The 72,089-nt window shown below is 36.1% G+C and overlaps 1 protein-coding gene and 1 pseudogene across 1 annotated transcript; one reads left to right on the top strand and one right to left on the bottom strand.

Annotated features, from left to right (window-relative positions):
* The first annotated feature begins 12,616 nt into the window (after positions 1–12,616).
* Positions 12,617–20,733, top strand: LOC100441775 (small ribosomal subunit protein uS5-like; annotated as a pseudogene).
* An 8,880-nt stretch (positions 20,734–29,613) lies between these two features.
* LOC100441037 (cytochrome b-c1 complex subunit 8-like) lies at positions 29,614–29,862 on the bottom strand. The gene has a single exon (XM_054553621.1). The coding sequence runs from the start codon at positions 29,860–29,862 to the stop codon at positions 29,614–29,616; it is 249 nt and encodes an 82-aa protein (XP_054409596.1).
* Between the last annotated feature and the right edge of the window lie 42,227 nt (positions 29,863–72,089).

Below are 72,089 nucleotides of genomic sequence, written 5' to 3'. Positions count from 1 at the left end.
ATTGAGAGTTTTTAGCATGAAGAGTTGTTGAATTTTGTCAAAGGCCTTTTCTGCATCTGTTGAGATAATCATGTGGTTTTTGACTTTGGTTCTGTTTATATGCTGGATTACATTTATTGATTTGCATATATTGAACCAGCCTTGCATCCCAGGGATGAAGCCCACTTGATCATGGTGGATAAGCTTTTTGATGTGCTGCTGGATTCTCTTTGCCAGTATTTTATTGAGGATTTTTGCATCAATGTTCATCAAGGATATTGGTCTAAAATTCTTTTTTTTGGTGTGTCTTTGCCCGGCTTTGGTATCAGGATGATGCTGGCCTCATAAAATGAGTTAGGGAGGATTCCCTCTTTTTCTATTGATTGGAAGAGTTTCAGAAGGAATGGTACCAGCTCCTCCTTGTACCTCTGGTAGAATTCGGCTGTGAATCCATCTGGTCCTGGACTCTTTTTAGTTGGTAAGCTATTGATTATTGCCACAATTTCAGAGCCTGTTATTGGTCTATTCAGAGATTCAACTTCTTCCTGGTTTAGTCTTGGGAGGGTGTATGTGTTGAGGAATTTATCCATTTCTTCTAGATTTTCTAGTTTATTTGCATAGAGGTGTTTGTAGTATTCTCTGATGGTAGTTTGTATTTCTGTGGGATCAGAGGTGATATCCCCTTTATCATTTTTTATTGCATCTATTTGATTCTTCTCTCTTTTCTTCTTTATTAGTCTTGCTAGCGGTCTATCAATTTTGTTGATCCTTTCAAAAAACCAGCTCCCAGATTCATTAATTTTTTGAAGGGTTTTTTGTGTCTCTATTTCCTTCAGTTCTGCTCTGATTTTAGTTATTTCTTGCCTTCTGCTAGCTTTTGAATATGTTTGCTCTTGCTTTTCTAGTTCTTTTAATTGTGATGTTAGCGGGTCAATTTTGAATCTTTCCTGATTTCTCTTGTGGGCATGTAGTGCTATAAATTTCCCTCTACACACTGCTTTGAATGTGTCCCAGAGATTCTGGTATGTTGTGTCTTTGTTCTCATTGGTTTCAAAGAACATCTTTATTTCTGCCTTCATTTTGTCATGTACCCACTAGTCATTCAGGAGCAGGTTGTTCAGTTTCCATGTAGTTGAGCGGTTTTGAGTGAGTTTCTTAATCCTGAGTTCTATTTTGATTGCACTGTGGTCCGAGAGACAGTTTGTTATAATTTCTGTTCTTTTACATTTGCTGAGGAGAGCTTTACTTCCAAGTATGTGGTCAATTTTGGAACAGGTGTGGTGTGGTGCTGTAAAAAATGTATATTCTGTTGATTTGGGGTGGAAAGTTCTGTAGATGTCTATTAGGTCCGCTTGGTGCAGAGCTGAGTTCAATTCCTGGGTATCCTTGTTAACTTTCTGTCTCAATCTGTCTAATGTTGACAGTGGGGTGTTAAAGTCTCCCATTATTATTGTGTGGGAGTCTAAGTCTCTTTGTAGGTCTCTAAGGATTTGCTTTGTGAATCTTGGTGCTCCTGTATTGGGTGCATATATATTTAGGATAGTTAGCTCTTCTTGTTGAATAGATTGAGTTACCATTATGTAATGGCCTTCTTTGTGTCTTTTGATCTTCGTTGGTTTAAAGTCTGTTTTATCAGAGACTAGGATTGCAACCCCTGCCTTTTTTTGTTTTCCATTTGCTTGGTAGATCTTCCTCCATCCTTTTATTTTGAGCCTATGTGTGTCTCTGCACGTGAGTTGGCTTTCCTGAATACAGCACACTGATGGGTCTTGACTCTTTATCCAATTTGCCAGTCTGTGTCTTTTAATTGGAGCATTTAGTCCATTTACATTTAAGGTTCATATTGTTATGTGTGAATTTGATCCTGTCATTATGATGTTAGCTGGTTCTTTTGCTCGTTAGTTGATGCAGTTTCTTCCTAGCCTCGATGGTCTTTACAATTTGGCATGATTTTGCAGTGGCTGGTACTGGTTGTTCCTTTCCATGTTTAGTACTTCCTTCAGGAACTCTTTTAGGGCAGGCCTGGTGGTGAGAAATCTCTCAGCATTTGCTTGTCTGTAAAGGATTTTATTTCTCCTTCACTTATGAAGCTTAGTTTGGCTGGATATGAAATTCTGGGTTGAAAATTCTTTTCTTTAAGAATGTTGAATATTGGCCCCCCCTCTCTTCTGGCTTGTAGAGTTTCTGCCAAGAGATCAGCTGTTAGTCTGATGGGCTTCCCTTTTTGGGTAACCCAACCTTTCTCTCTGGCTGCCCTTAACATTTTTTCCTTCATTTCAACTTTGGTGAATCTGACAATTATGTGTCTTTGAGTTGCTTTTCTCAAGGGGTATCTTTGTGGCATTCTCTGTATTTCCTGAATCTGAATGTTGGCCTGCCTTGCTAGATTGGGGAAGTTCTCCTGGATAATATCCTGCAGAGATACGTCCCATCAATACCTAATTTATTGAGAGTTTTTATCATGAAGGGTTGTTGAATTTTGTCAAAGACCTTTTCTGCATCTATTGAGAAAATCATGTGGTTTTTGTCTTTGGTTCTGTTTATATGATAGATTACATTTATTGATTTGTGTATGTTGAACCTGACTTGCATCCCAGGGATGAAGTCCACTTGATCATGGTGGATAAGCTTTTTAACGTGCTGCTGGATTTGGTTTACCAGTATTTCATTGAGGATTTTTTCATCAATGTTCATCTGGGACGTTGTTCTAAAATCCTCTTTTTGGTAGTGTCTCTGCCAGTCTTTGGTATCAGGATGATGCTGGCCTCATAAAATGAGTTAAGGAGGATTCCCTCTTTTTCTATTGATTGGAATAGTTTTAGAAGGAATGGTACCAGCTCCTCCTTGTACCTCTGGTAGAATTTGGCTGTGAATCCATTTGGTTCTGGAGTTTTTTTGGTTGGTAGGCTATTAATTATTGCCTCAATTGCAGAGCCTGTTATTGATCTATTCAGGGATTCAACTTCTTCCTGGTTTAGTCTTGGGAGTGTGTATGTGTCCAGGAATTTATCCATTTCTTCTGGATTTTCTAGTTTATTTGCATAGAGGTGTTTATATTCTCTGATGGTAGTTTGCATTTCTGTGGGATTGGTGGTGATATCCCCTTTATCATTTTTTATTGCATCTATTTGATTCTTCTCTCTTTTCTTCTTTATTAGTCTTGCTAGTGGTCTATCAATTTTGTTGATCTTTTCAAAAAGCCAGCTCCTAGTTTCATTGATTTTTTGAAGGGTTTTTTGTTTCTCTTATCTCCTTTAGTTCTACTCTGATCTTAGTTATTTCTTGCCTTCTGCTAGCTTTTGAATGTGTTTGCTCTTGCTTCTCTAGTTCTTTTAATTGTGATGTTAGGGTGTCAATTTTGGATCTTTCCTGTTTTCTCTTGTGGGCATTTAGTGCTGTAAATTTCCCTCTACACACTGCTTTAAATGTGTCACAGAGATTCTGGAATGTTATGTCTTTTTTCTCATTGGTTTCAAAGAACATCTTTCTTTCTGCCTTCATTTTGTTATGTACCCAGTAGTCATTCAGGAGCAGGTTGTTCAGTTTCCATGTAGTTGAGTGGTTCTGAGTGAGTTTCTTAATCCTGAGTTCTAGTTTGTTTGCACTGTGGTCTGAGAGACTGTTTGTTATAATTTCTGTTCTTTTACATTTGCTGAGGACTGCTTTACTTCCAACTATGTGGTCAATTTTGGAATAAGTGTGATGCAGTGCTGAGAAGAATGTATATTCTGTTGATTGTGGTGGAGAGTTCTGTAGATGTCTATTAGGTCCAGTTGGTGCAGAGCTGAGTTCAATTCCTGGATATCCTTGTTAACGTTCTGTCTTGTTGATCTGTCTAATGTTGACAGTGGGTTGTTAAAGTCTCTCATTATTATTGTGTGGGAGTCTAAGTCTCTTTGTAGGTCTCTAAGGACTTGCTTTATAAATCTGGGTGCTCCCGTATTGGGTGCATATATATTTAGGATAGTTAGCTCTACTTGTTGAATTGATCCCTTTACCATTATATAATGGCCTTCTTTGTCTCTTTTGATCTTTGTTGGTTTAAAGTCTGTTTTATCAGAGACTAGGATTGCAACCCCTGCCTTTTTTTGTTTTCCATTTGCTTGGTAGATCTTCTTCCATCCCTTTATTTTGAGCCTATGTGTCTCTGCATGTGAGATGGGTCTCCTGAATACAGCACAATCATGGGTCTTGACTCTTTATCTACAAGAGCTCCTGAAGGAAGCCCTAAACATGGAAAGGAACAACTGGTATCAACCACTGCAAAAACATGCCAAATTGTAAAGGCCATCGATGGTAGGAAGAAACTGCGTCAACTAATGAGCAAAATAACCAGCTAACATCATAATGACAGAATCAAATTTATACATAACAATATTAACCTTAAATGTAAATGGGCTAAATGCTCCAATTAAAAGAAACAGAGTAGCAAATTGGATAAAGAGTCAAGACCCATCAGTGATGTAGGGTTTTTAATTTGAGGTTACCCTGAGGTTTGCAAATAATATATTATAACCAATTGTTTTAAACTGATGACAACTTTTAACACTGATTGCAAAGACAAAAGAGAAAAAGTAATAAAATCCTACACTTTAACTGCACCCCTTTGTTTTAAAACTGTTTTTGTTGTTTCTGTTTATATTTTATTGTACTCTTTATGTCTTGAAAATTTGTTGTAGTTATTGTTTTTAATCAGCTTATCTTTTAGTCATTCTACTCAAGATATAACTAATTAACTCAGCACAATTCAAGTGTTATAATATTCTGTGTTTTTCCACGTACCTACTCTTACCGGTGAGTTTTGTACCTTCAGATTATTCTTCATGCTCATTGACATCTTTTTCTTTCAGACTGAAGAAACCCCATTACCATTTCTTATAGAATAGGACTGGTGTTGAGGGTGTTTTCTGATTTTTTTTTTCCTTCAGCACTTTAAATACGTCATGCCGTTCTCTTCTGATGTGTAAGGTTTCCACTGAGACATGTACTGCCAGACATATTAGAGCTCCATTGCATGTTATTTGTTTCTTTTTTCTCTTACTGCTTTTAGGATCCTTTCCTTATCCTTGACCTCTGGGAGTTTGATTATTAAATGTCTTCAGCTTTTCCTATTTGGGTTAACTCTGCTTGGTGTTCTATAACCTTCTTGTACTTGAATATTGATATCTTTCTCTAGGTTTGGAAAGTCCTCTGTTGTTATGCATTTGAATATACTTTCTACCCTGACCTCTCTCAACCTCCTTTTTAAGACCACTAACTCTTAGATTTGCCCTTTGAAACTATTTTCTAGATCTTGAAAGCATGCTTCATTCATTTTTATTCTTTTTCTTTTGCTTCCTATGACTGTACATTTTCAGGTAATCTGTTTTCAGGCTCACTATTTCTTTCTTCTGCTTGATAAATTCTTCTGTTGACAGACTTTGATGCATTCTTCAATAAGTCCATTGAATTTTTTTGCTCCAGAATTTCTGTGTGATTTCTAAAAAATATTTCAATCTCTTTTATCAAGTTTTTCTGATTGTATTCTGTATTTCTTCTCCGTTCTATCTTGAATTTTGTTGAGCTTCCTCAAAACAGCTATCTTGAATTCTCTATCTGAAAGGTCACATATCTATGTCATTCCAGGATTGGTCACTGGTGCCTTATTTAGTTCATTTTGTGAAGTCATTTTTTCTTTAGTGGTCTTGATTCTTATGGATGTTCATCAATGTTGGCATTGATGAGTAAGATATTTATTGCAGTCTTCACAGTTGGGCTTGTTTGTATCCATCCTTTTGTGGGAGGTTTTTTCTGGTATTTAAAAGAATTTGGGTATTGTGACCTATGTTTTTGGTCACTGCAGCTATATCTGCATTAGAGAGGGTACCCCAAGCCCAGTAATATTATGGCTCTTGCAGACTCATAAAGTATTGGCTTAGTAATCTTGGGTAAGAACCAAGAACATTTCCTATATTACCAGGCAGACACTATTGTTCTTATTCTTACTTTCCCCCAAACAAATGGAGTCTCTCTCTCTCTCTCCATTTTGAGCTGTCTAGAGCTGGGGAAGTGGTGACACAAGTACCTCTGTGGACACCACTACTGAGATTGTGCAGAGTCAGACCTAAAGCCAGCACAGCAGTTGGTCTTGCCCAAGGGCCACAACATCCACTGCCTGGCTACCTTCAGTGATCACTCAAGGCCCAAGGTCTCTTCAGTCAGTTGGTAACAAATCCAGCCAGGCTTGTGTCTTTCTTTGCAGGGAGGCAAGCTTTGCCCAAGCCTAAAGCATGTCCAGAAATTGTGTCTGAGAACCAGGGCCTCAAGTCACGAATCTCAGCAGTCTACTTGATGCTCTATTCTTCTATGGCTGAGCTAGCACCTGAGCCACAAGACAACTTTCTTCCCACTCTTCTTTCTCCTTTCATCAAGGAGAAGGAGTATTTCCCTATGGCCACTACCACTCCAGGACCATGGCAAATACTGCCTGGCTAACACCAATATTCACTCAAGGCCCAAGGTCTCCACAGATAGCTTATGGTAAATTCTACCAAACTTGGGTCTCTTCCTTCAGGGCTATGGGCTTCCCTTTGGCCCAGGGTGAGTCCATAAATGCCAGACAGGAGCCACAGTCTAGAATCAGGATCCCCAGGAGCCCACTTGGTGCTCTACTTCACTGTAGCTGAGCTGGTACCCAAGCAGTAAGACAAAGTTGCCTTTACTCTTCCTTCTCCTTCCTCAGCCAGTAGTCTCTTCTCATGGCCACCGTGACTAAAATGTGCTGTGTCTCACTTGAAGCCAGTACGGAACTCGTTCTTACCCAACTCCCACAGCAAGTACTGCCTGGCTACCACTGTTATTTATTCAATCCCCAAGGGGTCTTTTGTCAGCAGGTGATGAATCCTGTCGGAATTTGTTTCTTCCCTTCAAGACACCAGGTTCCCTTCTGGCCCAGGGTGTGTCTACAGATTTTGTTCAAGAGCTAGGGCATAGAGCAAGGACCTCAGGACTCTTCCAGCTTCCACATTCTACTATGGCTGAGCTGGTATTCAAGTTGCAAGACACAGTTCTATTTATTTTCCTCTCTACTTTCCTCAAGCAGAAGGAAGGGATCTCACAGCTGTGAGATATGCTGCCTGATTTTTGGAGAGGGGTGATGCAAGCACTCCCCTTGGCCACCCCAGCTGCTTTCTCACTAGGTCATGTGCACCCCAAATCCATGAGCTTGAAGCCTAGTACAGCATCAGAACTTGTCCAAGTTGCAGTCCTTATGGCCTGGACTGCCTTTCAAGTATATTTGGAAGCCTAAAACACTTTTGCTTATGGTGTTGGGGCTAGCCAGAACTCAAATTCTGACACCTGGGATGAATGATTCCTCTGTGGTTAGGGCCGGTCTAAATGCCCCCTCAGTGGATGATGGCTGAATTCTGCCCTTTGTTGCTTTCTGCTGTGGCCAGCAGCACTGAGTTTCAATACAAGGTCCCACAATCACTGTTTATTCCCTTCCCCAAGCACACAGATTCTCTCTCTGCACCATGAGGCTGCAGACGTGGCATGAGGGAGGGGAGGTGTTTGCAATTCAAGACTGCATTTCCTACCCTCTTCAGTGACTCTTTCCTTTACATAATGTTAAAGCCAGGTACTGTGATCACTAACTTGATTTTTGGATCTTATGGAGGTGGATAATTGTTTAATTTGGCGCTCACATGAGGGTGGGGGTTCAATTTGGTGATCTTGCTCCACCTCCTTCTACCTACTTTATTTTCAAAGTCATTAATATTTTAAAACTCCTCTTCACAAAACATAATTCTTCAGAGATATTTGTAGTTGTTCTGGTGGGGATATAAATAAGTGTGGATACTTTGTGTAACATTTTATGAAAATATCTATATTTAAAAGTTGTATGAAAACTTTATGATAAAAATTATTTAAGAAGCTGGAAGTTTATTCAGGAGAAATAAAAGAATGATGTCTCAAAGTTAATTTGTTTGGAGAAAATAAACAAATCTTTTCTCATTTCCTCTACAATTACTAAAAAGTGGAGATTACACTGATCTTAAATTTCTAGGTAATTTTAAACTTTCAATGTCTTTAATAAAATAAATGAATAAGTAATAACTTAGTAATGGGTGAAAGAATTAAATAAATGAGATATTTTATATACTTAGAGATTGAGATATTTTTCTATCTCCATGACAAACTTCATCTCAAGTATATGGTTCACTTCCTTTCATATATATGTAATAAAGTAGCTAGATTCTGAATCATATGCTGTAATACAATTTCACCATGGAAAAGGATAAGAAAACTAAAACAAAAGAAGATAATGGAAAGATGAGCAACCTCTACATAAACTTGTTAGAATTGCCATAATATGCATAATATGCAATGTGTTTTTAATATCATGCATAATAAACATGATAAAAATGATTACAATAAGAGAGTATCCTGATCATTTTGTAATTTAATAGTTTTTAATAAAATGTGGCACATGCACTTTTTATATATTTACTGATGACATTGCTTTTTTAGAGAAACCCTTCTGTCACTGAAATTTAGCATGCATTCTCTGTGAAAACCTAGCAATAGATACACATAACTCCTCTACAGTTCACTCCTAGGTAAGTCTACTGCTAACCCTTCATCCTAAAAGCTAGAGTATGTTTTTCCTATTTGTCTCCTATTAACAAAGGGACTTCCTTTGAAAAACATAGTTTGGCAATTCATGCCTGCCTCATGAGTTATCAATCATCACCCTTGCTATGTTCTGTCTGTTGTATCCCTGTCCGCACACCTAACTCTCCACTGTCACTGAATTTGAAAACACTACCTGCATTTGATACAAACCTTGATCCTTTCTGCCATGGACTTAAAGTTGACTCACTCTGTGAGACTGGGACTAGCAGCTTTATGGAGGTTCCCAGTTTCTGGACCTCGCTCCAATTCATTGTCCTACCTGTTACCGTAAGTTTTTGCCTTTATATTGGCATGCTTGAAGATTTCTCTTTTGATAAGGTAGAAATCTTACCAACTGTTGTGCCTCAGATGTCTCCACTGTCCCTAATTCCAAAATAATCTGTATATTCAATATGTTATTGTCTGATTGACTACTCTATGTGATTCTATTTGTATGGTTTAAAAAGTGCATTTTTTATTTCAAATAAACACTAGTTTGATAAAATAAGTAGTATAACAAATTTTAACCAAAAGATCATCCAGTGAAGACTTACTCTCCCACTTTTCTTTCACTTTTATTTAGAATGATATTGAGTCATACTTTCAGTTTTAGTCTCATTTGTACTTAATACAAACATAATTTTCGATTATTCACATGTTTTCTAACTTGATCTCCACAGCATCCATATGAGGTAGGTAGTTTGCATAGTTTTGTCCTTAGTTTTCAGAAATATGAGGCTTGGATTTTAAAGTATTTTCCTCAATAGTGCACACCCATCAAGTGGCAGAAGTGATATTAAATCCCTTTTCTTTCTTTAGTTCTCTATTGGATTTTGATTTCATATCACATTTGATTTTAGGATCTTAAATGTTAAATAAATACATGAGTTATCTTATGGGAAAAAGTAGAGCTGGCAACTTAATGTAAGACCAAATATTACCAAGTAACTTCCAAAGATGATCACTGAGTTAGGGTATTTTCTCATTTACAACACTAATTACATGCCTATTTGCATGCAGAGGTAATCGAGGCTGACAGTGCTTGTAACTTCCCCATGATCAAACAGCAATAAATAACAAACCTGAGATTCAAGGTCAGATTAACTAGTTAAAAATAACCTGCTCTTTCTACTATGTCATTATTCTTCAGTATTTAACTCAAATTAATTAAAAAAAACTAAACTCTTACATAAAACAAAAAGCTAATATTCCTGCTATATTAATCCGTTCTCACACTGCTATATAGAATACCCAAGACTGGGTAGTCTGTAAAGGAAAGAGGTTAAATTGACTCACAGTTCCACATGGCTGGGGAGGACTCCGGAAACTTACAATCATGGTGGAAAGGGAAGCAGGCACATCTTATGTGGCCGCAGGTAAGAAAGAGTGCATTTATCGTTGTGCATATGTACCCTAGAACTTAAGTATAATAATTTAAAAACAGAAAAAAAAGAGTGCATTTATAAAACCATTAGATCACATGAAAATACACCCACTATCATGAGAATAGCAGAGGGGAAACCACCCCCATAATTCAATCACTTCTTTCCCTGGAAACAGGATTATAGTTTCCTCCCTTGACTTGTGGGGATTACAATTAGAAATGAGGTTTGATTGGAGACAAAGGGCCAAACCGTATCATTCTTCCCTTGCCCCCCCCACAAATCTTATGTCCTTTGTACACTTCAAAACCAATCATGCTTTCCCAACAATCCCACAAAGTCTTAACTCATTTCAGCATTAGCTTAAAAGTCAAAGTCCAAAGTCTCTTCTGAGACAAGTCAAGTTCCTTCCACCTATGACCCTGTAAAACCAAAGACAAGTTAGTTACTTCCAAGATACAGTGGAGTTACAGGCATTGGGTACATGTTTCCATTCCAAATGAGAGAAATTGGCCAAAACAAAGGGACTACAGGCCCCATGCAAGTCTGAGATCTAATAGGGTAGTTATTAAGTCTTAAAGCTCCAAAAGGATCTCCTTTAACTTTATGTCTTACATCCAGGTCATGCTGATGCAAGAGGTGGGCTCCCATGGTCTTGGGCAGCCCCACACCTGTGGCTTTGCAGGATACAGTCACCCTCCGGGCTGCTTTCACAGGCTGGTGTTGAGTGTCAGTGGCTTTTCCAGGTGTACAGCGCAAGCTGTCTGTGAATCTACCATTCTGGAGTCTGGAGGATGGTGGTCCTCATCTCACAGCTCCACTAAACAGTGCCCCAGTGGGGACTATGAGTGGGGGTTCCAACCTCACATTTTCCTTTCACATTACCTAACAGAAGTTCTCTATGAGGGCTCTGCCCCTGCAGCAAACTTCTGCCTAGAGATTCAGGCATTTCTATACATCTCCTGAAATCTAGGTGGAGGTTCTCAAACCTTAATTCTTGACTTCTGTGTATCCACAGGCCCAAAACCACGTGAAAGCCACCAAGGTGTGGCCTGCACCCTCAGTGCAGCCACAGTGCAAGCTGTACCTTGGCCCCTTTTAGCCAAGACTGGAGCTGAATAACCCGGGAAACAGGGCCCCATGTTCAGAAGGCTGCACACAGCAGTCGAGCCCTGGGGCTTGCCCATGAAATCATTTTCCCTCCCAGGCCTCCAGGCCTGTGATGGGAGGGATTATGGCCAAGGTCTCTGATGTGCCCTGGAGACATTTTCCCTACTATCTTGGCAATTAGCATTTGGCTCCTTGTTACTTATGCAAATTTCTGCAACTGGCTTGAATTTCTTCCCAGAGAATGGATTTTGTTTTTCTATTGCATTTGTCAGGCTCCAAGTTTTTCAAACTTTTACCCTCTATCACCTCTAGAACACTTTGCTGCTTGGAAATTTCTTCTCAGATACCCTAAATCAGCTCTCAGGTTCAAAGTTCCACATCTCTAGGGCAGGAGTAAAATGCTGCCAGTCTCTTTGCTAAAGCATAGCAAGAATGATGTTTACTCCAGTTCCCAATAAGTTCCTTATCTCCATCTGAGACCTCCTCAGCCTAGACTTCGTTGTCCACATCATTATCAGCATTTTGATAAAAATCATTCAACAAGCCTCTAGGAAGTTCCAAACTTCCCCACATCTTCCTTTCTTCTTCTGAGCCCTCCAAACTGTTCCAACTTCTGCCTGTTTCCCAGGTCCAAAGTCGCTTCCACATTGTTGGGTATCTTGATAGCAATGCCCTACTCTCTGTTGTACCAATTTACTGTATTAATCCATCCTTACACTGCTATAAAGAAATACCCAAGGCTAGGTCATTATAAAGGAAAGAGGTTTAATTGAGTCACAGCTCCACATGGCTTGGGAGGCCTCGGGAAACTTACAGTCCTGGTGAAAGGGGAAGCAGGCATGTCTTACATGGCAGCAGGCAAGAGAGAGTGCACGTGTGTCAGTGCAGGAAAAACTATTATTTATAAAACCATCAGATCTCATGAAAATTCACTCACTATCACAAGAACAGTGTCATAATCCAATCCTTCCCTCCCTTGACACATGGGAATTACAAGTCCCTCCCTCAACCAGTGGGGATTACAATTCAAGATGAGATTTGGGTGGGGATACAGAGCCAAACCACATCACCTATTATCACAAAGATATTTCTACATAGTTAGATTTAGCTAAATTTATCTAATTTTATTTTTCTATTTATCAGACAGATTATACCAGCAATTAGGCTATCTTTTAGACTACTCTAAAATATTTAAATACAATTTGAATATAGTTTATTTTGCTCATAAGTTATTTGCAATAAATACTACACAATCTGAAGTTATCACAATGCTATATTACCTTTATTCATTTATTCCAATGACCTTTGAGAGTTTGCCATATAATTGGCTCTAAAGTCACCATTTGATTAAAGTTTAGTGCATTGTACTAAAGTTGCAGCCATTGGCTCTAAAGTCATAATCATTTCAACTAGATAGGGGAATGGTGACATTAAAATTCAGTAAAGGATAGAATAAAATGACAAAACCACAGGAAAGGCAGGCTACTCAAATGGAGGTGGATGGGTTGGGAGTGACTGGGGCAACAGTACCAGGTTTAAATGAAGATGGAGTAGTAAACATATACCAAAGCTCTGATGATGATAGAGTCCATCTAAATAGGAAAGGTACACTATCCCTAAAGGAAGGTAAAAACATTTAAAGTATTTCTGTTTGTCAACTTCTCACTTGTTTGTTTTTCTGTTTCCTATTTAATTACAACAAATTAATTATATTCCTGAATAGTAATTAGATCATGGCTTTCTACATTTTTTGCTGTTGGTAGTGAAATTTTCAGAACCTATTTCTCAAATTTGTAAAGGATGTTGATATTTATTGACATCAGCGCTTTTAATAATATTTATTTTAAAAATAAATGTATGTATTTGAATATAATTTTTCTATCTTCTGATATTATATAAGGATAACTATATTTTTATGGAACTGTTTTTTTGAAGCCAGTATTCCAGTTTCTCTCAATTCTGAAAAACTCTATTAAAAAAGAAGAAAATTATTATTCATTATCCTCAATAGTGAAATGCTAAATCTTTTGTATATTTTCTTTAGCATTATTGTTCTTTGGAAAGATTGAGGACTTGTAGTTTGTCAAATTTTTTAACAAAATACGTAATGTCTACAAAGACATCACTGCTTCTAATAGAAGAATAAAGAAAAAACACAGCTAAGATGCTTAGTCTCTACCAATATGCAACTTTTGGCATTATTTTATGAGTAAATACCAGTTAGAGTCAAATAATTTTTATATTAGTAGAGTTGTGTATTGTAGAACAGTATTTTAACTATAATAGCTACAGTTATTTCTTTCTATATTTGAAATATTATGTATATGTGTGGGTGGGTATGTATATGTGTTTAAAGAATATAATATAGGGTAGAGAGAGTGGGTACTTGGATTTTGATAGACTAAAAAGAATCTCTACAAAGACTAAAGTAAATATCTCCCTGCTTTACCATTTACCTTGTTTTGATTTAGCTAAAATCAAATCATTTTATTTCCATTCCAGTTTTGTTTCAACACTTGCAAACATCCCCGCCGGTAAACTTTAAATAGATGGTAAGCTTTAAATAGACTGTGTTACCCTTTATTACCCAAGAGATCCTGACTGTCTTCTATGCATTTTCTTTGGTCAATGCGTATTTATTATCTTCTTGCCTAGTTGTTTAGAGCATTCTGTAATTCAGCCAATCTTATTTAATAAAGCTGCGCAGATTCTTCAGTACCATAAGTCAAGTGAATATTTAACTGTTACATCCACACAGAGACACACACAACTGTACCTAAGTAAATATAAAATAACGGGTAAGTAAATATATTTAATTAAAGAGCATACATTCATGTACAAATCACTTAAATAATAAGTAAGCACCTCAGCAGGAAAAATGTTATTTGAAAGTATTTACACTTTGAAATTATTCATGTATGATATAGAAAAAAGTCACTAGAGGATAAATTTCTAATTAACATCCACATATACTTTTCTAGCCATGTTTTAAATTGCAGAGTAACATGTATTAGGGCAAGTTTTAGGAATGAAATGGCACTAGGATATAGCTTATAGTTTCCTGGCTTCTCTCATCCATTTCTATACAATGCCAGCTAAACCAAGCAGTTTAAGAATATAGAGGATCATTCACAAATTGTGGCAGGTATTCAACCTGCAAATTTCAGAGCTGTCAGGCTTGAGCGTTTCAATCAATTTTGACATCTCCTGGCATTTCCTTTCATATTCTAGCTTCTATAAATACTATCCTTTCTTAGCTGCCATTTCAGGTTCACAGGCTTGTTTCTCCCCCTAACATAAAGAAAAATTATATTTTAACTCTTAGCAGGCCTTTTCTACCCTTACTCTGGAAAAAAAAAGAGAAAAAAACGGTATAATAAATAAACTATACTACCTGATCCTCAAATGCTGTATTGAAAATGTATTCATAGCTGATGCATTAAAAATGACATATTACATAGCACTTGCAAACAGACATTTCTTAGGAAAATTGTAAAATATTAAGAACTTGACCATAAAATCTACAATAAGGTAGCATGCCTCTTATTTGAAAGAAATGCTTTCTGAAGATTCCCAATAATTATCGGGAAAGATCAGAAAGATTCCCATGTTTACAAATACCCTGGAATAACAATTGAAATATGGATATTATTACATTTCTTGTTTACCAAATAACTCTATTTTGAAAAAACTTGTTCCATCTAGGTTCCAACTCTGTCTTGATTTAACTTCCTAGTATAACAAGGGCTACCTTATAAAGTGCTTTCACTGTAAAAATGTCATAAACCAAAAATCCTAGGAATCTTGAAAAAATAATTTTTAGAATTTTTCAATTCTCTTTTAATCACTATTTTAATTTGGTATGTTGTCCTAAGTAGAAATTAAATAAGGAAATGTAACATGTATCATTCCTGGTAAAGTTAGAACGTTTCAGCTAAAGACTTTGGTCATCTTTTTTTATTGAAAGGTCTTTAGAGGAAAAAAAATGATCCAGAAAAGTTGTATTTTCCAGAATCACAAAAAGCCTTAGTGGCAGAGCCAGAAAAATAAACACAGAACTACTCAATAATAGTTCAATATATCCTCTGTATGACCCCATTTTTATGCCAAAGATAGGAAACTTCAAGTGTTTAACCCTGAAACTTAAACTGGCACCAAAAGGGTTTGTATTCTTCCATGGCCAGGGAAACAACTGAGGAATTCCACTACTATGTAACTGGTGTTTTTATAATCTGGTAGAGATAATTTTAGGTGACTATGCACATTTCTGTGAGTGGTTTGTTGTAATATTTTTTCTTTTTTTCAGTATGAATTTTTTCCTTTTACATTGTGAAGAGAAGTACTAAACAGAGGGCTTGAGGAGTCTTTTTACTCCTTTTTGAAAATCATGGTCACGTTTGTGACTTCTTTTCTTCTCATATTCAAATTTCAATCATTTATGAAAAAGCTTGCTTCTTTCCTAAGTTCCCTTATATATTTTTTAAATTCCTATAATTTCATCCTTATTCAGGCCCTTAGCACCTGCACACGCTGTACTAAATAGCACTCCAATGGTCTTTTTTGAGTTTTTCTCTTACCTTGGCTATCCTCCCCAATTCCTGTCTTAAGAGCAAAATTTTATTTTATTTTATTTTTTACTTGTTTTTAAATAAATTTTATTTGTTTTTTATTCATTAATTTATTCTATTCAGTAAGTTTTTTATGTTTTTATTTACTTATTTTATTTTCATATTATTTTATTTATTTATTGACCTACTTATTTCCGAGACAGGTTCTCTCTCTGTCACCCAGACTGGAGTGCAGTGGCGTGACCTTGGCTCACTGCAACCTCCACCTCCCAGGCTCAAGCAATCCTTCCATTTCAGCCTCATGAATAGCTGAGACTATAGGCATGCACCACCATGCCTGGCTAATATATTTTTTCTTTATATTTTTTGTAGAGGCTGGGTTTCGCCATGTTGCCCAGGCTTATCTCAAACTCCTGCCCTCCGGCGACTGGCCCATCTCAGGCTCCCAAAGGGCTAGGACTACAGGTTTGAGGCACTGGCCCCTGCCTATTTTTATTCCTATTTCGATAGATTTCGGAAAGCAGGTGGTACATGGTTGCATGGAAAAGTTCTTTAGTGGTGATTTCTGAGATTCTGGCGCACCTATTGCCCAAGCAGTGTACACTGTATCCAATGTGTAGTCTTATCCCTCACAACCCCACCATTTCCCCCCAAGTCCCCAAAGTTCATTATATCATTCTTATGCCTTTGTATCCTCATAGCTTAGTTCCCACTTATAAGTAAGAACACACAATGTTTGGTTTTCCATTCCTGGGTTACTTCACTTAGAATAATGGTCTGCAGCTCCATCCAGACTGCTGTGAATGTCATTATTTTATTCCATTTCCTGGCTGAGTAGTATTCTGAGATATATATATTATATATATAGTATATCTATATATATCTATATTCTATATATAGATATAGATATAGATATATACACACCACATTTTCTTTATCTACTCATTGGCTGACTGGCATTTAGGCTGGTTCCATGTTTTTGCAATTGTGAATTGTGCCACTATAAACAAGCATTTGCGAGTATCTTCTTCATATAATGACTTATTTTTCTTTGGGTAGATATCCAGTAGTGGGATTTTTTTGATCAAACGGTAGTTCTGCTCTTAATTCTTTAATGAATCTTCATACTGTTTTCCATAATGGTGGTACTAGTTTACATTCCCACCAACAGTGTAAAAGTGTTCCTTTTTTAACCACGTCTACACCAACATCTGTTATTTTTTAATTTTTTAAATACGGCCGTTCTTGAAAGAGTAAGATGTTATCACATTGTGGTTTTGATTTGCATTTCCCTGATCATTAGTGATGTTGAGGATTACTTCATATGTGTTTTGGCCATTTGTATATCCTCTTTTGAGAAGTGTCTATTAATTTCTTTTGTCCACTTTTTGATGGAATTATTATTATTATTATTATTTTGCTGATTTGTTTGAGTTCCTTGTAGATTCTAGATATTAGTTTTTTGTTGGATGCATAGTTTGTGAAGATTTTCTCCCATTCTGTGGGTTGTCTGTTTACTCTGATGATTATTTCTTTTGCTGTGGAGATGCTTTTTTATTTAATTTGGTCCCATCTATTTATCTTTGTTTTTGTTACATTTGCTTTCGGGTTCTTGGTTATGAGCTCTTTGCCTAAGCTAATATCTATAAGAGTTTTTCCAATGTTATCTCCTAGAATATTTATAACTTTGGGTCTTAGATTTTAGTCTTTGATTCATCTTGAGTTGATTTTTGTATAAGTTGAGAGATGAGGCTCCAGCTTTATTCTTCTAGGTGTGGCTTGCCAATTATCCCAGCATCATTTGTTGAATATGGTATCCATTCCCCACTTTATGTTTTTGTTTGCTTTGTCAAAGGTCAGTTGGCTGTAAGTATTTGGCTTTACTTCTGGCTTTTGTCTTCTGTCCCATTAGTCTATGTGCCCATTTTTATACTAGTTCCCATGCTGTTTTGGTGACTATGGCTTTATAGTATAGTTCAAAATTGGGTAAACTGGTGCCTCCAGATTTGTTCTTTTTGTTTAGTCTTCCTTTGGTTATTCAGGCTCTTTTTTTGTTCCTTATGAATTTTGGGATTTTTTTTTTCTTGTTCTGTGAAGAATGATGATGGTATTTTGATGAGAGTTGCACAGAATTTATAGATTGCTTTTGGAAGTATGGTCATTTTCACAATATTGATTCTACTCATTCATGATCATGAATTTAAAAATTCTTTAAACTGAACAACATTTGTGACAAAACATATCAAAACCTATGAGACATAGCAAAAGTGGTGCTAAGAGGAAAGTTCATAGCATTCAACGCCTACATCAAAAAGTCTGAAAGGGCAGAAATAGACAATCTAAGGTCACACCTCAAGGTACTAGAGAAGCAATAACAAACCAAACTCATGCCTAGCAGAATAAAAGAAATAATAAAGATGAGAGCTGAACTAAATGAAATCGGAACAAAAAAATACAAAAGATAAAACAAAAAGCCTGTTCTTTGAAAAAAAAAAATTGATAGACCATTAGTGAGTTTAACCAAAAAAAGAAGTGAGAAGATCCAAATAAGCTCAATTAGAAATGAAATAAGAGATTTACAACTGATACCACAGAAATACAAAAGATTTCTCAAGGCTACTATGAACACTTTTATGCATATGAACTAGAAAATCTAGAGGAGATGGATAAATTCCTGGAAATATGCAATCCACCTAGATTAAATCAAGAAGAAAAAGAAACTCTGCACAGACCAATAACAAGTAGCAAGACTGAAACAGTAATAGAAAAATTGCCAATAAAAAAGTCTAGGACCAGATCAATTCATAGCTGAATTCTATCAGGCATTCAAAGAATTGACCACCAGTCTTACTGAAATTATTTCAAAAGATAGCGAAAGAGGGAATCCTCCCTAAATCATTCTAGGAAGCCAGTATCACCCTAATACCAAAATCAAGAAAGGACATAACATTAAAAGAAAGCTACAGGACAATATTATAGATGAACGTCGATTCAAAAACACTTAAAAAAAAACTAGCTAACTGAATTCAAAAAGAAAATTCACCATGATCAAGTGGGTTTCATACCAGGAACGCAGGGATGGTTTAACATCTGCAAGTCAATAAATGTAGTATATCACACAAACAGAATTAAAAACAAAAATCATATGATCATCTCAATGATGTAGAAAAAGCATTTGACAAAATCCAGCATCTCTTGATGACTAAAACCCTCAACAAAATCAGCATACAAGAGACATACATCAAGGTAATAAAAGCCATCTATGGCAAACCTACAGCTAACATTATACTGAACAGGGAAGAATTGAAAGCATTCCCCCTGAAAACTGGTACAAGACAAGGATGCCCACTTTCACCACTTCTATTTAACATAGTACCAGAAGTGCTAGCCAGAGCAATCAGACAGAAGAAAGAAATAAAGGGCATCCAGATCAGTAAAGAGGAAGTCAAACTGTTGCTAGTCACCAGTGATATGATGGTATCCCTAAAAAACCCTAAAGACTCCTCCAAAATGCTCCTACATTTGATAAAGGAATTCCGTAAAGTTACAGGATACAAAACAGTGTACACAAATCAACAGCACTGCTATTGATATTAACCAACAACCAACAACAACCAAGATGAGAATCAAATCAAAAACCCAACCCCTTTTACAACAGTTGCAAAAAATGAAACAAAATGATTTGGTATATACCTAACCAAGGGGGTGAAAGATCTCTACGAAGAAAACTATAAAACGCTGCTGAAAGAAATCATAGACTACACAAACAATTTGAACACATCCTATCTTCTTTAAAAAAAAACCAAACAGTAAAGTCATGAACTCTTCAATCTTCCTTATATTTGATTACAGGTATGTTTACTCTCCATGTTTACTTGTCAAAGTAGATGTAATGAAAGTGTTTTTTTAGGAGACATTACTTGTGAAAACCAGTATCTATTTCCCCTCTCCTTGCTGGGCATACTTCTTAGCATTCTGGAAGTCACTGGGCAATCAAGATATGCGTTCTGGCCAATGAATTGTGAGAACAACTTGAGTGTGTATCTTCAGAATCAAGGGAATAAAATTGGGCTCTCCAGGACACTTCCCTGTCACCATATTCTGTAGCCCACTTGTTGAAAATGATGTGACAGATGACGCTGGTGCGGAGGGCGGGGGGGGGCGCGTAGGCTCTGGTGGCCCTGGGATGGGGAACTGCGGTGGCTTCCGCGGAGGTTTCAGTAGTGGCATCTGGGGCTGGGTTCGTGGCCATGGACGGGGCCGGGCAGAGGCTGAGGAGCTCACCGAGGTAAGGCGAGGATAGGGAGTGGATGCCTGTCACCAAGCTGGGCCGCTTGGTCAATGACATGAAGATCAAGTCCCTGGAGGAGATTTCTTTCTTCTCCCTGCCCACTGAGGAATCTGAGATCATTGACTTTTTCCTGGGGGCCTCTCTCAAGGACGAAGTTTTGCAGATAACGCCAGTGCAGAAGCAGACCCGTGCTGGCCAGTGCACCAGGTTCAAGGCGTTTGTTGATATTGGGGGCTACAATGGCCACGTAGGTCTGGGTGTTAAGTGCTCCAAGGAGGTGGCCACCGCCATCCGTGGGACCATCATCCTGTCCAAGCTCTCCATTGTCCTCGTGCGCAGAGGCTACTGGGGTAACACGATCGGCAAGACCCACACGGTCCCTTGCAAGGTGACAGGCCTCTGTGGCTCTGTGCTGGTGCCCCTCATCCCTGCACACAGGGGCACTGGCATCTTCTCCGCATCTGTGCCCAAGAAGCTGCTCATGATGGCTGGTACTGATGACTGCTACACCTCAGCGCGGGGCTGCACTGCCACCCTGGGCAACTTCGCCAAGGCCACCTTTGATGCCATCTCTAAGACCTACAGCTACCTGACCCCCGACCTCTGGAAGGAGACTGTATTTACCAAGTCTCCCTATCAGGAATTCACTGACCACCTCGTCAAGACCCACACCAGAGTTTCCGTGCAGCAGACCCAGGCTCCCGCTGTGGCTACAACACAGGGTTTTTATACAAGAAAAATAAAGTGAATTAAGCCTGAAAAAAAAAAAAAAAGAAAATGATGGGACTTAGAGATAGATATCAAATCAACCATTGAACTGTCCTAATGATTCACCTAGGTGTGAGCAGATTTTGAGTGAGTGAAAAAGAAAACTTAATTGTGTTAAATATGGCAGCATAAGCTAACCAATCCTGAGCAATATATTCATTATAGAAATATACTCTCTGTAATGTATAAATTATCTTCTATCCCTAAATCTACAGATGAATATCTGTAGATACTGTTTTAACTACTGTTTTAAAATGTAAGTCTTAATTGGTGAAGAGTTATTATTTCAGTTATAGCAAGTTTCAATTTCAATTATGCATATTTCTAGTGGGCTGGTACATTTCTTCAGTGTTTTGTTTATACACACCAAAATGAACAGTAATTTTTGGGCTACATATTAAGTTTATTTCTATCCTTAATATATAGACACCACAAACATTTAATATTTGGATTGCACATGTGTACTATAACTTTATTAATGACTATGTCTATATTTTATTTCCATTTTGGTTTTGGAGAGGTTATTTTTCAATTTTATAAGGATTTTTTTTTGTTCTTTCTTTGATTTTCAACTTTTAGCTCAAATCCTAAATTTTCTCTGAAAATTTTCTAACTGCCTTCTCTGCTATTTGCTTATTTTTGCATATGCGATAATTTGGACATTACATGTTTTTTTCTTACTTATAGTCATTTATTCCTCTCTCTTTTCCCATTACACTGTGAACTCCAAATGCAAAGAACTATGCAGAATACCAGCCAAAATTTTCTTTGATAGTTGAGTATCTGTTTTGATTAGTCAGTGCTCACGATATATTAAACACCTTGGTTATATGTCATATTTATTTCAGAATTTCTGAAGGACTTGAAATGTACTGTACTTAGACATGGTACTAAAAATATTTAAGGATTCATTTAAGGATTAAATGAATCAATAGAATGTTTATTTGGAGATATGACAAAGATAATGTTTTGAATTATTTGATGTTTTAAATAATTATTTCCATTGAAAGCTAAGATTCAATTCAGCTGGAGAATTATGAGGTTACTACTTAGATCTTTTTCTTTTAGCAAGAACTGAAGTGAAGAAGGTACAACTGGTGACAAGGAAAAACCCCGACTTTAATTTTGTTAAAAAATAAAACTAAACAAAGGAAAATATTTTTGGAGTCTTTATTCTAATGCTCAATGGCCTCACTTATTTTGACAATAGTCTCATCAATTAATCTAGTAATCTAACACAGTGGCTATAGAGTAGTTCATAATCTGCCAAGAAATATAGCAAGATTAATGGGCCTAAAAATTCAGATAAATCAAGTGTCTACTAAGACACTGATCTTTTCTTCTCATTAAAGAAGTATTTGAATCATAATACCACAATGTTACAATGTCACAATAAGAAAGGCTTAATGAGATTGGTAGGTGAGTTATTTTCTTTCTTGCAACAGATTTAAAGGAATTCATTTTTTATATACAAAAGGTAGTAATGATTTCCAATTGCTTGCCAAATGAACACTAAACATGTACTTTGACATAAAAAATGTAAATAGATTTTATTCTGTAGAGGACTTTTAGGATTGCAGACCAATTGAGTGGAAAGTATAGAGAATTACCATATACTTAGCATCCTCACACGTTTACAACCTCCTCCCTATCAATATCCTGCACTAGAGTGGTAAATTAGTCACAATTACTGAACTTACACAGCCAAAGTTCATAGTTTTGATATTAGGTTCATTCTCGATGTTGTGGATTTTATGGGTGTTCCCTTATCCTTTGAAAACACTGATCTTTTTTATGTCTCCATCGTTGTGCCTTTTCTAGCATGTCATATTTTGAACTAATGTAGTATGTAGCCTTCTCCCATTGGCTTTCTTAATTCAGCAATGTGCATTGAATTTCCTCCATGTCTTTTTATGGCTTAATAAGTCATTTCTTTTCAGTACTTAATAATATTCTAAAGTATTTATGTTCAACAGTTTATTTATCAATTCACCTACTGAATGAAATTCTTACTATATTGACAATTAGGAATAAAGCTACATATATGTCTATGCGCAGATTTTTGTGTGGATATAAATTTTTGACTCATTTGAATAAATTCCACGGAGTGTCATGGCTGAATAGTACGGCCAGAGTATATTTAGTTTTGTAAGAAACTGACAAGTTGGCTTCCAAAGATGCTGTAACATTTTTTATTCCCACAAGCAATGAATGAGAATTCTTGTTGCCCCATATCATCACCAGCTTTTTTCAGTGCTTTAATTTCAACTATTTAAATAAGTGTTTAGTGGTATTTCATTGTTGCTTTAATTTTCAATACCCTAAGGACATGATGTGGAGCTTGTTTTCATATGTTTATTCGCCATCTGTTTATATTCCTGATGAGGTGCCTGTTGAGATCTTCTGGCCATTTTTAATCAAGTATTATTGTTATTGTTGAGTTTTAAGTGAGTTTTTAAAATATATTTTAGGTAACAGTTGTTTATCAGATATGTGTTTTTCAAATATTTTTTCCAGTCTTTGGCATATATTCTCATTCTCTTCACAATGTCTTTTGAAGAGCAGAGTTTTAAATTTTAATAAAGTTCAGCTTATTAATTATTTATTTCAAAAAACATGGCTTCGGTATTATCTCTATATATCATCAGGAAAACCAAAGGGATTCAGATATTTAAAAATATTGTCTCCTAGGAATGTCATAGTTTTGCATTTCCTATTTATGTCTATAATTTATTTTCAGTTAATTTTTGTAAACAGTGTATTAATCCTTTTTGTTTAACCTGAATGTTCAATTATTCCAGTGCCATTTGTTGAAAAGACTGTCTTTTCTCCATTGCATTACTTTTGCTTCTTTGTCAAAGATCAATTAACTATATTTGTCTGAGTCAGCTTCTGGGCTTACTATTCTGTTTAATTGATTTATTTACCTATTCTTCTGGAAATATCACACTATTTTGATGCAGTAGCTCTATAGAAAGGCTCGAAGTCAGATAGTGTCAGTCTTCTGATTTTTTTTCTATTTCTATATTGAATTAACTATTCTGGGGTCTTTGGCCTCTCCATATGAATTTTCTAATTAGGTTGTCAATATTCACAAAAAGACTTACTGGAATTTTGATTAGGAATGTATTGAATCTATCGATCAACTCAGGAAAAACTGACATCTTGACATTATTGAGTCTTCCTATTGATGGACCTGGAATATCTCCCCAGGTCCTTATTTGGTTCTTCCTTGTAACTTTCATCAGAATTTTATAATTCTCCTAATATACATATTATATATATATATTGTTAAATTTATATCTATTTCATTTTTGGAGGTGCAAATGAAAATGATAAGTTTATATCATTTATTTATTTTATGGCTTTTTGTTTCGAATTCGACTTATTTATTGTGTGTGTCTGTAGAAAAGCAGTTGACTTCTGTATATTAACTTTACATCCTATTGAGAAGTGACAATGTGCTAGCAACCCTTGCTCTCTCTTGGTGCCTCCTCGGCCTCGGCATCCACTCTGGCCACGCTTGAGGAGCCCTTTAGCCCACCGCTGCACTGTGGGAGCCCCTCTCTGGGCTGGCTGAGGCCGGAGCCAGCTCCCTCTGCTTGCGGGGAGGGGTGTAGAGAGAGATGCAGGCGGGAACTGGGGCTGCACGTGGCACTCACGGGCCAGTGTGAATTCCAGGTGGGTGCAGGTTCCGCGGCCCCGCACTCAGAGCAGCCAGCTGGCATCACCAGCCTGGGACAGTGAGGGGCTTAGCACCCGGGCCAGCAGCTGCGGAGGGTACACCAGGTCCCCCAGCACTGCTGGCCTGCCCATGCCATTCTTGAATTCTCACAGGGCCTCAGCTGCCTCCCTGCAGGGCAGGGCTTGGTACCTGCAGCCTGACACGCCTAAGCCCCACCCCCCACTGGTGGACTTCCATGTGGCCGAGCCTCCCTGACAGGTGCCACCCCCTCCTCCGCAGCACCCGGCCCCATCGACCACCCAAGGGCCGAGGAGTGCAGGCACACAGCGTGAGACTGGTGGGCAGCTCCACCCGCTGCCCTGGTGCAGGATCCACTAGGCAAAGCCAGCTGTGCTCCTGAGTCAGGTGGGGTCTTGGAGAACTTTTATGTTTAGCTGGAGAATTGTAAATGCACCAATCAGCACTCTGTGTCTAGCTCAGGGTTTGCGGATGCACCAGTCAGCACTCTGTATCTAGCTAATCTGGTGGGGACTTGGAGAACTTTTATGTCTAGCTAGAGGATTGTAAATCCACCAATCAGCACTCTGTGTCTTGCTAATCAGGTAGGGGACTTGGAGAACTTTTGTGTCTAGCTAAAGGTTTGTAAATGCACCAATCAGCGCTCTGTCAAAATGGACCAATCAGCAGGATGTGGGTGGGGCCAGATAAAGGAATAAAAGCAGGCCTTCTGAACCAGCAGTGGCAACCCGCTCGGGTGCCCTTCCACACTGTGGAAGCTTTGTTCTTTCGCTCTCACAATAAGTCTTGCTGCTACTCACTCTTTGGGTCTGCGCAGCCTTTATGAGCCATTAACACTCACCACAAAGGTCTGCAGCTTCACTCCTGAGGCCGGTGAGACCACGAGCCCACTGGAAGGTACCAACAACTCCAGACGCACCACCTATAAGAGCTGTAACACTCACCACGAAGGTCTGCAGCTTCACTTCTGAAGTCAGCAAGACCACGAACCCACCAGAAGGAAGAAACTCCGGACACATCTGAACAGCTGAAGGAACAGATTGGGAAACACCATCTTTAAGAACTGTAACACTCACTGCGAGGGTCCGCGGCTTCATTCTTGAAGTCAGCAAGACCAAGAACCCACCAATTCCAAACACACTATAACCTTGCTGTAACTGCTTATTAGTTCCAGGAGTTTGTGGATTCTTTCAGATTTTCCATATAGTTGATCATATTATCTGTGAACAAAGACAGTTTTATATTTTCCTTTCCAATCTATGTACTTTATTGCATTAGGAAGGATTTGTAGTATGATGTGAAACAGAATGGTGGGAGGGGTTATCCTTTCATTGTTCTAGATTGCTGTGGTTTGAATGTCCCCTCCAAAACTCATGTTGAAATTTGGTCCACAGTATGGCAGTGTTGAGAAGTGGGGCCCTTAATAGGAAATTGAATCATGAGGGTTCTGCACCTATGAATGAATTAATACATTCATGAATTAATAGATAGATTACTGGATTAATGGCTTGTAATGGGAGGGGAACTAGTGACTTTATAAGAAGAGGAAGAGAGAGCTGAGCTAGCACATTAGTATGCTAAGCCCTCTCACCATGTGATACTCTCTACCACCTGGAGATTCTGTAGGAAGGTCCTACCAGAAAGAAGACTTTCACCTGATGTAGTCCCTTGATGTACTTCTCAGCTTCCAGAACTGTAAGAAAGGAATTCCTTTTCTTATAAATTACACAATTTCAGGTATTCTATTCAAAATAACAGAAAATGGACTAAACATTGATATTACAGGTAAGCTTCAAGTTTCTCACCATTATGTATAGTGTTAGCTATAGATTATTTGTACATGTTATTTATCCAGTTGTGGGAGTTCCCCTCTATTCTTAGTTTGCTGAGAGTTTTTATCATGAATAAGTGTTACGTTTTCTCAAATGTTATTTCTGCATCTACTGATGTGATCATGTAGTTTTTTTTCTTTAGCCTGTTAATGTGTTGGATTATATAAATTGAATTTTGAATGTTGAACCAGCCATGCATACTTGAAATACATCTCATTTGGTCATAATGTATAATTATTTTGATACTTTTTTGATTAATTTGTTAATATTTTGATGGGGATTTTGCCATCTATGTTTATAAGAGATGTTGGTTTTTAGATTTTTTTGGTAATATATTTGTCTGGTTTTGGTGTTAGGATGGTGTTGGTTACACAGCAACAGAATGAATTAAGAAGTTTTCCTTCTGATTCTATCTTCTGGAAAACATTTTATAATTTCTCATTTAAGTGTTTGGTAGAATTCACCAGTGAAATCATCTAGATCTGGTGATTTCTTTTTGGAATGTTGTTAAGTGTTGACTTAATTTCTTTAATAGATATAGGCCTATTCAGATTGTCTGTTTCATCTTAGGTTTTAGCAGATTGTTTATTTCCAGAAATTAGTCCATTTAATCTGTGTTATTAAATTGTGGGGCATGAAGTTGTTTGTAGTATTCCTTTATTACTTATCTAATGTCCATCAGATCTGCAGTAGTGGCACCATTTTCACTTTTGTTATTAATAATTTGTGTTTTCTCTCTTTTTTAAAAGTTAGCCTTTCTAGAGGCTTATCAATTGTATAGATTTTTTTCAAAAAAAACCAAACTATTTTTATTTTGTAGATTTTCTTTATTGATTTTCTATTTTTGCTTTAATTGATTTTGGCTCTGATTTTTTTCTTTTGCTTTATTTGAATTTAACTTCTTATTTTATTTTGTAGGTTCCTAAGGTGAACATGTAGATAATTGATTTTTTTTAATTTATTTTCTGTTACATGCTACAGTTTTCTTCTAACCACTGCTCTCACTGAATCTCATACATTTTGTTAGTTGTATTTAATTCAAAATACCTTAAATTTCTGTTGAAATTTCTTCTTCAATCATGTATAATTAAGGAGTATGTATTCTAATCAAGTATTTTGAGAGGTTTTTTCCAGCTGTCTTTCTGTTGTTGGTTTCTAGTTTGATTGAATCATAATCTGAGAGCAGACATTGCATGATTTTTATTATTTTAAATTTGTTAAGTTGTCTTTTATGCCCGAAAATGTGATCTATTTTGGTGGCAATTTCATGTAAGCTTGAGAAGAATGTGTATTCTGCATTGTTGAATGAATTATTCTGTAGCTATTCATTATATCCAGTTAACTGATGGTGGTGTTGAGTTAAAGTATGTCCTTACTAATTTTCTGCCTGCTGGATCTATCCATTTTTGATAGAGAAGTGATGATGTCTCCAACTGTAGTAATTGATTCATTTATTTCTCCTTGCAGTCCTATCAGCTTTTGCTTCGTGTATTTTGGCATTCTGTGAGATGCATATACCTTAAGAATTGCTATCTTCTTGGAGAGTCAATCTTTTATCATTTTGTAATGCCTCTTTTTATCCCTGATAATTATCCTAGCCCTGAAGTGTGTTTTGTGCGACATTATTATAGTGGCTACCGATACTTGATTTTTTATCTGTGTTAGTATGGCATCTTTTCACCATCCCTTTGAGAGGTGACACCATGCTGGCAGTCCTCACAGCCCTCACTCACTCTCGGCGCCTCCTCTGCCTGGGCTACCATTTTGGTGGCACTTGAGGAGCCCTTCAGCCCACCGCTGCACTGTGGGAGTCCCTTTCTGGGCTGGCCAAGGCCGGAACCCACTCCCTTCGCTTGCAGGGAGGTGTGGAGGGAGAGGCACGAGCGGGAACCGGGGTTGTGTGCAGCACTTGCTGGCCAGCTGGAGTTCTGGGTGGCAGTGAGTTTGGCAGGCCCCACCCTTGGAGCAGCCGGCCGGCCCAGCCGGCCCCAGGCAATGAGGGACTTAGCACCCGGGCCAGTGGCTGTGGAGGGTATACTGGGTCCCCCAGCAGTGCCAGCCCACCGGCGCTGCCCTCAGTTTCTCACCGGGCCTTAGCTGCCTTCCCACAGGGCAGGCCTTGGGACTGCAGCCTGCCATGCCTGAGCCTTCCCCTGCCTCCGTGGGTTCCTGTGCAGCCTGAGCCTCCCCGACGAGCACCGCCCCCTGCTCCATGGCGCCCAGTCCCATTGACCACCCAAGGGCTGAGGAGTGCGAGCGCACGGTGTGGGACTGGCAGGCAGCTCCACCGGCAGCCCTGGTGTGGGATCCACTAGGTGAAGCCAGCTGGGCTCCTGAGTCTGGTGAGGATGTGGAGAGTCTTTATATCTAGCTCAGGGATTGTAAACACACCAATCGGCACTCTGTATCTAGCTCAAGGTTTGTAAACACACCAATCAGCACCCTGTGTTTAGCTCAAGGTCTGTGAGTGCACCAATCGACATTCCGTAGCTAGCTGCTCTGGTGGGGCCTTGGAGAACCTTTATGTCTAGCTCAAGGATTGTAAACACACCAATCGGCACTCTGTATCTAGCTCAAGGTTTGTAAACACACCAATCAGCACCCTATGTTTAGCTCAAGGTTTGTGAGCGCACCAATCGATACTCTGTATCTAGCTGCTCTGGTGGGACCTTAGAGAACCTGTGTGTCGAAACTCTGTATCTAACTAATCTGATGGGGACATGGAGAGCCTTTGTATCTAGCTCAGGGATTGTAAACACACCAATCGGTGCCCTGTCAAAACAGGCCACTTGGCTCTACCAATCAGCAGGATGTGGGTGGGGCCAGATAAGAGAATAAAAACAGCCTGCCCAAGCCAGCAGTGGCAACCCACTCGGGTCCCCTTCCACACTGTGGAAGCTTTGTTCTTTCACTCTTTGCAATAAATCTTGCTACTGCTCACTCTTTGGGTCCACGCTGCTTTTATGAGCTGTAACACTCACCACGAAGATCTGCAGCTTCACTCCTGAACCCAGCAAGACCACGAGCCCACCAGGAGGAATGAACAACTCCAGACGCGCTGCCTTAAGAGCTGTAACACTCACCGCGAGGGTCCACAGCTTCATTCTTGAAGTCAGTGAGACCAAGAACCCACCAATTCCGGACACACCTTCACTTTCAATCTAGATGTGTCTTCATATTTAAAGTTGATTTCCTTTTTTTTTTCTTTTTCTTTTTCTTTTGCAGACCATAGGAAGTTTATTGTGTCGTTAAGACACTACAATGCAGACTCCTCTTCCAGAGAAAGTTCTTCCAGGGACGGGGAATCATTATCCGGATGTGTAGCTCATTTGTCATTTTCATGGACAGCTGTATTCTTCCCCTTGGATCTCTCGAACTCTTGAGTCCCCCATATATAGATAAGATAAAGCACTACAAACGGCGGCATTACATGAAGGAAAGACTCCTGAGTGCGGCGCAGCAAGTTGGGGATTCCTTTACGGAAGTAGTGCGGGAAGGCATGCTGCTCAAAAGGTGACAAGCTGTAGGAGATCACATGTCGCATCTGCGACCAGTTCCCAAACTCGCGGCCCATCATGGCAGCGGCCAGGGTCACCTAGCCCTCTGCAGTCACCGAAATGGCGGACTCGTTCCTAAAGTTGATTTCTTATAAACAACACATAGTTGAGTCTTGTTTTTTAATTCACCCTGACAATGGCTGTCTTTTAAATTAGTATTATTAGACAATTAATATTTAAAGTACTCACTGATATAGTCACATTAATATCTATCATGTTTGTCACTGTTTTCTATTTGATGCCCTTGCTCTTTGTTCCTATTTTGTCTTCCTCTTTTTCTGCTTTTTGTAAGTTCAATTAAGCGTTTTATATGATTCAATTTTCTCTCTTCTTACTGTATCAACTATACTTATTTTTATTTTTTTTTTAGTGGTTGCTTTGAAATGCAATTTCAGAAGTAGTGCAAGTACCTTATAATAACAACGTACTTCTAATTTCTCCCTCTAATCACATGTAGCACTGTTACCATTCATTTCACTTTATGCAAAAGCTATAATCATCAGTTACATTATTGTTATTTTTATTTTGAACAAACCATTATCTATTGCATCAGATAGGAATAAGAAAACTAAAACTTACAATCTTACTTTCATTTATTCCTTCTCTAATATTCTTTATTTCTTCATGCAGCTCCAAGTCTCTGGCCTACATTACTTTTTTTCTCTGTAAAGAACTTCCAACATTTCTTGCAAGGTAGGTCTATTAGCAACAAACCGTGCAATTTTCACCAGTCTGAGAAAGTCTTTATTTTTCCTTCACTTTTGCACTGTAATTTTACAGGCGAAAGAATTCAAGGTAATGTGGTTTGTGTGTGTGTATGTTTTGCTTTGTTTTCTTTTGTCAATACTTTTAATATTTCACTCTACTCTCTTCTTGCTTATATATTTTTTTTTGAGAAGTTGGATTCATTCTTATATTTTCTACTTTATAAGAGAGGTATTTTTTCTCACTGGATTAACTCAACATTTGATCTTTATCTTTGATTTTCTGCAGTTTAGATATGATACTCCTGGGTATAGTTTTTTATATTGATACTACTTGGTGTTCTCTGAGCTTCCTGTATGTGTGGATTGGTGTTTGATATTCATTTAGGGAAATTCTAAGTCATTATTACTTCTATTTCTTTTATTTCTTTCTCTCTTTGTTCTCCTTTTATTTTAATTATGTAGATATTACAGCTTTTGTAGTTGTCCCACAGTTCTTGGATATTCTGTTGCATTTTTCTGGTGTTTTTTTTCTCCTTGTTTTTCGGTTTGGGACGTTTCTATTGACATACCCTTAAGCTCAGAAATTCTTTCCGTAGGCTTGTCCAGTCTACTAATGATCCCCTCAAAGCCATTCTTTATATTTGTTTCAGTTTTTTATGGTAAGCATTTATTTTCTATGTATTCTTATAATTTCAATTTCTCTGCTTTCATTGTTCATCTGTTCTTGAATGTTGTGTATTTTTTTTCATTACAGCTCTTAGCATATTAACCAAATATGGTTTATATTCATGGTCTAATAATGTCAACATTTCTGTCATAACTGAATCTGATAACTTCAACATTTATGCCACCCCATTGCTCTGTTTCTCAAGTATGCCTTATAATGGTTTTTATTGTTGTTGTTGAACAGCAGATGTGATGCACTGGTAAAGGAAAATGTGGAAAATAGAGCTTTATAACATCATGGTAAGGTGTAGAGGGAGAGGAAGCTTTCCATAGCCCCATATTTAGATTTTACTCTTTTAGTGAGCCTCTGCTCCTGTGCTGTGAATTTCACAAATGCATCTCAATTTTTTTCTTTCTGCTCTTTACATGGTATAGGATGGTTAGTGGAGGATGGAGTTAGGTACCTCCTTTCCCCCAGAAAGGTTAGGCTCTGCTAAAACCCCAGTAGGTTAGGCTCTGGCAAAATAGTTTTTCTCAAGATAAGGTCTTGTTAAGAATAATGGAATGCTGTGGTGTATTTTAAAATTGTTACTTTTCCTCCCCCTACGAGAAGCCCAAAGAAATTTTTCTCGAATCTTCATCTTGAGAACTTTGTAGAGCTAAAGATAAAACTCAAAAAAATGCAAAAACCTCACTAAGACTGGGTCCTCTGGAGTTTTTTTTTTTATTTTTTATTTTTATTTTTCGTCTTAGACTTGCCCACACTAAGCCTCCAGCATCAATGACAATTCAAGCTTTCCTACCCTGGTACGGGCTCCAGCAGGAGTACATTTCTGCTCTGTTAAGTTGAATTCTCTGTAGCTGCCTCTCTACAAACTCCACAGCAGTTTGTTCTGTGACCTCAGGTCTCTAGTGAATCTAAGAAGAGCAGTTTAGTTTTCAGTTTGATCAGATTTTTACTTGTGGTTAGGATGCAGTGATGGCTTCAAAGTTCCTTACATGTTGGACTAGAAACCAGAAGTTCTTGACATGCCGTTTAATTTAAATCTTGCCTCATTCCTACTCCACACTACTCACCATATCTATTTAGTCCACATCAAAGTTTTTACTCTTCCTCCCTTGATAACAACAGAATATTCCACTCTCCCCACTTTTAGCGCTTGCTGACCTCCCTGCTAGACCTTTACCTCATAATACTCACTCATTCTTGGAGACTTAGAGCCATGTTCCTTCCTCTGGAAAAGTACCCTGTTCCCCTCCCATTACCTAAGAGACTCTTTCATCAGTGTTATCTCACTAAAGTTAGCATCAATGTTTTTATTAATTTGTTTGAAATGTCTATTTAATCACTTATTCAAATGTATTTGCACCCTATTAGAATAATGATTCAATGTATTTCTTGCTATTGTTTGTCTTTTAAAGCAATTTTTTTTTTTTCACAGTGCCTGGTAGAAACACTAAATTAAATCTTCTTAAAGGTATAAAAAAGGTTACCTAATGTATCCTTCTTTCAAATTAATAAGAAGGAAAGAAAAAGCATTTAGGAAAAATAATCAAGCACTATCTTATGTTCCCCTTGTTTTCTAAAAGGATTCGCATTTAAAATATGCATGTTTGGGGACAGAGTGAATTAATATTGAGTTTTCTCAGTGTGGCTATTCAAATAAAACAACTCGGTCCTTAACTTTGTGCATACCAGGGTACCAATTAATTGGCTTTGATCTATAAAATCTTTTCCAGTTTTTTTTTTAAATTTAATGGTTTAGAAAAGAAGAAAAGCTAACAGCCATGAAAGCTTAATGAGATTTGTTGGTATATGGCTACCAACCAATTGGGGAATTAAAATGTTAAAAATACATGATCCTTTTTGGAAAAACATTTGAACGAACGTATGTTCTTGATAATACAGACTTTGATCCCATGCACTGTTAAAGATGAAAACAGCTTTTGTTCTCCCACACCTAGAGATTGTCAGAGTTAAAGATGATGATCAGTTGTTTTTGAGTACTATAACCAGGGGTAATTACTTTTGTCTTGATCACGACACACTATATGCACTACATGTATTGAAACATCACTTTGTATCCCATAAATATATACAAGTATTATATATCAATTTTAAAACTTAATTTTCTAAAATTATTTATTTTAAATAGAGACATAAAATTGAATTTATTTATCATATGTAACGTGATGTTTTGAAGTACCTACACATTTTGGAATGGTTAAGTGTAGCTAATTAAAATATGCATTTCTTCACAGTTATTTTTGTGGTGAGAACATTTAACATTCATTCTTAGCATTGTTTAAGAATGTAATACATCATTATGAAGTATAGTGACTACGCTGAAAAACAGATTTCTTGAACTTATAACTCCTATATAACTATAATTTTAGATATTTTGACCAATATCTCCCCAGTCCTCTTCACAGCCACCCCAACCTCTGGTAACCACCATTTTATTCTCTACTTTTATGAGATCAACTGTTTTAGATTCTGCATGCATGAGATTATGTAGTATTTGTCTTTCTCTCTGGCTTATTTCACTTAGCATAATGTCCTCCATGTTGTCATGAATGACAGATTATTCTTCTTTTTCATGGCCGAATAGTGTTTCGTTGTGTATCCATACAGGCATACCTTGAAGATATTGTGGGTCCAGCTCCAGAACTCTGCAATAAAGTGAATATCACAATAAAGTGAGTCACACAAATTTTTTGACTTCCCAGGATATATAAAAGTTTTGCTTACTGTATACAATAGTCTATCAAGTGTGCAATAGAATTATGTTTAAAAAACAATGTGTAAACCTTAATTAAAAATACTTCATTGCTAAATAATGGTAATGATTCTCTGAGCCTTCAGTAGGTTATAATTTTTTTCTGGTAGAGAATTTTGCGTTGATGTTGATGGCTGCTCACGATTAGTGTGGCGGTTGCTGAAGACTGGAGTGACTTGTGGCAATTTTTTAAAATAAGAAATAATTCAACAGCTGCATTAGCTCCTAGCAAGAGACTCAGCTTGTTCTTTGAAGCTTTAAAGCCAGGCATTGGCTTTTCACTAGCTTTGAAAGTCCTAGATAGTATCTTCTTCCAATAGAAGCCTGTTTCATCTACATTGAAAATGTATTGTTTAGTGTAACTATCTTCATCAATTATTTCAGCTAGATCTTCTGGATAATTTGCTGTTTTACCTTGAGCTTTCTTTCCTTAAACCTCAAGAACAAACATTTGATAGTTTCAAACTTTCTTCTGCAGCTTCCTTACCTCTCTCAGCCTTCAAAGAATTCAAGAGAGCTAGGGTCATGCTCTGAATTAGGATTTGCCTTGAAGGAATGCTGTGGCTGGTTTGATTTCTGTTCAGACCATTAAAACTTTCTCCATATCATATCAATAATAAGACTGTTTCGCTTTCTTATTATTCATGTATTCACTGGAGTGACACTTTTAGTTTTTTTAAGGAACTTTGCATTCACAATTTGGTTGTTTGGTACAATAAGCCTAGCTTTCAGGCTATCTCAGCCTTTGACATGCCTTCTTCACTAAACTTAATCATTTCTGGCTGTGATTTAAAGTGAGGGACATGCAACCCTCCTTACTTGAAAACTTAGAGGCCATTGTAAGGTTATTAATTGGCCTAGTGTCAATATTGTTGTATCTCAGGGAAGAAGGAGGCCTAAGGAGAGGAAGAGAGAAGGGGAAATGGTTGGTCAGTGAAGCTATCAAATACAGACAATATTTATCAATTAAGTTCACTGTCTTACATGGGTGTTTGAGGTTTGTGGCACCCCCAAACAATTATTATAGTAACATAAAGCATCAGTGATCCAAGATCACCATAACAGATATAATAATCGTGAAAAAAGTTTGAAATATTGTGAGAATTACCGAAGTGTGACAGAGAGACACGAAGTGATACTATACTATTGGAAATATAGCACTAATACACTAGCTTGATGCAAGGTTACCACAAACCTTCTCAAAAATCTAATATCTGTGAAGTATAATTAAGTAAAGTGCAATGAAACAAGATATGTCTATGTCATATTTTTTAGTTAATTCAGTCATTCATTGATGGACACAGATTGATTCTGTATCTTGGCTATTGTGAATAATGCTTCAATCAACATGTGGGGGTAGATATCCTTTTGACATAATGACTTTCTTTCCTTTGGGTATACACTGAGTAATGGGATTGCTGGGTTACATGGTAATTCTATTTTTAAGTTTTGAGGAACCTCCGTAACTGTTTTCCGTAATGAGTATGCTAATTTACATTTCCACCAACAGGGTGCAAGGGTTTCCTTTACTTTACATCCACACTATCACTGTAATCTTTTGTCTTTGTTATAATAGCCATCCTCACAGAAGTGAGGTAATATGTCATCACAGTATAATTTGCATTTCCCTAATAATTAGTGATGTTAGGGATTTTTTTTTTTCATATATCTGTTGTTCATTTGTATATTTTCTTTGGGGAAATGTCTATTTAAGTCCTCTGCCCATTTTTTAGTTGGGTTATTTGTATTCTTGCCATTGAATAGTTTGAATTCTTTATAAATTTTAGGTATTATCCCATTATCAGATGCATAGCTCGCAAATATTTTCTTCCTCAAGAAAATATTTTCAAACCTCAAGAGTGTTTCCTCACTCCTGATATTTTCTGTTGCTGTGCAGAACCTTTTCAGTTTGATGTAATCCCATTTGACTATAGTTGGTTTTGTTGCCTGTAATTTGAAGTTATATCCAAAAAAAAAGTTGTCAAGACCAATTTCATGAAGCTTTTCCTCTGTGTTTTATTCTAGTAATTTCAGTTTCGAGTCTTACATTTAAGTCTTCAACGCATTTTGAGTTAATTTTTGTATTTTTTCGTGAAATAAGGGCCTAATTTCACTCTTCCGCATGCAGGCAACCAGTTTCCCACCGCCATTTGTTGAAAACACTATCCTGTCTCCATTGTGTGTGCTTAGCACTTTGATAAAAAATCAGATGGCTATTAAGGTGTGGATTTTCTGGGCTCTCTATTCTGTTTCATTGGTCTATGTGTCTTGTTTTATGCTAGTATTATGCTTTTTTGTTTGCTATATTGTAGTATATTTTGAAGTCAGGTAATGCAATGCCTTCAGCTTTGTTCTCCTTGTTCAACATTACTTTGGCTATTCAGAGACTTTTGTGGTTCTAAACAAATTTTAGGATTATTTTTTCTATTTCTGCAAAGAATGACAGTAATATTTTGACAGGGATAGCATTGAACCTGTGTATTGCTTTAGGCGGTATGGACATTTTAACAAGTTTAATTCTTCCAAACCATATATATGGGTTATCTTTACATTTATTTGTGTCTTGTTTAGTTTCTTTAACCACTGTTTTATAGTTCTCAGTGTAGAGATTTTTCACCTCCTTTTTAAAATTTATTTCTAATTATTGTATCTTTTTTTAGCCATAGTAAATGAAATTTTCTTGATTGCTTTTTCATATTGCTCACCATTAGTGTATGAAATGCTACTGATTTTTTGTATTGATTTTGTATTCTGCAAGTTTACTGAATTCATTTATTAGTTTTAACAGTTTTTTGCTGGAGTCTTTAGGATTTTTATATTACCTTTTTTTCCCAATTTGGATGTCTTTTCTTTCTTCCTCTTGCATAATTGCTATAGCTAGAACTTCCAGTACTGGGTTAAATAGAAGTGGCTAGCTTGGCCATTGTTCTCAATCTTAGACACAAAGCTTTCAGTTTTTCTCCACTGAGTATGGTGTTAGCTGTGGATTTGTCATATACAGTCCTTATTATATTGAGATGCATCTCTTCTATAATTAATTTGCTAAGACTTTTTTTAATTATGAAAGGATGTGACATTTTGTAAAATGCTGTTTCTACACCTATTGAAATAATCATATGGTGTTTCTTCTTTATTATGTTAATGTGATGTATGAGATTAGTTGACTTGTATATGGAGTCACTCTTGCATCCTTGGAATGAATCCCACCTTATCATGGTAAATGATCTTTTCAATATTCCATAATATTTGGTTGGAAAATATTTTGTTGAAGATTTTTGCACTTAAGTTCACCAGGGATATTGGCCTATAGTTTTCTTCTTTTGTAGTGTCCATGTCTGAGTTTGGTGTCAGGATAATACTGGCCTGTAAAATGAATTTTGAAATATTCTCTCCTCTCTAATTTTTTGGAAAAGTTTGAGAAGAATTAGTATTAGTTCTTCTTTAAATGTTTGGTAGAATTCAAAAGTGAAGTTATCTTCTCCTGAGAATTTCTTTGATGAGAGACTTTTTATTACTAATTATAATCTCCTTATTCATTATTGATCTGTTCAGATTTTCTGTTTCTTCATAATTCAATGTTGGTAGATTATATATGTCAAAAAATTTATCCATTTCTTCTAGGTTATCCAATTTGTTGGCATATATTTATTCATAATAGTTTCTTGTAATCTTTTGTATTTCTGTGATATCAGTTGGAGTGCCATCCTTTTAATTTCTGATTTTATTTGAGTCTTTATTTTGAGTGTATTTAGATGAGGGGCTTATCTTGGGCCTGTTTCATAAGTGCACTTATTCCATTCATGTGGGCTCCCTTTCCATGACCTAATCACCCCCCAAAGACTTCATGTCCTAAAACTATCACCATGGGAGATAGGATTTTAACATGAATGCAGGGCTCGGGGGTAGGGGGAGACACACATCCACACCATAGCAATGCCCAGGTCTTAATCCCCAGACCCTGTGAATATGTTCAGGTCATGGCATAATGAGCTTAAGTTGCTAGTCACCTGATTTTTTTTAAAAAAAGGCATTAACCTGGATTATCAGAATAGAAACAATGTAATCACAAGGGTCCTTAAAATGGTAGTAGTATGTGGAGGAAAGAATAATAAGGTGATGTGAGTATGAGAGAAAAATACAGAGAAATGCAAATTTGCTGGTTTTAAGCATGGAGGAAATAGTCCATGACCTAAGGAATGTGGACATTCTCTAGAAGCTGAAAAAGGCAGAGAAATGTTCCCCTGAGAGCTACCAGAAAGGAGTAAAAACCCTTCTGAGACCTTGATTCTATCCCAATATGACACATGTCAGACAACTGACCTGCTGAACTGTAAAATAATGAATTTGCATTCTTTTAGGCCACTAAAAGTGTTGTGATTTCTTGCAGTAGCAATGGGAAACTAATATAAATTAATCTAGTTGTTCATTCTGTTTGCTTTTAAAATGAAACAAATATTCATAGGGTACCTTGAGGTAAGTTCTTGAGGTGATATCACTATTTACATATTTGCATAGGATAGCATTTATCTAAGACATAGTAAGGGATATTCCAAATAAATTGTTGTTAACAGTAGAAATGGGTATGCAGGTTGGGCCAGCAGGGGGTGCTCATGTATAGAGCAACACTGCCACTGCCTCATCCATCATAAGACTGAGAGTAGGGCGCAATTTATTGGAGTATCAATTCTGTGAATACATGCACATTCGATGAAAAATCCAGAAACTATGACTGAAACTGTGACAATCAGAAGACTCAATATTTTGTATTTATTCTTGGATATTTATTCCATATATGAATATGGAATTTTTGAAGATAAACAACTTCAATTTTAATTATACATTTATTTCTTGCCCTGAAAATATGAACAATATAGTTCATAGTATTTAACATAGTGTCTATATTTCTATTATACAAAGTTTTGAGGTAGAAGACAAAAATGTATTTCTTTGCTACAAAGTTTGGGTAGAATTATCGATATTTATCGTGTGATTATACGTCATAGAAATATTTTATTATCGTTACCAGAATTGGTTGTCAAATAAGTTGGCCACCTTGGTAATGTCCTCTGTATTTTATGATTGTGTAGTCATGACTTAAAGCATTTTGAACTTTTGTGTTGGACTTGCTTTACACAATAATTGAGGAATATTCCCAGAATATTAGGCTCACTGATTTTTATTTATATCTGCAGCTCTATCTTGCTGATATCTTCAGTTTTATACTCATTATGGTAGTGGCTTGGCTTTAATATCACATTGTTGCTGGAATTTTTATTTCAAAAATTAAATGTACGTACATTAAAATCTTGCCCTAATTGAGGATGTTTAAATCATCAATAAATAGTGGTTGCATGAAGTAATACAAACAGAAAATTTTCATTCAGACACCCACATACACACCCAAAGGTGAAGAATTCTGCTATACATGGAATAAATGCCATTCTTCCCTGCCAGAAGCTTACCTTCATGCCTGCCACTGTCTCTGTATTCTATACGTGTGAGGCTGCATAAACCACATCAAAGGCCTAAATCTAAAGCAGCCCCATGATGAAGTAAATCATTGGGTTTATTTGTCTCTTGTTTTCATCACTGATTTAACATTGTTCAGTGATTCCTGTAAAATAAGAAATATCTTTGTTTCTTATAACCAATTCTCTGAGTTACACCCATGTTTTAGTAATCCATTATTGATTTCTCTCACATTTTAGTTTGTCCATCTTGTCCCATAGTCAATCATTCTATTTGTCTGGGGCAAAGGTGTTGCCTTTTTAAAACATGGTTCTCCTACTTAATGAAGCCTTGCCCTTTCGTTGTCACCCATTCATATAGGTTTACGTAACCCACAGCTACAAGATGCTTTCAATACTTTATCATCATTCTGGAAAATTCCTGGTAGCCTAGGAACCTGGAACCTAATAACCTTTGATGTTGATTGCATGCTACTCTAGCCTACCTTGTATTCTCTGTTGCTAAGATCTTCCCTTCCAAAAAGAACAGATTTATTGAATAGATCCATCCAAGTTTCAGATTGGCTTCTCTCTCAACTGAATCCCAAAGTTACTATTTATTAGATAATTCAGCATTTACTGGTTGTGTTTATACTTCTTAAACAACAAAGCATGCTCAAATATTATCTGTAGCCATTTAAAATAGATTATATGGAGGCTAAGTAGAAATGGGGTATTTATAGATAACAGAGCTATTTGCAAAGGATTGTATCAGCTTCTTGAAAATCATCAGGGCATTGTCTAATATTTAGATAAGCAGAAAAACAAGTGAATGCTCAATCAAATCTAGTTTTGTTATGTGTCAGGCACTGGGAATCTTTTTTAATGAATTAATAATTCTTAGAATATCTCCTACATCCATACTAATAGGCTACATTTTTTCATTTGTCCTGCTTATCACAAGTGTGGCTAACTTCATATTTGTTTCAATGATGGAATTATTTCAGAGTGTTTTGGCCTTTTAGTCCATTTGGTATGCTTTTTACTGTTTTGCCACAGTTAGAAAGGATTGATCAGTTACTATATAAGGCTCCCACATACTAGAAGGCTACTTTATATATCTGGGTCAAGACACTTCATAAATAGCTGAACACATATTTTATTGGTTTAATATTGCAGGTGTTTATATCACTTTCATAGAAGAGCTTTTACTTTCTTTAATTTCAATGCAGAATCTGGCAAGTGAACTGATAATCAATCACATTTGTTCCGTGCTTTTTAAAAGCTTAAATGCTTCACTGTGAAAAGCTGCTACTGAGAAGACACAGTGGGGTTTCAGAAGGATTTTTATTAGACAGGCCCTATGCTAGCTTAAAAATGATTTAATTTTCAATGTGCATATACCACAGATATTACCATTGCAGAAGACCTTATGGGGTATAAAATATCAATTTACATTTTTTCAAGATCCAATCATTTTAAATAGGTGTTGTGTCTGTGGGCAAATTCACATGGGAGATAGGAAATGGAATGATAAAACAACAAGCAGGTGCAGCAAGTGAATTCATCTTTACTGGATATTTGAAATCATGAAATTCAAGTAGCATTTACTGTTCTCTTTTATTTCTACAGCTGCAAGTTGTAATGGAAAGCGCACGTCTCTGGAACTCGGGAGTCTTGGATCCTATACATGATTCTATGCATAAATAGAAATGAAATTAAGTTCCTGGATACCAAGCTAGTATAAATCAGGTGATCCTAATTAAAATGACTCTGTTAGCTAAACACTATTCAGCAAGATTTTGGTTACCCCAAGAACATTCTGAGACAATCGTGTCTATAATTGATAAGACTTGACAATAATCTTTCTTCCTGAAGTGTGTTGTTAACTTTTTGGTTGACTCTTAGCAAAGTACATAGCATATAGTAGGCATTCAATAAATGTTCATTCATTTTTTGCATATTTTCAAATGTTATTTTTTGCAATCCATGTTTGTTTTAAGGGGGGGGGGCAGTTAATCTACATTGCCATTCATGAATTTCTTCTCAAATATCTCCTGCCTCTTTTATTTCTCCATGGAGTGAAGGATGAGAGGTATGATGTGTAGGAGGTGTTTCTTAGCTGTGTTTCAACAAGCTCATTATTATGATACTGAGACATAATTAAGATTGATAATATTTACTTAATGTTAATTTTCCTATAAGAACTCCAAGTGAAACATTATCTTATTTTAAGCCTCAAAATAGCCTTGGGGTATAGATACTATTATTACTATAAATGAGGAACTGAACTTAGAGGGTCTAAGTGGTTTCATTAAGTTCACACAGTCAGTAATTGGTGGAACCTAGATTCAAATGATTGTTTTTGTCCATCTCCAACGTATTTGAATTTAAGCACTTCAGTAATGAATTATAAATTAGAACTGGCAAGATTCATTTTCACTCTCAAGATTTTTATAAACCCAATAGAATTACTCCTCAATAAAAATGTGTTAATCTTTGAAAGAAGATTTATTTTGATAAGAAGCTAAAATATCAGTTAATTGTATCTATTAAATATATAAGCTATTTTATGAACTTGCTAATTGAATCTAAGTTCACATTTATGTCTCTACTTAATATCTGGAAAAGATACCTGTCTCTCTTAGGCATATAAAGAAATTTGAAATACTGAAATTATCTGCTTATAGAAACACTGAATCATTTACTGACAACTTCCCACATTAGCAATGTAAGATTTAAAACACCTGAAAAAGTTGTTAAAAAAAATGATCTCTGAAGATTTAGATATATGTTCAATGAGTCATATGTCAGAAATGAGTTGATTATTCATTTATTGAATCTCTTCCTACTGAGATATATACAGGTACACAAAACAGGCAAGCAAACAAACACATAGAAAACCAAATCATTGAAGTTATGATCCATTAATTACACTTAACATCAAACAGATATATTATTTTCAGAATGCTTGGGACTGAGTGTTCTTGAAGAATAAAACGTTTCAGACTAAAGAACTGAAAGCAACATAGCTAGATGACATAAGGCTAAACTATGTGGGGAATTTTTAAATGTTACAGGAGAAGTTATTTAGAAGCAGAACTGGGCACAAGCAACACTAACTACATAGTTCTCAACACTGCCTGTGTGTTGCAGTCACTTTGGGAGCCTTTAAAAATAGGGATGCTAAGACTCCACCCTTAGAAATGTCAATTTTCTTGGCTTGGTTCCAGATCACTTAAAATTTTTACCATCTAATTGATTCAAATGTTCAGCCAAAGTCAAAAATGATTTCATTTATATATGGCTTCATTAAAAAACAATCCCCAAATTTATTGACCAAAGAATAATTTATTCCTTTTCAAATAAGTTCACCTCATAGCTGTTCTTCTCTACTTGGTATTGGCTGAAGTCACCCACTTGGTTGAATTCAGCAGGAAGAATAGGCTGAGCTGGAGGGTCCAAGAAGGCTTCACGCTCATAGCTGGGTCTCGAGGGCTTTCTACCTGGCCTCTCTCTCTCTGTGAGATGCCTCATTACTTATGAACTCTGACCATATGATGGCTGTAGTACGTACTATGTAGTATTGCAGTATGATGGCTGCATCTCCTGAAGAGGAAGAAAGTAGAAACTGCTGGTTTTATTAAAAAACTGGCCTTGGAATTATCATAATGTCATTTATGTCATATCTTATTTGTCACAGTAAGTATCAAGGGCACCCCATATTCAAAGGAAAGGAAACTTGACTATATGTCTTCATGTGAGAATCGGCAAAACTCTTGTGGCCTTCTTTACTCCACTGGAAGCACTCCTGTAATCCTACTAACTCTCGCTTAGGTACCTGTGCTGTGGCCTTCAAAGCAGGTTGGAGAGCACAGTTTCAATCAAGGACAAGATAGAAAGTAAATAAGTTGGGAAGGAAAATTTTAGTGATAATGCTCATATACTGAAGTGGTAGAGAAATATATCAGTCATATGATGGCAGTGTCAGAGAGAAATTTTTAGAAAACTTTTAGCAATAGCATAAGAGTTAAATGTCATACAGTTGGAATCATACAATACATAGCCTTTTCAGATTGGCTTTTTTTTAAAAAAGTTCGTGATATGTATTTAAGATTCTTTTGTGTCTTTTTTTGGTTTGATAGCTCATTTCTTTTTAGTACTGAATAACCTCCCCTTATTTTTAATACTGAATAACATCCCATAAAAAACACTTTTTATTTATCTATTCGTCTTCTGAAGGACCTCTGGTTATTTTGTTAATGACGAATTTTGGCAATTATGAATAAAACTGCTATAAACCATTCATGTGCAGGTTTTCTTGTGGACATGTTTTCAACTCATTTAGGTAAATGCCAAGATGAAAAATTTCTGGTCAGAGCTATGTGTACCTTGTAAGAAACTGCTAAACCATCATCAAAAGTGACTGTACCATTTTTCATTGCCTGCAGCAATGAACGAAAAGTTCCTGTTTCTCCATATTATTCCCATCATTCGGTATTGTCAGTGTTTCAGATTTTGATTATTTCGTAGGTGTGTAGTAGTATCTCATTGTTGCCTTAATATATCTTTCTCTGATGACGTATATTATGGAATAAGTTTTCATATGCTTGTTTGCAATCTGAGTACACTGTTCAGATATTTTGCTTATTTTTTTGCTGGGTTGGTCCTCTTCTCTTCTCTTCTTTCTCTTTTTGTTTGAGACAAGATTGGGCTCTCTTGCCCAGGCTGGAGTGCAATAGTGCAATCTCGGCTAACTGCAACCTTTGCCTCCTGGGCTCAAGTGATTCTCCCACCTCAGCCGCCAGAGTAGCTGGGATTACAGGTGTATGCCACCACACCTGGCTAATTTTTGTATTCTTTATAGAGATGGGGTTTTGCCACGTTGCCCAGGCTGATCTCAAACTGGTGAGCTGAAGTGATCTGCCCTCTTCAGCCTCCCAAACTGGTGGGATTAAGGTGTGAGCCACTGTGCCCAGCCTCACTTTCTTGTTGTTGAGTTTTAAGAGTTCTTTTATACATTATGGATAACTATCATTTATCTTTTATTTCTTTTTCAAATATTTTCTTTTAGTATGTGACTTGTCTTCTCATTCTCTAACAGTGGGGTTTGTAGAACAGATAATTTTTTCCAAATTATGTATAATAAAGTCCAAGTTGTCAATGATTTATTTCTCAGATTGTGCCTTTTGTTTTGCAAATAAAACCTCATTGTCATACCAAAGGTCATCTAGGTTTTCTCTTATGTTATCTTCTAAGAGTTTACCCTGCACTTTTATGTGTCATTTATTAGCCTGAAGAATTAACAGAGCTACTTTTTACTGCAATGTTTTATTAGTTAATGAAGTTAAGTACACAATATTTTTGAGTAAAGCAAAATCAAACACCTGCTTTACTTACTTTCAATGAATAACTATTTGATTATGAAAATAATTCTTGTGAGGTAATAATCACATTTTTTAGAAAAAAGAAAAAGAGGTTTTTCCATTCCAAGATGGCTGAATAGGAACAGCTCTGGTCTGCAGCTCCCAGTATGATCAATGCAGAAGATGGGTGATTTCTGCATTTCCAACTGAGGTACCTTGTTCATCTCATTGAGACTGGCTGGACAGTGGGTGCAGCCCACGGAGGGTGAGCCAAAGTAGTGCAGGGCATCACCTCACCCAGAAAGTGTGCAAGGGGTTGGGGGATTTCCCTTTCCTAACCAAGGGAAGCCATGACAGACTGTACCTGGAAAAATGGGACACTCCTACCCAAATACTGTGCTTTTCCCATAGTCTTAGCAACTGGTAGACCAGGAGATTTTCTCCCATGTCTGGCTCGGCAGGTCCCAGGCCCATGGAGCCTTGCTCACTGCTAGTGCAGCAGTCTGAGACTGACCTGCCAGGCTGCAGCCTGGCTGGGGGAGGGGTGTCTGCCATTGCTGAGGCTTGAACAGGTAAGCAAAGTGGCTGGGAAGCTCAAACTGCTTCCCACAGCTCAGCAAGGCCTACTGCCTCTACAGACTCCACCTCTTTGGGCAGGTCATAGCTAAACAAATGGCAGCAGAAACTTCTGCAGACTTAAACATCCGTGTCTAACAGCTCCAAAGAGAGCAGTGGTTCTCTGAGCACGGCATTTGAGCTCTGAGAATAGACATACTGCCTCTTCAAATGTGTCCCTGACCCCCATGTAGCCTAACTGGGAGATACCTCCCAGTAGAGGCTGACAGACACCTCATATAGGTGGGTGCCCCTCTGGGACAAAGCTTCCAGAGGAAGAATCTGGCAGCAGTATTTGCTGTTCTGCAATATTTGCTGTTCTGCAGCCTCTTCTGGAGATACCGAGGCAAACAGGGTCTGGAGTTGACCTCCAGCAAACTCCAACAGACCTGCAGCTAAGGGACCTGACTGTTAGAAGGAAAACTAACAAACAAAAAGGAATAGCATCAACATCAACAAAAAGGACATCTACACCAAAACTCCATCTGTAAGTCACCAACATCAAAGACCAAAAGTAGATAAAACCACAAAGATGGTTTTATCTAAAGATAAAGATAGAAAAGAGCAGAAAAGCTGAAAATTCTAAAAACCAGAGTGCCTCTTCTCCAAAGGATTGCAGCTCCTCGCCAGCAATGGAACAGAGCTGGGCAGAGAATGACTTCGATGAGTTGATAGAAGCAGACTTCAGAAGGTCAGTAATAACAAACTTCTCCAAGCTAAACGAGCATGTTCTAACTCATAGCAAGGAAGCTTGAAAAAAAAGGTTGAAAAAAGGTTAGAAGAATGCCTAACTAGAGTAAACAGTGTAGAGAAGACTTTAAATGACCTGATGGAGCTGAAAACTATGACACGAGAACTTTGTGACGCGTGCACTAGCTTCAATAGTCGATTCAATCAAGTGGAAGAAAGGGGATCAGTGATTGAAGATCAAATTAATTGAATAAAGTGAGAAGACAAGTTTAGAGAAAAAAGAGTAAAAAGAAACTAACAAAGCCTCCAAGAAATATGGGACTATGTGAAAAGACCAAATCTACATTTGATTGGTGTATCTGAAAGTGATGGGGAGGATGTGTCCAAGTTGGAAAACACTCTACACAATATTATCCAGGAGAAATTCCCCAACCTAGCAAGGCAGGCCAACATTCAAATTCAGGAAATACACAGAACACCACAGAGGTATTCCTTGAGAAGAGCAACCCCAAGACACATAATTGTCAGATTCACTGTGGTTGAAATGACAGAAAAAATGTTAAGGGCAGCCAGAGAGAAAAGTCGGATTACCCACAAAGGGAAGCCCATCAGAGGAATAGCAGATCGCTCTGTAGAAACCCTACAAGCCAGAAGACAGGGGCCAATATTCAACATTCTTAAAGAAAAGAATTTTCAACCCAGAATTTCATATCCAGCCAAACTAAGCTTCATAAGTGAAGGAGAAATGAAATCCTTTACAGACAAGCAAATGCTGAGAGATTTTGTCACCATCAGGCCTGCCTTACAAGAGCTCCTGAAGGAAGCACTAAACATGGAAAGGAACAACCGGTACCAGCCACTGCAAAAACATGCCAAAGGGTAAAGACCATTGATTCTATGAAGAAACTGCATCAACTAATGGGCGAAATAACCAGCTAACATCATAATGACAGGATCAAATTCACACATAACAATATTAACCTTAAATGCAAATGCACTAAGTGCCCCAATTAAAAGACACAGGCCAGCAAATTGAATAAAGAGTCAAGACTCATTAGTGTGCTGTATTCAAGAGACCCACCTCGTGCAGATAGGATCAAAATAAAGGGATGGAGGAAGATCTACCAAACAAATGGAAAACAAAAAAAAGCAGGGGTTGCAATCCTAGTCTCTGATAAAACAGACTTTAAACCAACAAAAATCAAAAGAGACAAAGAAAGCCACTACATAATGGTAAAGGGATCAATACAACAAGAAGAGCTAACTGTCCTATATATATATGCACCCAGTATGGGAGCACCCAGATTCATAAAGCAAGTCCTTAGAGACCTACAAAGAGACTTAGACTCCCACACAATAATAATGGAAGACTTTAACACCACATTGTCAATACTAGACAGATCAATGAGACAGAAGGTTAACAAGGATATCCAGGACTTGAACTCAGCTCTGCACCAAGTGGACCTAAAAAACATCTACAGAACTCTCCACCCCAAATCAACAGAATATACATTCTTCTCAGCACAACATTGCACTTATTCTAAAATTCACCACATAATTTGAAGTAAAGCACTCCTCAGCAAGTCTAAAATAACAGAAATCACAACAAACTGTCTCTCAGATCACAGTGCAATCAAATTATAACTCAGGATTAAGGAACTCATTCAAAACCACACAACGAAATGGAAACTGAACAACTTGCTCCTGAATGACTACTGGGTAAATAATGAAATGAAGGCAGAAATAAAGATGTTCTTTGAAACCGATGAGAACAAAGACACAACATACCAGAATCTTTGGGACACATTTAAAGCAGTGTGTACAGGGAAATATATAGCACTGAATGCCCACAAGAGAAAGCTAGAAAGATCTAAAATTGATACCCTAACAGGATAATTAAAAGAACTAGAGAAGCAAGAGCAAACACATTCAAAAGCTAGCAGAAGGCAAGAAATAACTAAGATCAGAGCAGAACTGAAGGAGATAGAGACAAAAAAAAAACCTTCAAAAAATAAAGGAATCCAGCATCTGGTTTTTTGAAAAGTTCAACAAAATTAATAGACCACTAGCAAGACTAACAAAGAAGAAAAGAGAGAAGAATCAAATAGATGCAATAAAAAATGATAAAGCGGGTATCACCACTGATCCCATAGAAATACAAACTACCATCAGAAAATACTATAAACACCTCTACGCAAATAACTAGAAAATCTAGAAGAAATGGATAAATTCCTGGACACATACACCCTCCCAAGACTAAACCAGGAAGAAGTTGAATCTCTGAATAGACCAAAAACAGGCTCTGAAATTGAGGCAATAATTAATAGCCTACCAACCAAAAAGTCCAAGACCAGATGGATATACAGCCAAATTCTACCAGAGGTACAAAGAGGAGATGGTACCATTCCTTCTGAAACGATTCCAATCAATAGAAAAAGAGGGAATCCTCCCTAGCTCATTTTATGAGGTCAACATCATCCTGATACCAAAGCCTGGCAGAGACACAACCAAAAAAGAGAATTTTAGACCAATATCCCTGATGAACATTGATGCAAAAATCCTCAATAAAATACTGGCAAACCAAATCCAGCGGCACATCAAAAAGCTTATCCACCATGATCAAGTCAGCTTCATTCCTGGGATGCAAGGCTGGTTCAACATATGCAAGTCAATAAACGTAATCCATCACATAAACAGAACCAACAACAAAAACCACATAATTATCTCAATAGATACAGAAAAGGCCTTCGTGAAACATTCAACAGCCTTTCATGCTAAAAACTCTCAATAAACTAGGTGTTGTTGAAACATATCTCAAAATAATAAGAGCTATTTATGACAAACCCACAACCAATATCATACTGAATGGGCAAAAACTGGAAGCATCCCGTTTGAAAACTGGCATAAGACAAGGATGCCCTCTCTCACCACTCCTATTCAACATAGTGTTGGAAGTTCTGGCCAGGGCAATCAGGCAAGAGAAAGAAATAAAGATACTCAATTAGGAAAAGAGGAAGTCAAATTGTCCCTGTTTACAGATGACACGATTGTATATTTAGAAAACCCCACCATCTCAGCCCAAAATCCCCTTAAGCTGATAAGCAACTTCAGCAAAGTCTCAGGATACAAATCAGTGTGCAAAAATCACAAGCATTCCTATACACCAATAACAGACAAACAGAGAGCCAAATCACTAGTGGACTCCCATTTACAACTGCTACAAAGAGTATAAAATACCCAGGAATTCAACTTACAAGGGATGTGAAGAACCTCTCTAAGGACAACTACAAACCACTGCTCAATGAAATAAAAGAGGACACAAACAAATGGAAGAACATTCCATGCTCATGGATAGGAAGAATCAATATTGTGAAAATGGCCACACTGTCCAAGTAATTTGTATATTCAATGACATCTCCATCAAGCTACCAATGACTTTCTTCATAGAACTGGAAAAACTAAATTTCATATAGTACCAAAAAAGAGCCCACATTGCCAAGACAATCCTAAGCAAAAAGAACAAAGCTGGAGGCATCATGCTACCTGACTTCAAACTATAATACAAGGCTACAGTAACTGAACAGCATGGTACTGATACCAAAACAGATATACGCACCAATGGAACAGAACAGAGGCCTCAGAAATAACATCACACATCTACAACCATCTGATCTTTGACAAACCTGACAAAAACAAGAAGTGGGGAAAGGATTCCCTATTTAATAAATGGTGCTGGGAAAACTGGCTAGCCATATGTAGAAAGCTGAAACTGGATCCCTTCCTTACACCTTATACAAAAATTAATTCAAGATGGATTAAAGACTTAAATGTTAAACCTAAAGCCATAAAAACGCTAGAAGAAAACCTAGGCAATACCATTCAGGACATAGGCATGGGCAAGGACTTCATGACTAAAACACCAAAAGCAATGGCTACAAAAGCCAAAATTGACAAATGGGATCTAATTAAACTAAAGAACTTTTGCATGGCAAAAGAAACTACCATCAGAGTGAACAGGCAACTTACAGAATGGGTGAAAATGTTTGCAACTTACCCATCTGACAAAGGGCAAATATCCAGAATCTACAAAGAACTTAAGCAAATTTACAAGAAAGAAACAAACAACCCCATCATAAAGTAGGCAAAGGATATGAACAGACACTTCTCAAAAGAAGACATTTATACAGCCAATAGACACATGAAAAAATGCTCATCAACAGTGGTCATCAGAGAAATGCAAATCAAAACCACAATGAGATACCATCTCACGCTGGTTAGAATGACGATGATTAAAGAGTCAGGTAACAACAGATGGTGGTGAGGATGTGGAGAAATAGGTTCGCTTTTACAGTGTTGGTGGGAGTGTAAATTAGTTCAACCATCATGGGAGACAGTGTGGCGATTCCTCAAGGATCTATAACTAGAAATACCATTTGACCTAGCGATCCAATTACTGGGTATATACCCAAAGGATTATAAATCATGCTACAATAAAGACACATGCACACATATGTTTATTGTGGCACTATTCACAATAGCAAAGACTTGGAACCAATCCAAATGTCCATCAATGATAGACTGCATTAAGAAAATGTGGCACATACACACCATGGAATACCATGCAGCCATAAAACAGGATGAGTTCATGTTCTTTGCAGGGACATGGATGAAGCTGGAAACCATCATTCTCAGCAAACTATAACAAGGACAGGAAACCAGACATCGCATGTACTCACTCATAGGTGGAAATTGAACAATGAGAACACTTGGACACACAGCGGGGAACATTACACACCAGGGCCTGTCAGGGGGTGTGAGGCTAGAGGAGGGATAGCATTAGGAGAAATATCTAAGGTAAATGACGAGTTGATGGATGCAGCAAACCAACATGGCACATGTATATCTATGTAGCAAACCTGCATGTCGTGCACATGTACCCTGGAACTTAAAGTATAATAATAAAAAAAGATGAAAAAAAAAGAAAAAAAATCCTGAAAATGTGAAGTAAAATTTCTACTAAGATAACAAAATAAATAAAATAAAATTCATAAATATATTGAATGTCTAGTCTGTATATAAGTGTGCATGTAAGTGTGTGTGAATCAAAATAACTAACAGAAGTAGGCAATTTTATTTTTTCAATAGGATGCCCTGAGTCAGATCCTCATTCTTTTTTCCCCTGTGAAGTGCTTATAATTTGCTTCCCTTCTCTTGCCTGCTTGCTATGTAACTTAAGACTGATGCCTCCCTGTGGGAAACAAAACTTGATCAGAAAACAGGCTGCATCTCCTCCTAAAGAAATTATGTCTTAGTGACTGCTGATGTTGGCTCTGTCATAATGGAAATGTATAATTAATACCTTTGCTTCAATAGTTTTGGAAATAGAACCACCTGAAACTGATTGAAAAAAAAGGATTTAATATTGAACCCTTTCTCTGTCTAACCATTAATGCATTAGATTATAGGAACTGAAATTTACTAAAATGGAATGATTGAATTTTCAATACTTGAGTTGGTTATTGTGCCTATAGTTGAAATACTGAATAATAGAAATCTGCCATGTAAAATCAAAGAGAATGAAGAGTCAGTTCTACGAGAGGTAAGATCCTTTTATAAGTCTGGAAAATCAAGCTATTTATATAGTTTTTCTCTCAGTGTTTTGGTTTTAATACATTTTTAATTTAAGACTTGCATTTGCTTATGATATAAAGATCTAAAATGTATTTTTAAAATATATGGTGACCTCAAAATATTTCCAGTTAACATTTTTTTTCTTGTTTTTGAATTCACAGTAGAGGCTGAACATCTGGTAATATGATTCAAATGTCCTCCATCTTCTCACCCTTGAGATTTAATTTGACTATCTGCTATTTATATTTCGATTCAAATTTCAAAATGCCTACTTTATTCTACTGCAATATGTGCTAGGGGATTTCAAATGGATGAATCCAATATATCCTTTAAGATAGATAGTTATCCCAATCCTCAAAATATTACTGCTAGCAATATTTATCAAAGGAAAAGAAAATCCACAATAGGAAAATGACTTTATCAATCCAACATTGTTATATTTTATAGACAAATGCAATCCAATAAAATATTAGTAATTAAAATAAGAATATTAGTTTAGTAACTACAGTAACCAGGATGACAATTAGTTGAAAAATAAAAGTAAGTATTTTGTAAGGAAACACTCAGAAAAAAAGATTAATTATACCTTTTGTTAACTGATATAAATTGAGAATATTATTGAAAATTCTCTCCAGACTCTGCACCCGGAAGTCATTGCCAGTTTTTCTGATTTTATAACCTAGATAGTCTCCTTCTCACTAAGCCATCTTAGATAATTTATATGTAACTTTTCACAGTGCAGTGCTTGCAGTGGCTAATATCAGTGTTTGTGATCCTACTGAAATTTTGTGAGCCAGTGAATGTCATGTTTGTAGCTTGAATCACCTGTGGTTAAGAATGTTTGCACCATAGAAACTGGCAAACACTACAAGTCAAGATCTTTTTTTTTAATACTTGTTAAACATATATCAAACATATATCAAACATAGAGAACACAAATCGCTAAACTTTAGTTTTTCTATTTGTAATATATGGGTAATCATTGCACCTGCCTTTAATTTTTTTGGTTATTTTGTAAATTGATATTTTGAAATATGTTGAATGGTAGATGATATAAAGTAAGCTCTAAATAAATGTGATTATCTAGTAAAACTAAAATATCCAAGTTAAAACCATTAAAGCTAGATCTGATACATTCTACAAGTATACATTGAATGCCTCATAGTGCTAGGTCCTATTTTAGACGCTTGGCTTAGATTAGTTAATGAAACAGATTCCTAGCCTCCTAGAGTCTGCAATCAAACTAGGGAGGCAATATACCTGAGAAATTATTACATAATTTAATATTTTTGAAGTGTCACCTACTGTTAAAAGAAAAGGAGGATAAAACAATGAGATTGTAAGGAGAGAAATTTTACATAGGGTGATCAGAAGTAGACATCGTGTGAGGATTCCACAAATGAGTTGTGAAAAAAATATACAAATATCATGACAAATATCTCTCTAGTTTTTCTAAAGGCATAAAAAGATTTATTGAACAGATCTATTCTGACACTACATCTAACTCCATTTCTCCCAATCTTTTTTTTTTTTTTTTGTGACGGTGTCTCCCTCTGTCACCCAGGCTGGAGTGCAGTGGCCCGATCTCAGCTCACTGCAACCTCCGTCTCCCAGGTTCAAGCTGTTCTCCTGCCTCAGCCTCCCTAGTAGCTAGGATTACAGGCGTGTGCCACAACACCTGGCTAATTTTTGTATTTTTAGTAGAGACGGGGTTTCACCACGTTGTCTATGCTGGTCTCGAACTCCTGTCCTCTGGCGATCCGTCCGCCTCGGCCTCTGTAGATGCAGGGATTACAGCCCTGAGCCCCCACGCCCAGCCCATTTCTTCCAATATGATTATTTTCTTGGCCAGTGGATATTAATAAAATGCTTGAAAAATCTGAACACCCAATCTTGAACACCCGGTACTAAAGCATTTTAGTGGAATTTGAATTAAGTAGATTTGAAAGCAATATTAAATAATGTAAATAATATAAAAAGCATTAGTTACCAATGAATATTGTGGATACAGAATATTTGTGGCTTGCCGATAGGGAGCGCTCACTGTTAATAAAATAAATTTCTGGAAGCTAAATTAGAGGTCTAGGGAATTAAGGGGTAAAGATCCTGAGGGACTTGTCGCTATCTCCCTTCTAATTAACTATTCCCATTTTACTGTAAGCTGCTATGCAACCGATTAAACTTACAGCAGTAGAAACTGTTATCACAGCTGAAAATTCTCAGGAAGGAATACTCTTCTCTCCTTTTCTCTAAGCCAAGAAAGGATATGGCTTCTCATTTTTCTTGATATCAAGTAATAGCTTCATTTTTTAAATGCAGTGCAAGTTTGGGGAGTATGGAGTTGCAAGGAGAAAGAAAGATTGAGCAAGAAAGAAGAAAGCCAAAAGAAAAATATAATGTAAAAATTATTTTAAAATTTCTATCACTATTCTATGAAAGTAATTAGTACTTATTTTCTAATAAATTTACTGAGTTATATAAAAATGGTAATTATTTCTAGAGCATATAAAAATAATAATATAAATATTTTAAAATCTATTGTAAAAAAGCTATTTATTATAATAATAGTAAAGGCTTTCCGGTTATATACAATGGACCTCTTCTTTGCTTCTTCTCTACATCAAAATAATAGAAATAAAAAATGAGGCTTTAAAAACATTTTCTTTTCTCTACATATTTAGTAAATATTGTTTTACTGTAATATATTCTTAACTATCTGAGTACTACTTAACAGAACATGTTTTAGCATCAAGATAGGGCATTTTGTATAGTGAAATGTGCACATAAATAAAGCTATGAATTAAAATAAAATTTCATGCCTTATATTAGAAAAACTATTTCAGTGAGTATGAGGAACAGACATGACTGCTTAGCCTGGTTTTGAAATACCAGAATAAAGGAAGGAACTTAAACAAATATTCTCTCTATATATGTTACTGTGAAAACATTGCATATCACTGGCTCTTCAAGCATTTGATTTCTTTAAAAATAAAATTACACCATAATTAAATTTTATTTCAATGTATTAAACTGTTTTATATAATACATATGATGCAAATATATATTTGTATTTTATGCATTTATACAGATATTTGTGTATTATTATAGCAAATATATTAAACTGTATTATATAAATGCATATTTTCCCCTTAGATAGTGAGAAAAATATAATAGAAATAGAAACGTAGAAGATTAGGAAAGAAAAGTAAAAAACAAAAGGAGGAAAAATGTGTTGTGAACTAAAAGCCTCTGATAGGTTTCCCTTTACCAGCCACAGGTGGTTTAGATGGCTTACAATCTAACTTCCTAAATGTAGATTATTTATATATACTTCTACTCTGGAGTAGTATGTACATTATAACACACAAAAACTAAAAGTTTGAGATAGAGATTTAATGTAAATAATTTATGATATTTTATTAATGGTTTTTATATGTAATTAATTAACTAAATACATTAGTCTACTGATAGGCTGAATAGTTGCATGATAGAGAGCAGAGACACTGGGCCAGGCCCAAGTGCCTGGGTAGGAATTCCACTTCCTTGCTGTATGTACTTCCTGTGTTACAATGCTGTCTGTATCTGAATCCCTTTTTATAAAATGGCAATAATAATGTTACCAACCTCATAGAAATATTTCAATGATTAAATGAAAGAATTTTAAAAGCACTTAGAAGACATATTAGTAGTAGTAAGAACTTTTGAGTTGTAATTTAATCTTTTGTGATTCAGAGAATCAAAGGTGCTAATTTGAAATTATTTTAACTTTTGGTCATATTTGTTTTCCTTGGACAAAAAGCTATCTCATAGTAATATGTAAGTCCACATAAGAAAACTAGATCATGTCTGCACTTTAAGAAATAAGATTCTTATCTTGTAATCCCATGCAAATTACTTACTATAATTGAACTACTCAATATCTGTCTTTTCTGATATTGTAAATTATTCCTGCAAACCAGTCTAAAAGCATTATGTTTCGCATTATGTTTGGTATAAGTTAAGCAAATGATCTCAAAATCCATCAAAAATATTTCAAAAAACTAAATAACTTAGTTATGTTGCCTCCATGCTTTTAAATAACGTATCCATGTGTGAGTTTTTTTGAGTATTAGTTTTCTAGGGCTGCAGTAACAAAGTACCACAAACTGGATAACTTAACAGAAATGTATTGTCTCACAGTTCTGGAGGGTAGGAGTCCAAAATTAAAATGTTATCAGTGTTGTTTCCTTCTGGGAGCTGTAGGGGAGCATCTCTTCCATGTCTTTCCTAGCTTCTGGTACCTTCAGGCATTTCTTGGCTTGTAGATGGTGTTCTCCCTGTCTTCACATCATCTTCTCCCTGTGTGTATCGGTCTCTTGTCCAAAGTGTACCTTTTTATAAATACATGCTCATATTGGATTACAGCCAACCCTAATAACATCAAATTACCCTAATCATCTGCAAAAATCTTATTTCCAGATCAGATCACATTCACAGGTACTGCAGGTTAAGATGTTAGTAACTTTTGAGGGACAGAATTCAGCAACTCACAACAGTATGTAATACACTTTATTGTCTGTGGCAACAAAATAGTATTCCAATGAAAATTTCTCATTTTAACACAGGGTAAAAAGAAAACTAGTTTCTCCCTTAAGGTATTATTTTACTTATGTTTCAAAATATCATTTTACATTGAAGGAACAGAATAATTGTGTCTTTTCTTTAAAATTCACTAGAAAAAATATGAGTGAGAGGCACTCATCATAAAGAAGGTCAGCAAATTTGGAAATTGTCTTTGCATGAATGAAAAGCATACAAAATACTTAAGGTGAGTTTTATCCTTAGTGAAAACAGACATAATTGCACATTTCAAACAATAATATTTGTAGATGTTTTGCCTGAGTTCTTGTCAAACATGGTTCATAGATCATCATTTCTACTTTTTTTTTTGAGCAATAAAACTTTTTAATCACCTTGGTGCAGGTGGACTGAGGCTGAAAAAGGAGTCAGCAAAGGAAGATAGGGGTGGGGCAGTTTTATAGGATTTGGGTAGGTAGTGGAAAATTACAGTTAAAGGGGGTTTTCTCTTGCGTGCAGGGGTGGGGCTCACAAGGTGCTCAGTGGGGAGGTCCTGAGACTCATTGTCCAGGAGAAGGAATGTCACAAATTCAATTGATCAGTTAGGGTGGGGCAGGAGCAAATCACAATGGTGGAATGTCATCAGTTAAGGCAGGAACTGGCTATTTTCACTTCTTTTGTGGTTCTTCAGTTGCTTCAGGCATCTGTATGTATACGTGCACGTCACAGGGGATATGATGGCTTAGCTTCGGCTCAGATGCCTGACATTCCTGTCTTCTTATATTAATAAGAAAAACAAAATTAAAAAGTGGTGAAGTTTTGGGGTGGTGAAAATTTTTGGGGGTGGTATGGAGAGATAATGGGCAATGTTTCTCAGGGCTGCTTCGAGCGGGATTAGGGGCAGCATGGAAACCTAGAGTGGGAGAGATTAAACTGAAGAAAGATTTTGGGATAAAGGGTGATATTGTGGGATTGTTAGAAGGAACATTTGTCACATAGAATGATTAGTGATGGCCTGGATACGGTTTTGTATGAATTGAGAAACTAAATGGAAGACACAAGGTCCGAATAAGAGAAGGAGAAAAACAAGTATTAAAGGACTAAGAATTGGGAGTATAACTAATATAAGGCTTTATTAGATCAGGACCTTAGGGGCAGTAGAATATTCAGTTTGCTAATTTGTTCATTGTATCCTTCTTTGTATTTATAATACTTCATTATATTTGGGTTTTGTTTACTTTCCAGAAGCCTATTAATACCTTTGGACAAAATTGTAATAGTTAACTAAGTTAACATTAGATAATATAATTCCAGTTACACTCAGATTAAGTAAGAATCCCATAGGCAATCTATATATTTTCTAGATTAAAAGTATACTAGAAGTTCTGATAGTTTTTTCTCAATGAATTGTATCTCCAAGGATAAAGATATCACATTTTGGATACTGAGACCAAAATTCAAGAGGAATTTAATAGGTTACATTCATACATATGCAGTTGTACATATGTGGAAGTATACAGCAACCAATAGAAATGTAGGTTGCCTGGTAGCATCATAAGCAGTTACAGTGTTTTTTATGGACTGTGCATTAAAAAAACCACCAAAACATTCAGGATGAGTAAAAAAAATCAACTAAGTGTTTTGAACTCTGTACTAATCCTAAATTAGCACACCTGGACACATATAGTTCTTTAACCTCTTTTCATAAAAGTTTTTATTTGCTAATCTAGACTGAATATGAGTCCTTCTAACACATCTCTTCAGGCACACAGCATGCAAGAATTCCTTTAAGTTTCACTATATGCAGTAAACAGATTCCCCTGTATTCACTTGCCTCACAAACAGCTATTTTTAATCATCTCCTTAGTTTTAAGGCACTGGGGGAATAATTATTTTAATTGTTTTGTTTTCTCTGATGAATACAGATTTAAAGCCAGAACTCTTTTCATGCCTGTGTACGTGATGTTATTCTGAAATGATACACAACTCAGTGAAGTGTAAAGAAAAATAATTATGGTCTCTTCACTTAACATGTCGATATGCTGACCAAATTTAAAATCATAGTTCAATAAGTCATAAAATATGAAAGTACCATACCAGAAGTCTTGTCAGTAATCTTAAGATATGGGTCCTATAACCCTATATATATATCTCAAAGCCATGGGACACTGGAAACATGAGAAGGAAGCATTATGGCACATTTATCATTTATACTGCATGTGAGGTTAAGACCCTTAGCTTTCTTATGATGGTTCCACTTGAGTGGTGTAGAAATAAATGTATCTCAGTACTCCTTTGCCTTCACAGTTATGCATTATACTGTAACAGATTTTCCAGCAAAAGACACTTTTCACACAGGCAGAAATGAAATATATGGGCCATAACAATTCAGTGCCTCCTTTATAGTGCGTTTCCTTAATCTATGCACCGTATGCAGGTGATAATTTATATAATATCAAAACAATAATTTCATATGTTTTCAGAGGCCCTTGGTCACATTAACATTTGTAGAAACTCAAACCAACTTCACCAGATATATCCAACAAAAGTCAGGGAGCATTCAGTATGATTTCTAGATTTAGTAATTATTAATATACTATTAGCAATGATTCAGAGACCTTAAATGTGGTCAGATAAAGCATATGAAACAAGCAAGCATTTTTTTTTTTTTGAAAACTGCTGCTAGAAAACAGTTTGAATTTTCCATCTTTGATATATGGTGCTGATTCCTCTGTTTTCCCCAAGGAGTGTTTTCCACAAAAGCCCCAGGAGTCATGGGGAATCCTTGTGCAGAATGCATGCGTCAGGTTGCTAAGGGGACTTTCCTCCTTCATATTCCCCTAAGAAGGGGAGTGCCCACACTAAAGCTTATTAGGATGTTCTCTATACTAGGTGCATGTTCATTAAATATGTAATCTCTTCATATATACGTTATACTTTCCATTCGATTCATGGGAAATAGATGTGTAAATGTCATTTCTAATGTCACCATGGGAGTTATAGGACTAATTCCTCTTTAATTATCTGAAATATATGCCTTATTTAAAAGTATTAATGAGATCAGAAAAAAATATATACTTTCATGCGCATCCATGTGAAGAGACCACCAAACAGGCTTTGTGTGAGCAATAAAGCTTTTAATCACCTGGATGCAGGCGGGCTGAGTCCGAAAAGAGAGTCAGGGAAGGGAGATAAGGGTGGGGCCCTTTTTATAGGATTTGGATAGATAAAGGAAAATTGCAGTCAAAGGGGATTTATTCTCTGGCGGGCAGGAGTGGGGATCGCAAGGTGCTCAGTGGGGGAGTTTTTGAGCTAGGATGAGCCAGGAAAAGGACTTTTACAAGATAGTGTCATCACTTAAGACAAGGACCAGCCATTTTCACTTCTTTTGTGGTGGAATGTCATCAGTTAAGGTGGGGCAGGGCATTTTCACTTCTTTTGTGGTGGAATGTCATCAGTTAAGGTGGGGCAGGGCATTTTCACTTCGTTTGTGATTCTTCAGTTACTTCAGGCCACTTAGGCATATACATGCAAGTCACAGGGGATGCGATGGCTTGGCTTGAGCTCAGAGACCTGACATATACGACTTGGAAAAAATGACCTTTCATTAGTACAGTCCTCTAACAACTGCCAGAGATGTTTTTATTTGGTTACATCTAGGCGACATAGGGGTGGAGGAAATATTAAATGTTTTAAATATACTATAAAGGCATTACTAGAACACATCTATGCAGGAAAGCATAGATGGTTCACTGAACCAAGATCTGGTTCAATGTGTTGATCTTACTGATATGGCAGCAAAAGAGGTTCCTTTATTTGAAAGGTACAAATCACCTAATTTTTAAATCTTTGACAACTGTACATAATCAAATTTTACATTAAATTGTACAAATTTAATGTTTGACCGTTGTACATAATACAAAGAATGTTGGCAGTATCTCGATATCTTGAAGCTATACTATGCTCGTGAACTGTTGTGCAAATATTTTTAAATATAGTGTACTTTTGGCTATTTTAAAGACTTAATTCACTGCATCTTTACATTTCTCTCCTTCTTTATATTTAATGAAATAAATACTGATTATATTAAGAAATACTGTGTGAGTGCAACATACCTTTCATGTTAGTGTACTCAACACAAGTCAGCCTTTTGATAATATTTAAAAGTTTCCAGTTAATTGTAGGTAATAAACTTTTCTAGAGCTATCCGAAACTAGAAAGAAATGTCTGATAAATTTAGTTATATTCATTTGAATGCTAAAGTACGATATATTAAAACATGTAGCCTTTTAGCAAAAATACCACCTGATAAACCTTATTCCCTTAAAAGTGGCATACTTCAGGCAGTTGTTTCAATGAAAAATGTGTCAGATGAATTGACACAAATGTATTTATTTAACTGATTTGGATTTTTTATGTCAATCCATTACTCTATTATCTTTTAATACATCAAAGTGTATCATTTGATGTAAACTTAGTTTATTAGGTACTTAAAAATCACTCATTTCCTTAAAAGTGAGTTAGAATATATTAAATATTATCAGCAACATTGAAAATACATACAGTAGTGGCTAATAGGTATTTCCTCTACACCCATTTATTAAAGTATATATTTATGTAAATATTGGGTACTTTTTGACATGTATATTTTATTTCACAAATATTTAAAAATTTGATATAAAGCTATTAAAACAAAGTATTTCTCTTCAAATTTGTCCAGGTCATCCGGATATTAACCTCTTAAATTAAGTAAATTTAAATTAAGTAAATTAAGTATACACTATCCGGTCCAGCCATCCTGACTCCTATCTCCTCCCCTGTTTCCTTTAGTGCATCTTCATTAATTCAATTCAATTCACTTTTTTTTTTTTTTTTTTTTTTTTTTTTTTTTTTTTTTTTTTTTTAGGACTGATATGGCCCTGGCATCATGAGCTTTCATTCTGGTGTCTTTGAGACTTTTTTCAATCTATAAGGACTTGAAATTCTTTATAGAAAAGAGATTAAAATTTTTGTTATTTCTCGGGAAACTGGCCAAGAAGGGATTGATAATCTTTCACATCATTTTCAGATTCCTCTTAAAATCTTTTCGAAGTTTCAAATGTCACACAATTGAGCATGAATTATTGAGTGATAAACATCATTTTATTTGCACCATTTTCTATACTTTTGTTTAATTCCCAAGACATCTAAGACTGTTCCCAATGCTATGACTTTTCCTTATCAATCGCAATGCTAACATGACTTGTTTCCAGTAGTTTTCAGTAAGGCTGTTTTGCCTATTGCCTAAAGATGCCCCACCAGGTTGCTGGCACTGTATCTCTTTTCATTCTTGTCTAATCTTGGTTAGATAGTTCTTGAGCTGTGTTAAAGAAAAATTGTATGGGGAAGTTAAGCAGATAGGGAAGACTTTATTATAAACTATGGAAATAAGCGTCAAGATAACTTAGTTCCATTGAAACAAAAGGTGTAGTGAGCACGTGGGAAAATAGTGGAGAATGTTAGTGAGGAGGTTGGTCAATGTGATTATGCCATCTGTGTTTACTAATTGGTACCCATCACAGTTAGGCGCCTAGCCTTCCATAGAGACTGTGAGAGAGAGGAATTATTGTTTTAAATTATTCCATTTCAAAGGGTTGGCTTCCAGGTTCCTGAGAAAAACATTTTTTGTGTTGTGAAACTGGCCGGAGGCTGGGAGAAGATTTACATCTCAAAGGCAGAGAAAGAATTTACAATGTCAAGTTTTCTAAAGTAAATGCCCTAAAAAAAAGGAATGTCAGGGGCCTATAGTTGGGAAGAAAGCTGTTTAAACTTTAGTCAAGCTGAAGCAAAAACTTAAGGCAGTCTTGGTCAGATTCCATAATGAATTATTTCATGATTGCAGAAGCATCCCTCCAAAATAGGTGAACATTCCCTTTTATTCTCATCTGTACGGGTCCTCTGCCTCATTTCGAGAGTTAGAGAATGGCCAAATTAGGATTAAACATTTTAAATAAAAGAAAAAAATCAGTAATGACATCATTTGGTCCTATTTGAAACAATCTTAGAGATAATTATGGAGGAATTATTTATTAAATACCCAGTAGTTCTACTATAATTAAAAACGATGTATGAAGTTTCTTCAAAACTGTCAAACAAAATTTAATGACAAAAAATATTCTGAACAAATTGTTTTTCTTCTTTGGGGAAAAATATTTATTCTTTAAGAGTATAGTAATTGGGAGGCCATTTTTAAAATCCTCATCTTCTATGTCTGAGGGATTAAGGAAAGGAAGGAGTTTTAGTCCAGTTATACAGTTTATCAGGAATTAAAATATCAGTGAGAGGACACATTACAGAAAGGAGATTCCACATTCAGTGAAGGTGGAACAAGGCATGAAATAAAATAAACATAGGTTACTAGAAGGAAAGTATGTGCATTTTGACATTAACAGTTCATTTTTTCAGGGAACTGAATTTGGCAAGTGAGAAATCAGTAGATATTATACTTGGAAACTTTGAGTCTTACTCCCTATCTCCACAACCACTAGACCAGTGCTGAATAAATAATATATATTAAACACTGGTTGATATTTCTTCCCATTAGAATAATACAAGGTTAAATGGCATGGTAAAGACAAATGCTAGTGTAGAAGGGATTTGGGGGAAAAAAGAAACAGTTTGTATTCCTGAGAAAGAGTGCACAAAAGAAGTGATGATTGTGAGTGGAAAGAACCTTAATGTTGTTCCTGCACTGGAGTAAGGTAAGAATACAGAATAATAATTTTTATGTTTTGAGTGCTGTGCCAGATAAATAACTTATGTAAATATTGCAACAGAACACCATATTACACATTCAATGATGAGGTATGGAAAGACCAAGTAACTAACAAGTAGTCACATTGCTGGTGTGATTGTCTTAGTTATCAATAGTTTTAATGAACTTTGGCTGTGATACTAAAGATATGATTTCTTTGAATTTCTACAAGTAGATCATTTATCTTGAGGACAAAAGTAAATCCGAAGAGCAACAGACCTTGAAACTGAAGTCTTCTCATTTTCTTTCATATTCTACATATATTTCATCATAAGTTCCTCATGACCCAATAGTCCAGATATGCAGTCATGCATTGCTTAATGACAGGGATAAACTCTGAGAAATTCACAGTGATGATTTTGCTGTTGCACAAACACCATAGGGTTTACTTACATAAATCCTGATAGTATCACCTACTACCTACCTAGGCAATGTGGAATACCTTATTGCTCCTAAGCTACAAACCTATACAGAATGTTACTGGGTTTTTTTTTCTTTTTTTTTAAATTGTATTATTATTATACTTTAAGTTTTAGGGTACATGTGCACAATGTGCAGGTTAGTTACACATGTATACATGTGCCACGCTGATGTGCTGCACCCATTAACTCATTTAGCATTAGGTATATCTCCTAATGCTATCCCTCCCCCCTCCCCCTACCCCAGAGTGTTACTGTTTTAAATACCATAACTAATTCTAACACAAGGGCATGTGTGTATCTAAACAAATCTAAACACAGAAAACTTATAGGAAAAATATGATACTGTAATCTTATGGGACCATCATATATATGCGGTCTGTCATTGATCAAAATGTCACTACATGGTGGATAACTGTATTTAGAATTCAAATCACTTTGCACTACTTCTGCCACCATTCTGTTCAGACCTACCATCGCTTCATATCCAAATTAGCTTCTGTGTTCTTCCCTTGCTGTAGGGCTAGCTGCATAATTTCTGGGGCCCAGTGCAAAATAAAAATATACATACACAAAAAAGGTGGGGAAAGCAGTATCAGCCTCCCCTGCTGAGCCAGCTTCCAACCAACAAGCCAGTTGAGCCAGCCACATCAGTGAGCTCAGGAAACACCCCCTCAATGGCATAGCCAGCACAAATGTTTGTGAGAAATAGTAAATTCCTATTGTTTTACTCTTAAGTTTTGCATATGTGTTTTTATGCAACAATAGAGAAGACAGGGGTTTTCCAATTACAACAGCTTTTTTTCCATAAGTGATTTTTAAAATTCCTTCTCATAGGAGGAATTTTCATTCTATATCTCTTGAAATTGCATTTTTCTACATTGCATCTTTTTCTAACAAACAGCAATCATTTAAAAAATGGTGAGAGGAATTACAGAATAGCTGTGCATGAAATCCCATGGCTTTATGTTTTGTTCTGTTTCATTTCTACCAGCATGAAGAAAGTTTCACAGCAACTTTAGTAACTTAACCCAAGCTTCTCTCCTTCTTTTGATCTCCCCCAGCCGGGTCTATTGAGAACTGAAATTTGAATTTAATTGTTTCATTATCAATGAGAATTTTCTCAGTCTATTTTGGAAGAACAGGTTTGAGAGACAAAATTCTGAGCCTATCTGAGAAATCATTTTCTCAAAGGGCCTGTATCTCTTCTAAAGCAAACAATTTGATCAATACTTAAAAGAAAACTTAATAAGGTTTTAAACAGAGTAAAAGTGATTTTACTGAGAACATATTTTTTCTCAATTTGAAAGAGAATCAGTTGGTGACTGTTATGATCAGTCCTAGTAAGAACTCCTCTTTGTTCTTTAATTTCCATGCTAATTGACAGATATAGAGAGTTGGATGAAGCGTTTTTTAAAACATTACTTCAAATGCTAAAAGAAAGAATTTTAGGAGATCTGATAACTTTTTTCAAACTGACTGGAAAACATCAGTTACCTTTTCCTGGAGCATTTAATACTAATTTTATTTTCGTATTTAAAAATAGTTTGTTAATGTATTATAAATCTATCTTTCATCCATTTGTAATGTTAATTTTTTATCATTATGTTTATATATTTTTCTTTTTAGCTTTGATGGTAATGTTTTAAATCTATAGTTCACAAATTAATGAATCATTAATATGAAACTAATAAATCTGTTAAAAAGACCTTCAGCAAGATGTATGTGCTTCACCTTAGATAAAACTAGTAACTTTAAAGTGTATATAAGTAACAGATATTTAAAGGTAGTTTACTTATATGAAGCAGACATTCTCTTGCTTGTAAGATGCATGTTGTACTAAAGAGAGCAGGGCTAATGTCTGTAAGTTGGGTGGTGGAGCTATCTAGACTACTATCAAATTGTATAACATTAACAAAACCACTTTATCTCTGAATAACAGTTTCCTAATGAAGGTGTATATAATCAGTTGCTTGGTGACCAGATTATTTGAAAATTTGTTAGGAAGTTTTAAAAAAATAAATTGAGAGCAAGAAGTTTTCCTCACATATCTTCTCCTTGAACAGGGAGTTATATTTTAAGTATTTCTCTCCTCCATTGAAGTGGAATGGAATTGTCCTAAGCTGTAAATTAAAAAATGCCTTAGTAGAGAAGTATTCTTTCTCTATTAAAACAGCATGAATTAGTACACATTACCATGCCAAAGGTGGCTATTGAGTCCTAAAAGAATTGACAATCTTTGCAGATATAGGCAGAAAAATTACAATTGCAATCATATCTCAGGCTGCTTTGTGTCCATCTCTACTTTTTTTGCTGGACAGATTGCGGATGGAGAGGAGAGACGAACAAGCCACTAACTTGTAGTCAATGCAAGTCATGCTTGTTTTTTCTGCTGTTTCATTTTAAGATTTTACTTTTTTATAGTGGAGAACAAATTGGGAACCAATTGAAGCCTGGAAGATTTTGCAAAAAGTTAATGACATTTTCTGGTTTTGCTTCTTTCTCATCAGATCTCTCACCCTCCTTAAATCATATGTGACAGGAAAAGCAGACATTTAGTGTCATTTGGGTTAAATTTAAGGTACCTGTGCCATACTAGGCACTGTCTGCTCAAGGGGAGAGACGGAGGCCAGGGATAGTTTTCAGTGTGTAAAGTGGAACTTAGTCAAGTTTCTGTGAATAATTGGAGAGGTAGGAATCATTGCTTCAGGTGAACAGATGCAGGTGCTTGCCTTGACAATTGGACTTTTGTAGTTGTTGGCATGCATCATTTCCAGCTAATAACACATTGGCACCTTCAGACTAATCATGGGCAGTGAAATATGTCATAATGTGTTTTCCTATTTTACACAGACTGAGGATTTTACACTTGGGTAACACAACCACCTGAGTGGGTGCATTTGCCAACACTGTGAACTCCAAACACATTTTGTTGAAACAAGTGGTATAAAGCCATGATCTGCATGGAAATAAGATGGATAAATTACGGCCCAGAATCTCCCTGTAAAATTAAAAAGCACAAAAGACTCTAGTGTTAATTTTTATCTTAGACTAGTTTAAAAGTGGGTATTTTTCACGTTCCAGTTCAAATATAATAGGGACTTAATGAAAGTGAAATGATGACTTATACTTTTTTGAGTACGAAAAAAATTACAAAATGTTAACCATTTTTATATTATGAAATGTTTTATATGAATTTATAACTATTGAGCCATATTAGAACTATTTTCATCTGCACTTCAACAGTTATGGAAATTAGTCATGGAAGCACCTAGCAACTTTGTCAAAGGGCTAATTGGCACTCTTCTATGGAGATCTACTACTACCCATATTGTCTCTATTCTCCTTCAGAGAAATAGCAAGTCTTTCAATTAAGAAAGACATTTGATATTAGATTCTAGTAATTCCCCAACCTATGTGTCTGTAACATTCAGTGTAGATAAAACAAGATTGTGAAATTCTAGCTATCTAGATTAAGTCATGCATTTCTATGCAAGTTTGAATAATTGATGACTTGAATCTAAACATGTGCAACATACAAATGGCCTGAACACAGACACAATGTTGGAAATATAATTTCAAAATCTCCTCATTTTTGAAATATGTAACATTATAACATACAGATATGCATGTGCATATCGTTTTATATGTAATATATGACATTTTAATATAATTTCATATTTTAGATGTCATGTTATATATATAAGTATGTAAATATTTTTATGTTTATGACTAAAGGGAATACCATGAAAAATGTAAATAAATATCATCTTTGGATATTGAGATTATTAGTATTTTTTCCTTTTCACAAGATGAACTATTTAAAATAATTAACTGAACTTCCAAAACACCAATAAGGACAACGCAGAGCAACATGCACCAAAATATACTTGAAAGTAACAAATCCTGTGAGCACAATTTTTGAAATTACAAAACCAAGGTCTCAGGATCAGCACTAAACAGGGCAGAGTTATTCTCTTAGATATGATTTGATCAGCATCTTATAGTGGTAATTTATGTTTAGTATTTATTTATGTTTTTCTGCCTTTTCTTATTCTACGTATGTTTCTCTCTGTAATTATTAAAAATAAAGGAAGTTTAAAGTTTTTAGGACATATATGCCTTGACCCAACCATACTCTTTTCAAAAATGTTTAATAGGACAGTCTCAGTCAGGTGAGGGCAGCAAAGAGCAGAGAAAAAAGAAAGCCATTTCTTATCCCTTGGGCAGAGTAGCTAGGGAACTGTTTGAAGCAGGACAAGCTTTGAGAAGAGTGAAGAGCAGAGACCAGGTGTAGGTGTGGCAATGACCCATGCAAGAGGTTTTAATTTCATGAGGATTTTGCACTTCATAGTTTTAGAAATAATAAGGTGGCAGCAACATGCATATTGAGTAAGCATGAAAGTTACTGCACATGGTTTTCAAGCATCAGAAACCAAAGTCAGGAAAGCAAGATAATTTTAACAAGTCATTCAGACATTGGATGGATCTGCAAGTGCTAGTTTATTTTATCAGTTGTCCTTCAATGTCAGTCTGTACTTGTAGATAAATATGTCTAGCCATAGCAAAGCCCTATACAATCCAAGAAAAGGAAAATGAGCATTAAATAGTACCCCATCATTTCAGCTTTTAATGCTGTTCCCCACTTACAGACTCACAGGTTGCCTTTGAGAGTTTCAGAAAAAATAAGAATTGTGTTCAGATTCGTAAAATATAGAGAAAGGAGAAGCAGATACATATAGGTCCAAAACATGCATTCTTTGCCTTCCCTCTGTAAGGAAAAACAGAAACAAACAAACAAAAAACTCAGAATCTTGTGTGCCACTCATTTTTGGTAATAATACAGTATATATAGCTTCCACAGAGAAAGCATATAGATTGCTGAAGGTATGATCTTAACTTAGCGAGCCAACCTAGGGTATTGTTCAGATGATTACCTTGTATTCTTGGATAGCAATTATTCTCAAACCCTAACGGGAGGGGGCAACGTAACTTTCCTCTATCGAAAAAATTATAGTCCTTTTTTAGGGCATGCATTAAAAACGGATCAATGAACACGACATTAATAATGATAAGTAAAAAAGACTAAAAATTTTTAGCAAAGGAGGCATCGTTAGAGGGACAAACGTTTTATAGGCTGCAACTTAAAATTTAAATGGACTCTCTGGAGGGTAAGGTTTATTCTCTCTTAATGTAGCAGCATATTTTGTGAGAGAAGAGAATCCTTTACAAAGCATAGTGGCCACTCTTCTGACTCCCCCAGAATATATGTGAAAACATGTACCTAACTTACCTTAAAAAAAAAAATCTGTTACTTTTCTGTTACTATAGTACCCCATCCCTTTTGCAAATTACAAGCAGAGTACATTATAGTTAATAATGACAATGTATTTTATACCCCACCACCTTCAAAACAAATCTGATACTTTTCTGTTACTATAGTTCACCATCCCTTTTGCAAACTACAAGCAGAGTAAGTTATAGTTAATAATGAAAGTGTATTTTATACCCAAGGTTACACTAGAGGAGAAAAATATGTTAATTTTTTTTTAAAAACCCACTTACATTCTGAGTTATGTATTCCAAAAAGAATAACATGCATATTTAAGAAGTGATAAAACATTTCAGATTATGTCTAAAATATCCATCAAACTTTAGTTTTAATCTTATTTTCATATATTATATGTTAACAGTGCAATTTTTTTTTTGTAGTAAATCAGCAGGCTCCACTTTTTATGTTTTCTGACAGATTTCAAGCCCCATCCTTCCTTCTTTCCCTCTTGCTCCATTCCTGAGCTAGTCAATAAGAAAGCCCAGGTGCTCCCTCATTTGGCATAGGTGGGAAGTACAAATCATGGAAATCATGTAAGCTCCCATCTCTATCCAAAATCACCATAAATTCTCACTTACTCTCACTTTGTCTCCCAAGCCATGTTTGAACCTGCTTGGGAGCTTTCTCTGCTTTCCACAGATAGCACCATTACATGAATAAAAGTCATCTTCATATCCTCTTGGTGTCTGTGTGCCATCATCTGTCTTGACATCCAAATCAAATTTGGGTTGATGGGCTCATCCTTCCATGGCATGATGGTTAATTTTTATAAATCAACTTGACTGGGTTAAGGGATGCCCAGATAGCTGACAGTTTTTTTTCTGGATCTTTCTGTCAAGGTGTTTCCATAGGAGATTAGCATTTGAATCAGTAGATTAAGTAAAAAAATCCCTCGCTATTGTGGGTGGGCTTTATCCCATCCTTTGAGGGCTCAGACACAAAAAAGAAAAAAAAAGGCAGACCAATGACCAATTTACTACTCTCTCTGTTTGAGCTGAGACATCCATTTTTTCTGGCTCTCAACCATAGGTGCCCTTGGTTCTTGGGCATTCGGAATGAAACCAGGATTCACAACACAAGTCCCTAATCCTCAGGTCTTCCAGCTACATCACTGGCTTTTCTGGTTCTTCAGTTGTGCTCATGGCACATCATGACACTTCTTGGCTTCCATAACCATGTGAGCCAATTTCCATTAAAAACCTCCTTAAATATATCTATCTATCTATCAGCTATGATCTATCTATCTATCTATCTATCTATCTATCTATCTATCTATCATCTGCTATTGGTTCTTTTTCTCTGGATATCCCTAATACACTTAGTGTGACTGTAGTATATTCTTTTCAGTGGACATGTTTGTTTCATTTAATGCTGTTTAGATTTTCCTAAGATATTTTAATAATACATTGCAAGCATCATTATTTTAAGATATGATTTTTAAGAAGAAATTTGGAATTATTAGCTAATTATATAAATTGTAAATTATATAAATATAAATTATATACTTTATAATATACATGCTATTTATAAGTTGGATACATGTTTTCATATGTATTCTGGGGGAGTCAGAAGAGTGGCACTGTGTAATTTGAAGTATACTCTTCTCTCACAAAATATGCTGCTACATTAAGGGAGAATAAACCTTACCCTTCAGAGAGTCCATTTAAATTTTAAGTTTCAGCCTATAAAATGTTTGTCCCTGTAAGGATGCCTTCTTTGTTAATAATTTTAGAGTTTTTTTTAACTTATCATTATTAACATTGTGTTCACTGATACTTTGATGTTTTCTTCTTAGCTCACCTGTCTTCATCTTTCTTTTATTTATTGACTTTATCGTAATTGTTTCCAAACTATACCTTTTTCTTCTACTTCTTATATTTTATTAAGACATTACCTATATTTATTTTCTTGGACTCCAGGGTTCACTTTTCTCTTTTATACTGTTTTGTTTCTTTATTGTTTAGTTAATCAGATCTTGTACCTTGTAACTCCCAGATACTGCTTTCTTTTACGTTATATGCTTGTACACTTAAGACCTTTTGATCGTGGATAAGCTTTTTGACGTGCTGCTGGATTCGGTTTGCCAGTATTTTATTGAGGATTTTTGCATCGATGTTCATCAGGGATATTGGTCTAAAATTCTCTATTTTTGTTGTGTCTCTGCCAGGCTTTGGTATCAGCATGATGCTGGGCTCATAAAATGAGTTAGGGAGGATTCCCTCTTTTTCTATCAATTGGAATAGTTTCAGAAGGAATGGTACCAGCTTCTCTGTACATCTGGTAGAATTCGGCTGTGAATCCGTCTGGTACTGGACTTTTTTTGGTTGGTAAGCTATTAATTATTGCCTCAATTTCAGCTCCTGTTATTGGTCTATAAAGAGATTCAACTTCTTCCTGGTTTAGTCTTGGGAGGGTGTTTGTGTCCAGGAATTTATCCATTTCTTCTAGATTTTCTAGTTTATTTGCGTAGAGATGTTTATAATATTCTCTGATGGTAGTTTGTAGTAGTGATATCTGCTTTATCATTTTTTATTGTGTCTATTTGATTCTTCTCTCTTTTCTTTATTAGTCTTGCTAGTGGTCTATCAATTTTGTTGATCTTTTCAGAAAACCAGCTCCTGGATTCATTGATTTTTTGAAGGGTTCTTGTGTCTCTATCTCCTTCAGTTCTGCTCAGATCTTATTTATTTCTTGCCTTCTCTTAGCTTTTGATTATTTGCTCTTGCTTCTCTAGTTCTTTTATTTGTGATGTTAAAGTGTCAATTTTAGATCTTTCCTGCTTTCTCTTGTGGGCATTTAGTGCTATAAATTTCCCTCTACACACTGCTTTAAATGTGTCCCAGATATCCTGGTACGTTGTGTCTTTGTTCTCATTGGTTTCAAAGAACATCTTTATTTCTCCCTTTATTTTTTTATGTACCCAGTAGTCATTCAGGAGCAGATTGTTCAGTTTCCATGTAGTTGAACAGTTTTGAGTGAGTTTCTTAATCCTGAGTTCTAGTTTGATTGCACTGTGGTCTCAGAGACAGTTTGTTATAAATTCTGTTCTTTTACATTTGCTGAGGAGTGCTTTACTTCCAAATATGTGGTCAATTTTGGAATAAGTACAATGTGGTGCTGAGAAGAATGTATATTCTGTTGATTTGTGGGGGAGAGTTCTATAGATGTCTATTAGGTCCACTTGGTGCAGAGCTGAGTTCAATTCCTGGATATCCTTTTTAACTTTCTGTCTCATTGATCT

The sequence above is a fragment of the Pongo abelii genome, chromosome 3, assembly GCF_028885655.2.
Source record: "Pongo abelii isolate AG06213 chromosome 3, NHGRI_mPonAbe1-v2.0_pri, whole genome shotgun sequence".
Lineage (NCBI taxonomy): Eukaryota > Metazoa > Chordata > Mammalia > Primates > Hominidae > Pongo > Pongo abelii.
Note: the sequence above shows the minus strand (reverse complement) of the source record. Positions and strands in the feature narration are given on the sequence as shown.

Excerpts from the sequence above, each read along its gene's own strand:
- LOC100441037 (XM_054553621.1), bottom strand. The coding sequence starts at position 29,862 with ATGGGCCGCGAGTTTGGGAACTGGTCGCAGATGCGACATGTGATCTCC.